This window comes from Pezoporus wallicus, unplaced genomic scaffold (genome assembly GCF_028554395.1).
Source record: "Pezoporus wallicus isolate ANWC-B61680 ecotype Strahan unplaced genomic scaffold, APGP_CSIRO_Pwel_v1 contig_6598, whole genome shotgun sequence".
In the NCBI taxonomy this organism is placed as follows: Eukaryota; Metazoa; Chordata; class Aves; order Psittaciformes; family Psittacidae; genus Pezoporus; species Pezoporus wallicus.
The window spans coordinates 644,781-716,869 of NW_026637213.1; the positions used below are offsets into that span (position 1 = coordinate 644,781).

At 43.4% G+C, this 72,089-nt stretch overlaps 1 protein-coding gene across 4 annotated transcripts; it reads right to left on the reverse strand.

Annotated features, from left to right (window-relative positions):
• Positions 1 to 7,231: 7,231 nt before the first annotated feature.
• SLC22A15 (solute carrier family 22 member 15) lies at positions 7,232 to 45,480 on the reverse strand. Of its 4 annotated transcripts, none has more exons than XR_008971529.1 (13): positions 45,290 to 45,480; positions 35,388 to 35,600; positions 31,996 to 32,128; positions 30,819 to 30,983; positions 29,668 to 29,797; positions 27,784 to 27,999; positions 26,414 to 26,554; positions 25,571 to 25,656; positions 24,094 to 24,214; positions 23,111 to 23,183; positions 19,578 to 19,766; positions 16,136 to 16,469; positions 7,232 to 8,356 (listed from the first exon to the last, which is right to left on the reverse strand). XR_008971529.1 is itself a non-coding variant. In XM_057404129.1 (13 exons), the coding sequence occupies exons 1-13, from the start codon at positions 45,374 to 45,376 to the stop codon at positions 8,335 to 8,337; spliced, it is 1,596 nt and encodes a 531-aa protein (XP_057260112.1). In that variant the 5' UTR covers positions 45,377 to 45,480; the 3' UTR covers positions 7,232 to 8,334. The 4 variants fall into 4 exon arrangements, 3 of the variants coding, with proteins under 3 accessions (XP_057260112.1, XP_057260109.1, XP_057260110.1); XM_057404129.1 differs by having other exon boundaries at positions 16,387 to 16,469; positions 19,641 to 19,766; XM_057404126.1 differs by having other exon boundaries at positions 16,387 to 16,469.
• Between the last annotated feature and the right edge of the window lie 26,609 nt (positions 45,481 to 72,089).

The following is a 72,089-nucleotide window of genomic DNA, read 5'->3' on the forward strand; positions in this document are numbered from 1 at the left end:
GTGAGCTTTTAGAGAGCCTGGAAAATCCCAAGTTCATTATGGACAGCTCAGATAGTGGCAGGGGTGCAGGAAGCTGGGAGCCCTGGGTGCCTCGGTTCTGAGGCTCCCAGGAAAGATGACTGAGATGCTGGGCAGAAAAACTAGCATTTTGAGTTCTAAATGCATATATTGCTCTTTGGAAGTTCACTGAAATAGTGCAAGTTCAGTGCATCATGATTTAAACAAACATTCCACCAGACCATTTCCAAGCATCTGCAAAGGATATTTTTTCCTCTATCACTGTTTTATCCATCACTAAACTACAAGTACTGATCTATTGTTTCAGTCAGGATGTCCCACCATCTTGAGAAGCTACCTGTGGCCAACAGTCACAAAATCAGGACTTTTATTTATACGCCCAGGTAAATGGCCTGAATGCCTAAAAGGAAGCACTCAATAAATGCCAAGAGGCTTGCACTGATTTAAACACATGGTTGAAAGAGCATCATCTGGAGAAAACATGGTGTCTGGCAGAGCACAGTGCAACTGGAAAAGCATTTAGCACTGGAAGTCTTGGCAGGTGAGAAAAAGCTGCCTCAATTCTTGATCCTAGCATAGGTTTGCCTGGCTCTTGGTAGCCTGATTATTTTTAGCTGTCAAGAAAAGGACCTTGAATCTAGAAGCACAATAACTCTGGGACAGACAGACCGACCACAGTCAAGATTTACAAGAGCCAAAGCAAGAAGCACAGTCTGTGTGAGGGGCTGAATCAGGCTGGAGCGCAGCATCTCCAGGAGCTGGTATTTTTCATGTGGTTACCCTCCAGAGCACAGTGTTAGCTTGTATTATTTTTACACTTTGCTGCTATGTCCAAATTGACCCACTTGAGAACTTAACTGCTCGAGTTTATGGCAGTTTGAAGCAAATTGGGTAAGTCACCACTACTAAGTGGGAATAGTCACTCAAACACAAACTTGGGGGAGAGAAGATTCAGCCTGGCATCCCTGTTTCTGGGCTTCATCCAGTGACTAGTAAAATACATACATTAGTACATTACTAGTAAAATATGTGTTCATTGGAGCCAGAACTAGAAACTAGGTCTACACGTCTCACAAGCCAGTGACAGCTACATACCCGTAAGATCTATTGCTTTCTCTTGATGAAAATATAATCATTGCAGAACAAATGGGTCAGCTTCAGCAAACAGTTGAGAAGGGTGTCCAGACCCAAAGAGCCACGTCCTTGGGAGCTACTTCTGAGTGTTGGGAAAGAGATTTGTGTGGGAGGAAAGTGAGATTTTAAATAACAAAAACCAGAGTGAAAAGGGCTGGACAAGCACATTCTGCAAGAGTTTGAACCACATTAAAGCAGCTGTGGTGTTTTATGATCTTGGTTAGTGGTATGGCCAATCTACTGTAAAAGCTGCCTGATCAAACATCTCAGCATGGGTCATCTCACAAATACCAGTAATAGATATCAAACTTTTACAACTAATAGGTGATGCCTAGGCTGTGGCAACATAAGGTGTTATGTTCCAAGGCTGACATGGCATGGAGGAGAGGATGGAAAGGAGAAGCTGAAGAAGCAGTGAGGGTAAAGGAAGGTTTTGTCAGTAGAAGTGTCTCAAGCAAAGCACAGGGAAAGAAAGGGCCAGACAACTGCATGCTTTGGGTGGGAAGAAAGGAGGGGAGAATCATTGACTCTATAGTGCAAGAGCCCCTGAGGGAAACAATTGCTACGAGAGAGCAAATACTATACAGATGAGAATGAAAGCACCAGCGGAATGAGAAGAGAGACAGTCTTTATTAGAAGCATGATATATGTACCACAAAGCAGATCAAGAGATTCAGCAAACTAGTGAGAACCAGCCTTGTGAGAGAGGATTTCAACAGAGGCTTCAGTAAAGTCTTTTGAGAAAATTTCTAGACAGATGAGATCATGACCTTCATTGCTACACACTCCAGCTTCAGTGACTGGAAAATGAGCTAACAGCCCTCAGTCTGTGTCTGGGAAATGTGTATGCTATTCTTTTAGTCAGTAACTTCTAAATACTTGTCATCATCAAGAGCAGGCAGCAGGAGAAACGAGGAATGTCACGGCATTCTTCAAGTGAACACTTCCCCCTCTATCTTGGACTATAAAACTATACAGCTTTGAGCTAATTCCTGTGATCAGCTCCCCAGCCCTATCCACTTTATTGGCTGTTTTGTGCAGTCAAATCCAAATTGCCACAGGGAGAGGGCCAATCATTCGTGCTGCATCTGCTCCAGGCAGTGATAGGACACAGGGTAGATATTCAGGGCCAGAACTAGCTACATACAGATTCAGGGCACTGGAAGCAGGAATGGGGACAGAGACACAATCCTGGAATAAAAGCACTGATGCAGAACAAGGTGCTTGGCCAGGCTAGGGCATGAGGTAGCAGTAGCAATAGGACAAGGGGTGATGGGCTCAAACTGAAACAGGGGAAGTTCAGGTTAGATATAAGGAAGAAGTTCTTTACTGTGAGGGTGGTGAAGCACTGGAACAGATTACCCAAAGGAGTGGTGAATGCTCCATCCCTGGCAGTGTTCAAGGCCAGGCTGGACAGAGCTTTGGGCAACATGGTCTAATGTGAGGTGTCCCTGCCCATGGCAGGGGGTTGGAACTGGATGAGCTTAAGGTCCTTTCCAACACGAACCATTCTATGACTCTATATATTTGCTCCTTGGGCTTTCATAGAGGGAGGGGAGGGCAGGCAGATGCATGTATGTATACTTACATAGGGAAACAAGATGAATAAACCTATGTGGTAGGAGAGGGAGGGACTGCTTTGCCACCATGCTGAATTTGGGGCAGAAGGGAAGAGGAAGTGGAACAGCATTCATAGGAGGTCATTCAATCCAATTCCTGCTATGAGGAAAAACAACAACAATCTCATCTGAGTGAATTTCTGCTCCATTCACCACTCTCTAGCAGCCAAACGCTGGCAAAGACCAAACAGCCACAGCTGAAATTCAGAGTTTTAGAGAAGGTAATGGACCCTCAATTCAAACAACCCAATAGCCCTGAGAAGAGGCCACTGTGCAAGCTGCTCTCTCCTGCTCAGTGTATGCTGTTTCTGAAAGCCACGCCAACCCAAAAGCTCACCCTCCCCATGTGCCATGCACAGATCAAAGCATTAATAGTGAATTTCCTAGGAATTTTCAGTTCCTCTATGACATTTTCATGCCAACTTTAACTCTGCCCAGCATCATCGTTATAAACACTAATTGAACATAATGTGATCTGGCAAATTCACACTGGTTCCAGTTTATAGGTAGGAGTGGGGGTCAAGGTCTCAAGAAAGCAACAAGAGGCTTAATTTCAGGTACAGTACTCACAGGTTCTGTCCTAATCGCTGCACTCGTAGCCTATGCATTGACAGGCCTTGCAGAGGCTTCAGAGGATTCTTCTCCACTTCTTTAACAAGATGTTAATCAAACATTTCACAGTGAATATCAACCAAACAGAATTGGGCCTGTGCAAGCGCAGCTCTCCCACTGTCATTTAAAAAGCAGCATACAGCAGGGTGGGTATTATGGCAGTTCAGTCATGCTGATGGATAGAGTCCCTCTGCCCTCCTGTCATACAAGGAGCTCTGCAGTGACCAGCATTCGGTTCCCTGATGCAAAGCATACTGCCCTACAGCTTCTACTTTCATTTGAGAAGACGCACCTCATATTTGAGGAAGAGGGAGAAACTGTCAGCCAATTGCTAGGACTTTGGGGGGGGAGTCCCTACTATTTGGTGCACCCACTGTCCAAAAAGAAGTAGAGTTCCATCAAATTCAAAGAGCTACTAAGAGCTCTGGGAGGTGACAAAGCCTTGCAGGAGCTCTTGGAAGAAGCAGCAGTTGGTCAAGAAAGGAATTACCCCACAATGTGCAACTTCCTGTATCAGCAGGTTTTACTTGCACTAAGCACCTGAATGCTGCTTGTGCTTGATTTACCTGCTTTACAGCTCTGTCACAATGTTAGAAAAGGCATCACCTTGTCCTGGCATGGCTGGTAAGCAGAGCAGCTGGAAAACAGATTAGGGATCAGGAGTCCTATATTGCAAGATGTGGCATCTCAGAACTAACAAGCCTAAGCCAATACTAAACAAACCACCTAAGCACTCCAGCTTTGGGATCAGGTCCATGGCTCAAACCATAGCTGAATCAAAATAAAGCTGAACTAGATTTTAAGTAATTTCTGAACCTACAGACTTCCAAGTAATCCCATCTGCATGGCTCAGTCAGCCTTCTCTTCAATGAGTCCTCATGGCATTCCCCATTGTAGTTTTGCCAAGCTCCTGCATGGATTATACAAAGTGCAGAGAAATGAACAAAAATTGCTTGCTTTTAGCTGCAGAACAGATTGCAGAATTGTCATATCTTAGCTACCTTTCAGTAACAGAAGTATGGAAGGGAAAATGAGCTCAAAAGGAATGCTTCAGTCTTTCTGGCCCATATTACCTCCTCCCTCCCTAAAATGGGGATAAATCTGAGCAGTTGCATCTTTGTCATCTTCACTAGAAAAGGGAATGGTAAGAATAAGTCACTCAAGAACCACTTTTCCAAGTATGACATTAGATTACCTTATATTATATATAGTTTCACCAGTAAGTTGAGGTTCCTCCTCCACCCTGCAGCAAAGATTGTTCACTGAAGTTGCTCTTAAATAAGCAATGGATGAGGACTAAAGACCTTTATTCACCAAGAGAGAATTTGATCACAAGTATTTGTCTTGTCTCTGTCATCTAGCACCTTGTAGGTTACACAACGCTGGAAAAGGCAGGAGTTGAGGCTTGGAAACGGTGTTTCCAGCAGAACTTCAGTTAAAGTTAAGCCTGGTGCAGCTTGAAAGAGTAATTTTGCCTCACAGCTGCTTAATAGGCAATACTTACTACTGCCACCTCAACACCAGTACTGGCTGTTATTGGCAAGCGACAAACACATTTCTCAATGCCCCTGCTTTTAAAGAATGGCACTATAGTTCCACACCTCCCATTTGATGACTTCCAGAGGTGTCTTCCTCTTGTCAGTGAGACAAGTTACTGACAGAAGCAGCATCACAACAAAGCAAAGGTTAAAGATACACTGACGAAACCCACAGTCCTTCCCACATGTAATCTGTGGCCTCTTCCCCCCATTCTTGGTGTCTCACCCTGTTTTCCCTTATTTTGGCTCAACAGACCACAATACAATGGCTTGGTAGTCAAACAGGCTCCAGTTCGAGTGAGATACAGCCAGTTCCCAGACAAAGCACAGGCAAGCAGAGCTGCATTTAAGAGCAGCCCAAGTTAATGCAGTTCTAAAAGAAAGGTACATCCATGTAAATCAGCCTTTAAGTATGGCAGTGGCTGGTCACCAAGGCACTCCTTTCTCCTCATGCAGATGACAACCAAAGCAGCCTTTGGGGCCAGTAGTTCCCTGGATGCAGATAAAATGTATTAGAGAGGAAGGAACAACAAATTTGTGTGTATGGGTGGAATTACGCTGAGGACTGAACTAGACACTGGGCCTTCAATCACCACATCCATGGTGAAACAGCAGGAAAAGTGAAAACTAAATGAAACCCTCAATCCTCTCAAGTATGATTTGGGGAAAACTCCAGGAACTCACCAACAAAGTTGAGAAGCAGATACTCTTTACTACGATGTCAAGAGACACCAGGGATAGCTCCTCCTAGTGAGTCTCATCTAAGCATCAACCAGGCTGTGATTATATTGTCCTTAAACATACATATTCTTTAGATTACATACATATTCATTGAGTTACTTATACATTACATCATACTTCTAGAATTCCTCCCTCACACACACTAAAATGCGGTAGTGGGCTTTGGGAGTCCTGGTTGTTATTTCTTCCTCGCCTTCCTCTTCATCACTCCATTTCAGGATCGTTGTCATGTCAGTAACCACCAGGCTGGTTCTGGCCAGTTCTTGCTATGCTTGTCTTAGTCATTTCCTTACCTCTATAGTTGCTGACAAAGCCTAACATCCTTGAAGTTACTTATTTACAAGCCCATTCTTCAATCAACCCCATTCTTCAAGTAGTAATAGCAAGGAATAATAGTAGTAATAATAATAGAGGAATAATAGTAAGGCTCACAAGCATTGGGAATAACAAGAACAAAAGACAGCCATTTACAACTTTAGATCAACGGATGAACAATACAATTTACTTTGTTGGTGTATGCTTCAGATATTCTAATTCCTCATTCTAGAAAGGCTGCTGATGAAAACACTGGAGTTCAAAAGACCTCAAAAATGTGTTTAAATGTGTTTAAAGCTTCAGCAGATTCTAGAAAGCATACAACAGATTAATCTGAAAAGATACTTAAGGCGTTTGCATTTTGCTTCTGCAGTAAGCAACTCAAAAAGGATTTTTCCAGTGGTCTGTGCCCAGGAAGCATGAACAGGGAGTTGTTGTTAGCTCCATGTTGAGGAAGAGTGAAGTGCAACATAACAGAAGGTCTAGTGTACCATTTAGACCACCTGCCTTCTTTAGCATGTACACTTTGAAATCCTGACAGATGAAGTGCTTTGGCACCTACTCAAGGGATTCAAGGAGAATCTTTAAATTACCTTTTTTTTTAAGCATATACAGAGGTATGGAAGCTCTGGTACCCAGTTTAAACAGAGGACTGGATCCCTATTTCCCCACAGTCGTTTTCCCCCTCCCAGATTCAGACGATTACAATTACTTTCTTTGTCACTGGCCAGTGGATAGGAAATGCAGTCAAGCTATTTATCACCTCACCTCCAGGTAATGAAGTGTTCAGTTTTGCCATTCCATGTTTAAGCAGAGGACAGTGAGTATGTTTTTATGCATATGCATATCACTTTATCCTCTAAGTGCCAACTAGTGTTCCTGGAAACTCCCCCAGTCCAAATGTTAGTAACACCACAGACATCTTGCTCTGCTAAAACCCCCCAAAGTGTTTCCAGTCTTTCCACATCAATCAGCACAACTGAAGCCAGTAGTAAATTGATTCTCACATTGCACTGGTGCCTGGTTTTGTTAGAAATGATTTGTGATAGATATGGTGGAATATATTGATGAGTACTGACAGTCCCAGTTTCCCAGGCGCTTTGTAGCGCTGCCATTCCCAAATGACCCGCTTTCCACCTTGTCAATTTTCTTCTGCAGAGTCCAGTAGAAATATCTGGTCTATTATGAGAGCTTCATCCCCCTCCAGAAAACAAAAGGATCAAGCAAGTAGAAGAATAAGCACAATAAAACAGGTTTGCGGTGTTGCAAAAGAGCTGCTTTTTATTGAGATTTTGTGTCAGGGGAAAAAAAAGGCACAAAATAAGTTACAAAGACATTAATATGAACTGTATGAGTCGGAGGCAGTATTAGAGCTGTTACAAATCACCTAGAAGTTGGTTTACTAACACAGATTAGCCTCTACAAAATGAGTAGAGAGAAACTGTATTTCAAATGATCAAAATAATTCAGAAATTGAATGAGACTGGAACGACCACCAATATTAGCTTTTGGGTAAATTCACATGGGCTTACCACCATCGCCTCTTTTAGAAGATAATATCACAGGAAAATATGCAGTCTTACAGAATTACTTTCAAAACTCATTTACCTTTTGTAATTTAAGAACCTGATATTTACCTTTCATACCTCCAGTGAAGTACAGCACATACAGGTTAGTATGCATAGGAATTACATTAGGAAAACAACAGATAAGTGCAATTATTCTGAATATTTCAACAGTTATTACAGCCCCTCACCTATAGCAAAGAGCATCTTAAAAAGATTGATCCACGAACATATGAGTATACCACCACAAAAGCTCCACTGTGGAAAAGCTTATGCTGTCTTTAGTTGTGACTTCCCAGATCAAGTATTCTAAACTCGGGCTTCTCAGCAGTGCAACTCTGAGTTAACAACAGCACACTAATACAGTTAAAGAAGAGGAAGTACTTCTGAAGTATTTCAGTCCTCATTTTAATGCAGGAAGGCTCATACAGTATTCAAGTAAGCCAAATTACAAATATTTAAAAATACACACACCAACTATATACAACTTGATTTTTGTTTGAAGCAGCGAATCTATTCCCCCCTATTCCCACTTCCCTGCTACTCAGCTGGCGAGGACTTCTGATTGTTGATTCAAATTAAACTGGCATGAGGAAGCAATACAAAGTCTCCAGGATAGAGACTATACAGAGATTTGTTTTCATGATGATAAAGGGTTGAGTAGAAAGAAAGTAGTTTACCCCTCTGGCTGCTCCTCTGGTCAAGTGGAGGTCTAAGTTCTGTCTTTTGAAATCAGCAGGGATGCAAATGTAACCAGACACAAAACTTGGCTATAAATGTCTGATTATATCCTTAGGAGTTTCCTTTACTTGACCTAAGACAACAGTAACACAGAAAGGGAATAGAGTACCAACTACCACTCACAAAAACTGCCATCCCAATGTGTAAGGACTTGATTTGCAAGAAACCCTTGTTCAGTCACGTGTTGGACATAACTGTCAGGGTTTTAGTTGTGAGAGGTCTGCAGGGTGTCGTGTGTGGGAAGAGGCCAGGGGCTACCCTGTGCTAGTCCCAGCAGCAGGGAGCACAGACATCACAGAATAGCTGAGGTTAGAAGGGACCTCTGTAAGTCATCTGGTCCAAAACCCTGCTCAAGCAAGGCCACCTATCAAAGTAGGATGCACGCATATAGACTCCGCAGTCACCCCCACAGTAACAAACTGCTTCCCTATGTCCAGGTGTTTAAGAAAGGGCACTAAGTGACAAGAAAAACAGATTACAGTGCTACAACAGTAGGAGGAAAAAGAAAAAGGTAAGACCATGTCAGCACAAGAGGGGCAGAGAGACAGCTGAGCAGGAGAAATGCCAAAAGGAAAGTCCTAACCTGAGCAGAGACAGAGCAAGACTCAGGAGGATCTACGACACTAAAGGGACTGTGGCTGGTGAAGAAACCCACGCAAGAGCACTTCAGTAAGAAACAAGGAGCAGTGAAAAGAACAGCAAGCACAACAGACTGGTGCCTATCTCCTGTGCTGCCTGTTGCCTTGCTGAAGGGACCAAGGATAACATATAGCCAAGGAACTAGAGACCACCACGGGGCTTATGGCATGTGGGGAGAGAGGGGAAGAGTGGTGTCTGGAAGAAAGCAGGAGTGTTTTTCAAGTGTTTCATTTATCTTCCCCTTCAATTCCAAAACCAGCAACTAAAAGCTCTTTAACTGGCAATAAATTAAATTGATGACAATGCCCCAACCCAGATTTATTGCTCCTGAAAAGTCATGCCCTCAGCTGAGATTATTACAAAAGGGCTTTCTGGCCTTTCTAAAAGCAAGTAGTACACACAGGAGAATCCATGCTCTAAAAGCGTGTCATTATTTTGCTCCTTCAAAACCTAACTACATTTAAAAGCTCTTTAAGAAAAACTTTAAACAGGAAGACTCTGTGTCTTCAAGTCACGGATTACCACTTAAATAAACAAGGAAATATTTTGTAGTTTCCTAAAACTCAATTAAATACAAAATTGGCAAAAAACTCAATATAAAGAGGTAGCTTAAAAATCAAAGTATTATTAGATTCAAGAAGGAAGATAATGCAATAAAAGTATCCACATGACAAAATACACTTCCAATTTCTACACAACTTACTCAAATTTTAATGAGAGCAGAATAAACCTTGGGTTAGACTTTGCAGAGTGACAAAGATCAAATACTCAAAAATCAGTCTTTTAGAGGCATACTGGAAATCAAAGGAACCACAATAAATTCTTTCATGACAAGTCATCCAGCAGTTTCCTGCCCTGTGTCTGCAATAGTGTGTTGCTTGGGTTTGGGTTTTTTCCCCCCTACAAACTAATGTCAGGAATTTTGTTTGAACAGAGATGTTCCAGATAACTCTCATGGAACATCTTTAAGTCTATAACTTCCAATATTGGTGGAGGTTTTCTTACTACCATACTTTTTGCTTGCCTCCTGATAAATTGGGTAAAACATGAGCACCTCCAATGTGCTGGTGGGAGGCAGAAACACACATGCTAAAGACTTCTTTCCTTTACAGCCCTTTTGTAAATGAGGATAGGCAAGCACTTGGTTTAAACATACTCCATTCTGCGAGGAACAGGCTGACTCACAGTGAACTTTAGTTGTAATAGGGACTTAAGCTCTAGACATTATTATGTAGCAATGCCTCAAACAGACTGTGCATGACAAATCTGCTAGAGCCTATGAAGCTCCAGGCAAGCTGTTATTAGCAATGCTAATCTGAAGGGCTGATGAATGATTTAACAAATTCTAAGGTGCAGTTTTCAACCAGATTTTATCAGTCTTGTAAGGCTTTGACATTTGCAACTTAGAAGCAAACAGGCTCCGCAGATTCCTCTATAATGGCTACATGGTATAAGTTCTGCATGTTCTACAAAAGCTACACTGAAAATCCTTCATTTAATTTCTTTGGTTTCACAGAAACAAAAGCTACTTAAATGAACCGAGTAATGAAAGGCAAGCAAGCAAAGGTAACTTACTTTCGTCTCCGAAAGCTCCGGAGATGCTTGTAAATACCTGTTTTATCAGGTTGTGTAGAAGAATTCCAAATGAATGCAGCTAGAACTAGTTTTGAACCATCACTTTCCAGCAGAAAACTGTCTTTGGCACTTACATAATCTAATTCTATGATGTTACATTACACACAGTCCCATGTCAAGTTGACAGAGGAAATTAAAGATGACTTTTGTAAAACAGGCACTTTAAATTAGAACAGGAAAATCTGCTCTCCATTAGGCAATACAGGAGCTTTTTTTCCAGCATGGCAGAAGCAGCATGAAGTACCAAAAATAAGATGGAAGAGTTCAGTAAATTCAGACTCTTGAGGTGAAAGTTTTACCCAGCTCGATTAGACTTAAATAACAGCAGCACCTGCAAAATCTGAAGGCTACAACAGACTGGGCAAGGCATTAAAAACACACAGCGCGGAACAATTCTGTATCAATCTATTCAGCCTCCAATTTACATTTATATCTGTCGCAATGATTTGCTACATAGGTATCCTTCTTCCACTTAAAACACCTTGTAGTAAGATACAAACAATGAGACTCAAAATACAGCTATATCCCAAGCCTCCTGTTTGGTAAATGGGTGAATACAGGCATTTCTGACACGGGTGTTGTGTCAGGCCAGACTAACTTCCACCATCAAATGACATCGCTGCTTTTGGGCTTTTCTGATGTATTTACCGTAAGGCTCACAGCTTGCATGCACAGACTGAGTTCTGTCAAAGAATATGATCAAAGAAACTCTAATAGGGTGAAAAAAGGTATACATAGCACATCATCCTTTAGCTAATACATAGTAACAGTAACGAAATAAGCATTCAGTGATTAAGCAGAAGACTGGGAAACAAGAGTTTTAGCTTAAATGCTTCCATTAAAACGCTAGGAAAAGTAGGTTTGTTCCTCACTTCCCCTTTTGCTCAGGGCAACAAAAACATGCTTTTACAATCTCCTTTTATATGTTTACTGAAATAGGCTGGAAAATGTACTGCTCAACTGCATTCCCTATGGCTCTGCAAAGGGTATTTTGCTAATCTCAGTACATCCATGGAGTCTGGAAACCCTGGCACGGATCACACACTGCAAGTAGATGAGCATGTGGCTGCAACCCTTAAAGCCACCTTCAAAGATGGCAACCAGCTACAACCTGCTCCATGTTAATGAGGTGTGTCTGGAGAGGTGTGGGCATGTTCTTCACTCAGCACCCCGACCTGAACACTGAGTCATCCGTGTCCCTCCTTTAATATAGAGCTCTTAAATTTCCCCTGTGTTCGGGAGTCTCTGAACAGCACTTTCCCAGTCTCTAAATGAAAAGCACTGGCTTTGTTTTCAGAGGACATAGTTTCAAAGAAAGACTTTTCAAATGACCTCCCTATTCTATTCTCTTCAACCTACCAAAAATAGCCACGTAGTAAAATCCTTTCAGAAGGCTGAGAAGTTGTGGAACAAAAATTACATCAAATAATTCTAATCTTCTTATTTTTGTAAAGGGAAGCTGGCAAATTAAGCTACAGCCAATTCTACAGCATTATCCAGAAGAGGGCTTCACAAATGTTAATGATTTTCGTGGCATGCCACTTCACGGAAAAACTGAGTCCAAAAGAAAACTGAAGCGTGCCCCGTTTTATATAGATCCAAAGAAATGTTTCATTACTAAAATAGTAATACTGAAGGAAGTTGACATGAAGAAGAAATGATGTCCCAGTAGGATACCCTGGAGCCAATGCTAGCTCTGAAAGAAGTCTCAAGTCAACACAAGCAGCAAGAAGGGTATTTACACCCAACAGCTACTATCTTGTTTTCACTTACCCTTGTCCTAAAGTGCTTCTTTTTACTCTCTCCAGCTAACTCTCCTTCACTCCTAGCTGTATTCAAGTGTCACTTGAGAGGTCTCCAGGTAGCAGAATCCCAAACCTATCTCACCTGAGACAGTATTAAGGTCTGACTAATCAGAACCACTGGAAAGCCTCTCCTCTAGCATAATCCCACTAGGAAGGAATTCCCATCTTGGGGGTAGGTATCTCAGTGCCTGCACAACACAAAAAACAGTTAACAATGCAGGCTGCTTAGTACACAAAGCTACTCTAGCAAAAAACTGTGGGTTAAGGTTGTCATACTTTACTGAACTAGCAAGGATGTTGAGTCCTAGTAGCCTTTCAATATGTCATAAACTGCGATCTATCTAGCGCTGTATCAACCTCTGCTCTCCAGTAGCTTCTCAGAGCAAATTTACTGCCCAAACACCAATATTGGACCTACACAGATTGCTTACACTACTTCAAAAAAATCACAAATTCTGTCTGGCCTTTTGACTTGTGCTGTCAAGTTGTGAGACCCATAAATAGCAGGCTCTGCTCAACTCAAGAACTTCTGCTCAGCAATAATGGTCCATCTAGATACAGAAAGCGTTGACCACATAGGCTACAAAACACTGTGAAGCATCTCTTCCCAGTGAATGCTACATATAGCACAAGTATCTTATTGCAAACCATTACACTCTATGGGTAAGAATAAAGTGATCCTACAGGCTTCTGTACCAGATGGCAACTTCTTATAAAACAAACTTCTCTGAAAAGAAACTTAAGCACCTAATAGATGTGGACTTCAGAAGATGAAGGGGGAGAGCAAGCAATTGTAAGAAGCCTGGTACTACACTGCTGAGCTCCTTTTAGAGGGACCCTCTTCTACAAAACTTTTGAATTAACTGGCCAAAAAAGGTAACAATAAAGAGTTTCTCTGGTAGACACAAAAAAAGATGCTGCCCTTTAAAATTCCAAAGGTGCCAACACAGGTCAGACTGAAGGCTAAAAATGAGCAGCAACTTTTATGGAGAAAACCCTCTGTTTTCTTCACCTTTGGTTTTGCACATGTATACTTATGATATAAAGGTGGACAGGTTAAGTTTAATGATAAGTTGAAGACCATCACAAAACCCAGCTCAGGTCTGGGTTTTGTGATCACCTCCACCTGAACCATTATAGCATCCTATTGTTCTAATGAAAATTACGTTGAGGTGTCCCATGACACGACCAGGGTCGCCAGAGGCAGACAATGGCAGTAAAACTATGGAACAAGAAAGGCTAAGAGCTCCGGTCTGCCTCTCAGGTGACTTACTCCACCTACTGTCCAAAGAGAGACAGAGGCAGCAAACACCTAATAAAACCTGTTGGGTCGTGGCAGCACAGAATCAGAATCAACCAGACTGGAAAAGACCTTTAAGATCATCCAGTCCAACTGTTCCCAGCACTGCCAAGGCCACCACTAACTCATGGCACTGAGGGCCTCGTCTACACGGTGTGTGAACACTTGCAGGGACAGTGACTCCAGCACTGCCCAGAGCAGCCTGTTCCAATGCCTGAGCACCCTCTGGGGAAGGAATTGCTCCTCATCTCCAGCCTAAACCTGCCCTGGTGCAGCTTGAGGCCATTCCCTCTTGTCCCATCCCTTGCTACTTGGGAGCAGAGACCGACCTCACCTCACTTCATTCTTCTGTCTCCTGTCAGGTAACTGTAGAGAGCGATAAGGTCCCCCCTGAGCCTTCTCTTCTCCAGGCTATACCCCCAGGTCCCTCAGCCGTTCCCCATCACACTTGTGCTCCAGGCCCTGCACCAGCTCCATTGCCCTTCTCTGGCCCCACTCCAGCATCTCCATGTTCCTCTTGCAGTGAGGAGCCCAGAACTGAACACAGGATTTGAGGTGCAGCCTCACCAGTGCCCAGCACAAGGGGATTATTACTTCCCCAGCATGTTAATACCACTGTTTGCTTCTAAGTAAACAGGTTTTATTTATTCTGAAGCTATTTCCCAGCTGTCTGTAATTCAGAATATGGATGAAAAACTTAAAAATTCTTTGAACAAACAGATTCAACCTTTCCAAGTATTTTGGGGTACCCGATTTGGAGCCATTTTCTTGCATACAAAAGGGCCAAATAAGACAGACAGACTATCCAGCTGGGTTTAAAAGTGCTCTGCCACATCTAAAACTATTTAGCAGTCTTAAAAAAACCCCAACCCCCAGAAGTGAACACTGGAAGCTGGAATTCTTCTAGTGAAGCTCACAACAGGCAAAAAAAATCACAACAATATTGACACATTCTCCACAGGGAATGAAGCTCCCAACTTTGCTCTCAGTCAATGCCTGGATTAAGTTCAGGTCAATTGGAAGCACTATGTGTATGCACCTGCAGTCTCTGGCTGCCTTCTGCACCAAGCAGGGTAGCTGCACTTTGCTCAGCGCAGTTGCCAGTGAACAAAGTTCAAGTTCAAACCTCCCATGCTCTTTCTTTACTTTCACTTCAGAGTAAAGGAGCTCTGATTTTAACCAGAAAATATTCAGCAGTCAGCTCTCCCTTAGTCTAACATGCACAACAATGGCTAGCGAGCCTGACAATAGACTTGCTGCCACTGTGGGGCTCTTTGCTAGGAACTCCATGTATAATGACTAACAAATGTTTCATGGAAGTCAATTCTAATCAGTAGAAAGGTACAGGTTAGAGGATGAAGATAGCAACGTCATCAAGAAAGCTGAACCCTTGTAAGGCCTCATCTTTGTAGCTGAAACATCTCGTATGTTTATGCTTCATATTTCAGTACTCCATATCCTTCTAATGAAGCACTCAGTGTAAACTGGAGAGTGAAGTTGTCTTCCTCAACAAGGTCAAGTAACTAAGTGCTTGAACAAGCACCTGGTTAAGAAACGACATCAAGTAACCAAATGCTATCTCAAAGAGGTTTTGCCTTCCCCCCCCCATTTATTTTAAATAACTATCTACACACAAGATTTTAAAATAAATACTAGCAGCTTCCTGGCAATAATCTCCAAAATGTAACAGCAACCCACAGTTCCTCGTATCACTCCAGAGTTAAGTTTCTTTCAGAAATAAAAGACACAGACAGGTGAACAAAAGATGAGCTATATATTCTAACACATACCTCACAACACAGAGTATGTGATAAATACTTCGCCTATGTCCCACCCAGGAAATTATATCCTTCACAGAACATTTCACTGCACAGAGAAATTGCTGAGGTTCAATATTTATGGCAAAGTGAGGACAAGGTAAAGGTAGGCAAAGCTACAAACAGCAGTGCTGAGACGGGGAGGAAGATGTGGCAGATGTAGGCATAACCCCAAGAAAACGCTTGGTAGATGAAAAGAAGGGAAAAAAGAAATCAGTAATGTCCTTTATTCTGCAGGCTTTATAGTTGCTCTTTTCTGTTGTCCTTCCTCCCAGCCTTCCATTATAACTAACCTAATGAATGCACAGCTCATGACTAACCAGCTGCACCCTGTAACTTTATACAGGTGCCTATGTGGAGAGAGAGAAACCTTATGTTCATAGTTGCCTCTCCCCTATTCAATATGCAGAAGCCATTTTAACATACAATTTCAGGAATTTGCTCCCACTGAAGTAGCAACACAGCACATTCTGAGACCACTTTCACAGTATATAAAAACAGTGGATGTTTCCAAGTTTATCAATTTATACTGAATCAAAATCAACCACCTTGAAAACAGAATACAAACATGTGCACTGATGAGCTGTCCAAACATGTCTAAGCCTAGGTGATTTCCCAGGCTTCACACACACACAGTCCTACCCTTGCTGTCCCACCTAGCTTCAACTGTGGTCCATGCACTGTCACCACGAACCATAAGAATTTGAATGGATGCCTGGTATGGAGAGCATCAGTGGTGCAATTAGTCTGAACAGTACTCAAACCCCTCTGCTAGTCAGGAGAAACACAGGCACTTGCCCAATGACATTCCTTGACAGGTGAGGTCCCCAGTACTCATCTTACAGCCGGACTGCCCAGACAAGTAAGAAAAGGCATAAAACAGGACAGTGTTTCTTCTTTTCATTACTTGATCATATGAGTCTCCTCATCAGCATCATAAAACTCCTCGTCTTCACTTCCACTCCCTGTAGAGCTGTCTTTGTCTCCAGACTAGAAATGAAAACAGAGTCACTGGTTAGCAAAGAAGCCCTCTCCAAAAATACATAAGCAATCGTTACACCTCTGTGGGAATGCTAGGAGAGAAAAAGTAAGAAAACCTAGGTCAAATCATGGTATTAAAACTTACAAAAGACATTATGTGAATTAATGTTTCTTTGTGACCTTGGTTCTTCAAAACATCTTTAGAAGAGATGGGCTTCTAATAGATGGTCTTTTTCTGCTCTATGAGTACACTAGAGAATACATGCAGGACAGAGACTGGAATGAAGTGACAATCTTTTCAGCTTTCTTAAATTCATTCGAAGGTCCCTACTCTGTGGTGAGCTACTGGAAACAGGCTCAGAACACTCAGATTACTCGATTAGGTAAAAGTTTCTCCATCTGAATTATTACTTCTCCATGTGTAGCATGGGCATTTTCCTATGCAAGTTTAATTAAGATCATCCTCCTGCAACACTAAGCGAAGAGGTTATAGGAAAGTGAAGAGAACATTAGCACTTTATACGTTCAGAGAGTAAATTCCCTATTATAAGCATACCTACTCCAGCCAGTCCTTTTAGCAACATAATTTATATCATATACAGAAACTAAAGTTAGCTATTACAGCTAGTTAATTCTTATTTGGCCAGCATAGCATTTTTCCATGGAACAGATACAAATCATTCCAGTTAAAAAGTATAAACTCCATCTAGTTCATTTAGGATTTTTTCCAGTATGCTTCCATCCACCCTAAGACTTCTGCCTGCTTAGTCATATGCAAAGGGTGAGAGAGAGGGCAAAAAATAGAGAAATGGAAATTATGTTCCCGACTGACAGTACCATGCAAGCAAAATCTGTAGCTTTAGATCTGTCTTCAGAGGGAGTTTTGCTACAGCAACGTGCGCTAACTGCAAAGGAATTTCAAACAGTTTGAGCACTAAGAACTGTCAGAAAATATAAAGGGAATCGTGTTATGCTTCTTTCTGGATTTCTAAAATTATTTGAGGAAAGTCAGGCTATCACTGGATGCTGTCCAACTTCAATATCACATTCATGTATGTTAACAGGGACAAAACCTCCATCCTGGGCAGCCAGAAAATGGGTTATCTTGAAAGTGGTACAAAAGGACAATGAATTCCAGAGGCGGAATTCAGAGTATGTGAAATAATTCTACGTCTTTCTTACCACAGCTTCATAAGACCTCTCCATGGCCTTGTCAAATAAGGTTAATGTTCAATAGTTTTCCCTTTTATCAGTCCTTTGTGAGCTTTAAAATAAACCCCTAATGTGTCACAGACATTCCAGATATAACATTACTTCAGTTACAGGATAACTTCAGGCCTGAACCAACTTTCATTTCATTTGGATTCAATAATTTTAATCCATCTGGGGAAAAGTTTTCCTCAAAAAGAGTCTTTTTTTTTTTCCCTTTTGTGGATCCTGTTCAGGTTAGGATTTTTAAGCAGCCCGTGACATAAGTGAACCAAGTTGGGCACATACTGATAGGCGATGATACTTATCCCCTCAAAGAGCAGTACTGAGCTTACTTGGTTAGAAAGGAAAATGAAAATGGACATGTGACTTTCCCCCACCTCTAAGTTGTAACACCTGCACTGTCTGCTGGAATTATTTGTTGTTAGTAAGCCATCTGCACAGTTAAGATGTAATAATGATATAATTACCCAAGTAGCAGCTGGTGTAAACTTGAAGTAAGTGCATGTGATGGATTTGTGTAGCCAGCAAGAGTGTGGTGCCATAACACATTACCAGTATGGTTAAAAATGTTTGTAAAATGTGCATGTAAAGTAGCTAAAGTATAAAATTAATCATTACAGGGCTGCCTCTTTCAAGCTTTCTTCAAGGATGGTTTTGTCACTAAACTGCACTGTCCTGTCAAGAAGTATTAAAGCTAAAACTGGGAAACAAGGCAGTGTGTTGAAGCCTTTGAAAAGAAGCAACTGCTCTCATTCTAGAAATAAGAGTTACTCTGCCTCCTGATTTCTGTGAAAATAAGCTTATGAATGCCTGCAAATCCCAGACTGCTTGACTGAAAATTAAACAAAGTAAAAGATGTCACAAGGATCCCATCTCATCACAGCCTTATGGAACAACAAGCATTTTTGGTTAGGAGTTGCCCTTCAAGTTTCTGACCATTTCCATTTGGATTAGCCCATAAATATTTAAAATTTTGGGACTGGGATTTAAGCATTAAAACCTTATCCAAATTCACAGAATCACAGAATCAACTCTGGTGGAAAAGACCTTTAAGATCATCAAGTCCAACCATTACCCCAGGACTGCCAAAGCCACCACTAAAATATGTCACCAAGGACCTCGTCTCCATGGTTTGTGAACACTTTCAGGGACTTCCAGAGATACTTCTCTCTACTCTCACTCCAATCTCAGACGTGCAGGCACGTACAAAGCCAACCCTTCACATGACTGGAATATGTGCATTACCTCAAAAGGTGTGCAGGAGTTAGACAAAATGAAGTATAAAGTGATATGAAAAAACAACATTCAAGGAAGCCCCACTGAAAAACATCCTGCTGCCACATTTCGTTATGCTTATGCCTGGGAGTTTTGTAGCTCTGATGTTTTCAATGAAACTCATTTCTCAGAATCAACAGTAGAACAGATCCTAGAGGTTAGTTTAGCCTTAACCCATTTAAAGACTCTCTAGGATAGACCTAACAACTGACATAGCAGAACAGCGAGTGCAGGTCAAGGCAGTAGCATGCTGTCTTTTAGAACAGCTCTTCACAAGCAGGCTTCTGCTTTCTTTAACACCTGAGGCTTCTCAAACTTCAACGGCCAGCTTTGCATGAAGCATGCTCCAGCAATCCTAGATATTAGAGAGGCTCTTATCCCAAAGGAAAAGATCATAAGCTTTTGGCCTTGAGGAAAGGAATTAACCCAGCTGTGTTTCAGCCTACAATTCCAGACACATTTCAGATGTGACAGTAGGGTTACTAAACTACCTTCTGTATTTCCCCGTGGCTTAATCTCCACAGGCCCAGAATCACTATCCTCGTCTATTTAGAGTGGCATATTCAAGCTGACAGCTGAAATAAACACAACAGAATAGTAGGAAAAAAAACCAACAAACTGTGAATATACCTGAGAGCCATCTAGGGCTTGCAATGACATGGCTTCATCACCCAGCCTCCAGTATGAGCATACTTGCAGGTCTGAAATAGTTTCTAGCAAAGGGCTGTTTAAGGTCTCTGGCAATAATAAACTTAAGAGTCCAGACAAAAGACCAGTTGCTCCAAAGACAATATAAGGCAGAGACCACTGTACAGATTTCTGACAAAAAAAAAGAAAGAAGAGAGTTAGGTTGAGATTGGTTCCCTCTAATTCATACTGCATATTAAAGCACTCAGCCTTGACAACCATTCCACCTGGCAAGTGTTTGCATTCATATTCAGCATAAAAGTTACCTATCCTACTCTTTTTAACCAATATTGTCAATTGTATCTTATCAATACTATTAGATCAACACAGATTTAGGGATGGACTTTAAAGAAATAGCTGCTGAATTTAGACTGAGTTCTTGTCCATAACATACACACTCTTCTTAATAAATGCAACATCACTTTGTAGTAGGAAAGAGGTATCACAGTCATAGACATGCTGGTTGGAAGAGATCTCTTGAGGTCACCTAGGCCAAGCACCTACTCTGAGCACAACTACAGCCAAGACTACACCACATCATCATGTAACCAAGTATTGAAAAGACTCCAAGGACAGACTCTCCCTCTGTGCAGGCTCTTCTAGGGCTGCAATAAGCCTCTAAAAGAGGCTTTCCAAATTTCCTATCTAATCCCCTGGCCAAAATTTGTCCCCCTGACCCCTGCTGAACTGTTCCACACTGCTGGGACAATCAAAGGTGCAATATTCCCTCAAGCTTTCATGTGAAGCCATGGGCCCTAGCCCTGACCATCTTGGTTTACCCTCAACTGGATCCTCCTGATTTTTCAACATCCCTCTAGAACTGGGAGGAAACTTAATCTGTGGGCTACACACCGAACTGGGCCTGACATAGCACAGTGTGAAGGTTGCCTGTTTGTGATGAGAGGACACTGCCAGCTCCCATTTAACTTGACATCCATTGCTGTTTCCAGGTCTCTTCCAGCAAGGCTGCTACTCAGCCAGTTGGTTCCCAGCCTGTACTGACCATGTAATAAGTCCATACCACAAACAAAATTTTATTCTTCTTGTTGGTCTTGTTGGCCCAGAAGATCCCACTCAAGATTTACCACTTGGTGTGTCAACCTCTCCTCCTTATTTTGCATCCTCTAGAAATAAGGGGAGGATGTATTCAGTCCTCCACGTGCCACCAGCTACCAAATACTGAGCCTGTCACTATTCCTTTGAGCCTGGTAAACATGCAACATTCAAATCAAACATTCCTTTCATCAGGACTCACCTCCTCAGCTTCCAAACAAGAATATTGCAAGACAGTGTCAAAAGCCTTCCCAGCCCTCCTCATCCATATTACTTTCTGCAATGAAAATGGCTATCAAACCAAACTGGCTGAGAGCAAACTGTCCTTCATAAATCTACATTTGCTGGTCCTGATTACCTTCTTGGCCTTCATATGCTCAGAAGCAGACTCTGAGAGGCCATGTCACATCATCTTCCCAAGATGAAGTTTGAGCTGCTCAGCCTGTAACTCCCTGGATCCACTTTCTAACCTTAAAGAGGCCCACTGCATCACCGGTCTCCCTCAGGAGTTAGCAGTGACCTCTCTCTCTACAATAGCCTGTCACAGATGATGGACACTTGCCTCACTACCTCTGCCAGCTCTTTCACCGCCTCTTAGGGAACCCTACTGCATGGAACAGAAAGCTTTCAGCTTTAACTGTTCTTGAACCTATCACTCCTTCAGTGCTTGCTGGCTCTTTGCTTCCTCACCAGTGCTGGTATGAAGTGTCTTGGGGTTAGGCTTTGCTTATGAAGACTAAAGGAAAATTATTTCAGCCTACTGCATCTCAGCCACCAACAGGATGTCCATCCCATTCAACATCAGTCTAAACATTTTCTTTAAATTACCTTTAGCTGAGAGAATCCCTATTTATGCTCCTTGCTAGTTTTAGCTTCAACTGAACTTTGGCTTTCCTGTTATCCCCACAGCCTAAGCAATGTTTTTACTCCTCTGATGCCTTTTCCTGTTTTTACATGGCTTGTTACAGGCAAAACTACTCTAGGAGATGGTGTGTGCAAAAATGAGTCATCTACAACACAGCTCCAAAATGTGTATGTTCACTGTACAACCGGTAAAACAGGCTTGTTTAAAAGGTAAGATTTTAGCTGTTTGTGTCAAAAAGCTCATTTGTATAGTAAAAAGCAATTCTAAATTGAGAAAATGACTGGCTGTGATCAAGTAGAAGAGCAACACTTCATCTCTTATCTCAGCAATTAACTTTTTCCCTTCCTACCCTTTTTATAATATCCCCAGACAAAAGATACTGAAAAAGCATTAAAATAGTTGAAGAAATTCCAAACAACAAAAATATTTCTTTCCTCAAATCAGTGTTAATTTGTTACTTAAACCGAGCTATTTTCACTTTAACTGGATGCCTTCAAACATTATGATCCAAGATTTGTGTCTCCTGCAGTGCAAAATCTCTGCTAGGCACAACATAATAGACGCCTCAAATGAGACATAAAAGCTGCCTATTAAACCTGCCTGGGAGACCTGCACCAGTCTTGGCTTTGCCTGCTGTACCCCAGAGGTGCTCACACTCTCACCTACCCAGTGGTTTATTCTGTAGATTAAAAGGCTCACTGTGCTCATCTACCCTTTTGCCAGCCCTCTGCCTGACATAAGGAGATGGCAAATGGCAGAGAGGGAAGTTATTCCAGATGAAATGTTACATTAAAGGAACTGTCACTTGACCTGAGCAAGCAGTTTGTGTGAAAAACTGGCACACTTTTACCTGCATGCCCAAGTCTATGAACACAGAGGAAAATAACAGTATCATGCCCATGTTTTGCTCTTCAGAATTTTCTCTGCCTTAACAGGCTGCTGTGAAGTTTGTGCACAAAAGCTTTGCTGGTGTATCAAGTCTCCACATAAAGACAATCAACTAGGTTGGAAAAGACCTTTAAGACCATCAAGTCCAACCACTCCCCCAGGACTCCCAAGTCCACCACTAAGCACCATCACCATCTCCATTCATTGGAGGATAAACCGGTTTGCTGATAACTATAATCTATGGATATTCAATGAAGTGCACAGATAGCAAAACTAATTTATTCTCAGATATATAAACTAAACCCATATGCTTTATATTGATGCAGCAGATCTTTTAACTATGTGGGTTTCTTGCTACTGCTCACTTAGGGTTTAAAGTTGAGTATCACCATTTTGAAACTGAAATTACTGTATTGCTAAAGTCCACCAGCTAAGTCCCAAAATTCTTACAGGGCTAAAACACCTTCTGAACTAAATAATGTTGATTTTTGTCTAATCACAAAGATTGCATTGCAATGCCTTTGGCCTACCATGTTACTGTTAAGACATGTAATTTACATATCTTAGTTTATACCCATAACTTATCCAAATTATTCCCACCTCTGTAAGCCTCTGCTGAGTCAGAGCCACAAACCAAAAACATATGTAATAGTAAGAAGTTCAGACAAACCAATGAAGGGACGAATGGAGCAATGATTCCACCAACCCGGGAGAACATGGAGCAGGCACCCATTCCAACATTTCTGAGAAGCAAAGAAAAGTCATTAATCAGTGACATTTGCATATTGAAAAGGGCCACTGAGCAAGGAAGAAACCCCACACTTCAACCATGACCCCGACCACAGTAACTGACAAAGTCAAATGAAAGTGAAAGAATCCCAAGACAGGAATTAAAACATGCTTTGTGCTTAGAAGCACAAATCCCTTTCATGCTCAGAATTCTAACATAGATACATATAGAGGCATACGGAAGTGCAATTTCAGTTAATGCATCTTCTCTGCCTGAAACTTTGGCTAAATTCCTTTATCCAAACCCTACTTATGAGCAGACTTGCCCACCCATGAAAAACACCACAGTATAGTTTCACTGGTGGCAGATCATCAACAACAATACCTGCTTAAAATACCCAATAAAATTACATCCATATGACAGATGCCTCTGTCTGCTCTGTCAGCACAAGCATGGGGTACTTCTGCTTCTAGTTAGTGAAACCTGTGGCCTATGAAGTATCAAGTTAACATTACAAAGCTTATTGACCAGTCATCTTCAGTGGTGCTGGTTAAGCAAGCATGAATGTTTAATACAGTTGTATGGCTTATAAAGCACTGAAAAAGTTAGGTATCATTCATTAAAGAAGTATCAGCAATACTATTGTTATCTTCGTAGCGGAGAGAGGGCTGTGAGCACACCAAGCAGCCAAAGGGATACTTCACTGTTATATAAAGAATATGGTTAGTCTGAAAAAAGCACCACAAATTTGAGGGAAGAGGAAATTAAAAGATAAGGGAAGAAGTTGAGCATGTAAACTACATATAATCATTATATGTAACTGAAAACCCCAAAAGGTATAGTTAAAAAAAAAAGTAAAAGAAGTAAAGGTGATCAGGTAAGAGACCAGAAAACATGAAGACCTTAAAATTAACTTGTGTTACCTGATCACTGTGGGATAAAGTTCTGATGTGTAGATGTAGACAATGTTAAATGCAGCACTGATTGTCAGTTTCCCCAGCAAAGACAGAGAGCGACTATTCACCACTGCGAACACTCCAGTATCTGACAGAGAAAATGTGATCCCTGTAAGGCTTTTCAGCACTCAAATATATCTCTAATCATTTCAATCGCACAACAGCATGGAGTGAAAGCAAACCCACTGAAGAATTTGCTGAGAGCCAAGCAGTTTTCTGTTAAAGGACAGTTTGTCCGAGGTGATCTATACCTTCAAGTACAGAACGAAACATGGGCTTGATATCGTTGGTCAGAACAGCCAGTGCTTACTCACTTATACCAAGCACATCAGAAGACACGTTACATGCCTATCAAGGAAGGCTACAGAATAAACCACTGCCGCCTTGAATAAATCGTGCTTCCTAAGGCACTTTGCTCCTGGCCAACTTCAGCAGTTCAGCATATGGATTATTTCCTGGGTCCTGGATTATTTCCACAGTCCTCTGCTCTGAAAATCTCTTTCATATGTTGTACTTGAACTAACATGCAAAATGTACCTGATATCAGCCTAACCAGAATATCTGAGTCTGGGCTCCAGCATCTGGGTTACTTCTGGAAACCCAAGTTGCTCCTCTTTAAAAGTTTCAACTATTAGATTCATAGCCATCTAGAGTAACTTTGGCACGCTATCATAAGCGTTTAATCTTTCTTAATCATGCTTCAAACCTTTGCAGCTTTCGCTCTCCTTACAGCAGGTGTTAAACATACACAAATCTTACAAGCTGAGATGAATTTATGCACCTAATTTTAAAAAGAAAAAACACTCATGGTATACTTTTGTTTCTATTCTGCTGAATAAATTTAGAAATGAAGAAATGAGCACAGTGTGTCTACAAGAAAAAAGACATTTTATTTCACATTTCTTAAAAACCCCTTGCTTCAGAAGATTTTCAGACTTCTCTCTTGAAGTATATGTGGCCACATTACTAATATCACAGTTATACCAGTCTTGAACATTACAGAGCAGTGAGGAAAAGATGGAAACTTGCACCAAGATTCAATTCTTAAGATCTTTTGACATCGGTGTTTCACTTGGAGAGATAAATACAAGTTGCATGCATACTATTTACACCAACATATCATTTGGCTTATGGAGAGTCCCCACATAGCATCAGTCTTTGGGTTTAAGTCACAAACACTGGAAAGAAGTGACTGATGTGATCAGAAATACAGGGCAGAATCCAAAGACAAAAGCTCAAATCCAACCCTTTCCAACAAGCTTTCCTTAAGATCTTAGGAAGGCTGCTGCTTAGCCTTTTTGTAAGTTACCTTCTCTGGCTTCAAAACTTGGGACTCACATGTGGTATGAACCTAATCTACGAGCAACCATCAAATTCTTAGATTATAGGATGCTGTGTTTAACAATTCTCATCACGCACTCCAGAAACAAAAGTAAGTATTTACCTTTCTTTTTAGGAAGGAACATGACAATAAGACAAGCCAATCCTCCCAGGAACAGAAATGTGCTCAGTGTTCGCTTCCGACCAAACCTGATGTGCAAGGATAACAAAGCTTTATTCTGCATTAGATCTGTCGTTTGCAGAGCAGTAAGTCCTCTAAATTCATGCTCTTTATTTGCAGTTGGGAATCCTGAATGCCATCTCCCACAAACACTTCCTCTCATGCTTTTAAACGGCTTCTACTGCCCTCTTAAAATGAGCACCAAGAAGTCTTTATATGCAGTGGCTGACAGCTTCTAGGATTTTGATTTGTTTCCCACTGCGTGTGCACGTTTGTAAAGCTCCTCAGGAGACACGGGCAGAAGAGACTGGGAGGTCAATTCTACATTGTCCAGAGTATCATGGCTCAGGAAAAGGCTGAATATTTGAATCAATCTCTGCTCACATACTAGTGCACACAAGCAAATATTACATGAAACCACACGACAGCTGCCGTTGAGTTCAGTTGCAACTGCTTTGATCTAATAGTGGGAATGGGGACTACGAGAGAGAGGTGGGAAGAATGCCATCTTGTGTTAGCATGGGGCTAGCACAGCTCGGTTCAACTGATCCACGGGATCAGCACCATCTGAGCCAAATTCAGACAGCTCGTTAGTAAGTGAGCTATTGAGAACAAGTTAAACTTTATTTGAAACAAAGACATATCAATGGCACCTTCAAATTGAAGCAGGAAGCTCCATACACAGACATAAACTAGGAGATGCAATATACAGGAAACCTATCTTTGAGTAAAATTGAAAGAAAATAAAACCCTGAATGGGTTTGGGTTAATAAATTTCATACTTACCATTTTTGGTTAATCAAGTAAATACAGATTGGGTATGCTGGGATTTCTATCAACCCTGACAGGGCTAAATTGGCATAAATACTTCCACCCAAGTCACCCACATTTAGGGTAAGACCATAGTAAACCAAGCTGCACACAAACCTGCAAAAAGGAGAAAAAGGATAAAATCAGAGCTGCCACTTTGCCTGCCAAATCAAAGCACTGGTCTGGCAAATCACCATAAACCATATTTAGAGTTTCAGAAGGTCTAACATGTTACCCTAACAAGTATATGGTGCTTCCAAGGGAAAGAAACCATTTTGCCTCTGCACAGACCCAATCCCTGACTTACTACTCAGTTAAGTTTAGGACTACACTTGAGAAGAATGGGCATAAACCAGAATAAAATTAAAATATGACTATATTAGTTGACCTGAGAAATTATGCCTTGGTCCTTTTTGGTTTTATCAGCTTCCACTTTCATCCATGCTTTTCCAGTTGTGTGTAAACCCTTTCCGAAACAGTTCGGACAACACATCCGCCTTCTTTTAATTTCTACACCCTGGTCTAGTTTTATTCATTTGTATCTTTTAATTTTTCTTTCGTATCACTGCCTGGCTGTCACCTTTATAGAGAGGAAAGGAACCGGTAACTAACTCATCTTGCAGGAAATCAGCAATTCTTATTTAAGGAACAGAAAAATCAACTAGCCTGCAGTAGCCATTCTGGAAAAGCAAAAGAAAAACAGCTGTGTTGTCTACCAACAACATGATGCCATTTGTTTTCTTCTTAATACATCTTCTTCAAATATATGCATTATAAAACCAAATGTATGAACAGAAATGCCAGAGGACTCACGTAACACATCATACACAAGGTTTATTTCAAAGTAGCAGCAAAAGATCTCAGGGCTAGCAGAGCTATCTGTAGCAAAACAGGCACTTTTGGAATTAGTTTTCCGCTGGTGACTAGAGCACCATGGGTTGAACATGTTCATTTCACAAGGTAGGCTACCCCCCCGTTAATGGTCTCCTTATACATAAAACCAAGAATGATCCACGTGACTGGAAGTACTGACACAGCATGGGACAAAGAACAGCCTGACTAACCCTAAGCAGCCTTTGAGGGTCAGAAGAAAAGAGGCAGTTAACTAATTTGAGACTCTCAAAGCATGACGAAAACGCAGAGATAAAACACCTCACACCTAGACTGGCAAAATGGCTTCCTGTTAAAAATGCACCAAGCAAATACTATAATAAAAGGATCATTTTTAGGTACAGTGTCCCTAATCATACAGGCTAAGTATAATCTGCAGGGTGAGCAACATTTCCTCTCAAAGACTCAAAAGAGGCAGCAGCAACACAGCTAGGCCTAGAAAGTATTTCAAGTACCAGGTAAACATCATGATCAATGTGCGTCCCAGGAGGATCTTGTATCGAAACAGGTCCAAGAAGCCGCCAGCCTCTCTGGAGCTCCTCTCTGCTGGGAGTTTTAATGAGAAAGTGCACTTCTGCTTGCGGTTCCTCTTTGCGATGAGGTAGAGGGCATCTTCTGCTTCATTCAGCCGGCCTTGGGAATAAAGCCAGCGGGGGGACTCTGGAATGAATCTGAAACACGCATACATACACACAGACAGCTTTAGGATTTTTTCTTTCTGTGAGGCTGACTTGCCTATGGAAATGAAGCTGAAACACATTTGAGTGTAACAAAGAATTTTCCAAACAACCCTTCAGGTATAAAATTCACTTACTGAAACAGAGACAAGGCATACTGAAAGGAAAGGGAACATAAGTCATATGCAGTTTAGATACCAGGAAGTTATGTTGAATGTATACATACATACACATAACATACATGCACAATACTACATGTTGCAGTATCATTAGGAGACCCTGTCTTCAGAGACTTAAGGATTCACCACGTTGTTACAAGTAACAGATGATGTTTTTGTAACACCAACTTGTTGTCTTCCATTTCTTATTTCCCAACTTTTCCCCAAATTCTCTCCTGTCGACAGGAAGGCAGAGGCTGTGCAAAGGTCACGCTCTTGCTCCCCATGTGCACTGTTCACTTGATACATCTATAACTCCAACACAGTCTACAAAGCAAATCTATTACTTTCAGATTCCCAGAAGTAATTTAAGCTTTAGTCTTTTGCCAGAAGGTTTGTAAGATTTTTGCCTTTGACCAGAAGTGACATTTTACCTTTAATTTTAAAGGAAAGTGAAACTGTGCTTTTATAAATGAAAAGAGCTTGGAAAGGAACAGGTTTTCTTTCCCACAATTAAAAAAAAAACCAAACTGGTAGTATTTCCTGCACAAAGTAATTTTTAAGCAATGTAGGAGGGAGGCTGTGTGAAACTTGGAGTACAAAAGTCCTTTCTTAGACTAAGATAAGCCTCTGAGCACAGCTCTGAAATCCCATGAATAAGGCACTTCAAAAGACTGTATTTATCAATCTGAAAGCTAAAAAACTTTAACTTCGCGAACAGCCTCTAAAGCTCTTCCCTAAGTTCTGATGCTTCCTTTTGAAAGGGTGTACTGACTCTTTAGCAAAGAGTTTTATTCAAGAAGTTACTGAAGTTAGAAGGAAAAAACCCTTAAGTTTAAACAGCAGCTGAAGTTATTTTCTTCTTTCAGTTACTGAGATTTTACTGTCAGGAAGTATGTAAGAAGAGAACACTGCATCATATAGCTTTCAGTGACGGAATCCACAAACACAGACCCCTGGTGTCTTAATAAAGAAGCCTTCTCCCTATTCCTTCTTAATCGCATTTGAAAAAATAAAAGGAAGCTACCTATTTTTAATTTCATGCTACCTTTAAGACTGTATGTGCAAGCAATTTTAACACTGTTCCTTCTGGGTTAGCACAATTGTAAGAGAAGCATCATGTTATCATAAACCCACATAAATACTTCTGTATCTCTTAACGTGTATATATAGCATCTTGTAGCATACCAGACCAGTTTAGACCTACGCATGCCAGTTAAAAAATAGGATGTGCTTCTGCACCATTCTTGAGACTGCATCTCATCTACAGTAATAATGCATATAGAATACAGTGTACACTTACAGTTTCAAATACTGCAGCAATACTATTTAAAGGAAGTACAGAACATGGAGTGGCAGAGGTTGAGAGAAATACCTTAACTACACCATTTCATGCCATCCTAAAAAGGCACCTTGACTTAGTAGTTTGGTTTGTTCAATGGTTTTGTTTGTTTCTTGGTTTTGACATCTTTCTTGATGGAACTCAGTTTGAAAAATAACTTACAGAGAGAGCAGGAAGACGACTGTTCCTTCCAGGTTAACCACAACAGCCAGCATCCTCCAGGAACGAATGAAGTACCCTAATAACGCATACTGGGCAATTCCCACAGCAAAGAACAAGCCACCAATAGATCCTAGTGTACAATTAGAAACAAACCAAAACATTATTACTCCTGTAAGGAACATCACCGACTCTCAACACATGGAATCAGACAAACTAACACTTCATTAAGAAAAAGTCACTCCGCAATACAGGCAAAACCACAGCTATTTGACCAAAGAATATTGTGTCCTTCACCGATGCAGGGCAGAAGTATTACACCTAACTGCAAAGATCAATGCAAGCCCAAATCACTCTTCTGAATCCTCCTCACCCAAAGAAACCCCATAAACAATTGAATCTTGCAATTCCAAATGTATGTTTCAGCTTTGTATGTGTAAAAATAAATACCATTAGAAAACTGGTACTTTCAGAAGTATGTAGTATTCATTTGTAGTTCTCACGACTTTTAAGATACTCTATTTTAAGACAATCTCAACATAGCACTTTTGGACTTCATCACAGACTGGATGAGGCCCCAGAGGCATAACTGAACAATTTATGCACATCACATCTGAAGGACAGCTTCAAACCTAAGAACCAAGACAGTTATAGGTGTTGATATCTTCTGTTCTAAATTCTAAGGTTGGTTAACGCATGGCAGTTGTCTCATCTTCCCATTATATAAAAACACTTTTGATTTTTTTGAGAACTGCCAGGAATGAAAGAACTGGTATTAGCACACAAACACTAAACTCCATTGTCGTGGTTTAGCTACTGCTGAACCCAGGACACTCCATTTAGCACAGTCCAACATTGTGATGGATAGAGCTCAGCTATTGCGAACTTTGGATGAGTAATTTAGCTGTCTAACATTCACAGGGGATGCTTCAACTGGACCTTTGTCAACTTCAGTGATGCAGAAATCTGAATGGCCCCAAGTCATCTACTGTGTTTGTCTAAGGTTCATATTAGACAGAGCAAGACTCAGACTGTGGTCACACAGATGCTCAAGCAGAGTTAAATTTGCAGCTGCTATGGTGTTAGCTCTGCTGTGTCAACTGTGTAAAACTAAAATCTACCTGGCAGTAAAGACATTGGCACTCAAACTTTACCTGCTAATGCCCAGTAAGCAGTACCCACACACTCATTCAGTAGAACAAAGGCCACCAGTGACATCCCACCATTCATCATCCCTACCAAGAAGCGAGAGATGGCAAAGAATTCGTATGAGGGTGAGAATCCATTTGCAATGGCAAACAAGATGTCAAGAGCAAAACCTAGAAAACAAGGCAAAAGGTTCCATTTCAGAAGATTACCTAAAGAAAACCAGAAGCATTTATCAGTATCTTTACTTGAAGTTCAGTGGCATCTGTCCTAAGTAACACAATCGACAACTACAACACAGGTTTGGGCAGAAATTTAAGTACCTACAGTCAGTATCATAAATTGAGGGACACAAAAAGGAGTGGTTTCTGACAGCTAGTTTGCAGTCCTAAACCTTCAAATTCGGTTCACAACAGATTTTTTTCATATACTCAGAATTACTGTCTGGCTCCAGTTAAGTTGGTTTGATATTTATCCCCATACAGAAGACACAGATGAAACACATGACCAAGTACCTCCTCTCATTTTTCAAAAGCAGTCTATGCAAACTAGAGATGAGAAACATTACCAGGGGTGGTATATGGGGAGTTTGCACTGCATAGCAAGCCCACCTTTATCTGCTTTGAATGAAGTTTTCCTTTAAGAAAAATAATCTGTTTCTAGCTCTACATGCTAACCCATTGACACACAACTTCATAAAGACACCCATAAAGCATGAAGTTCCAAATTTTGTTTGATCTGGGGACAATAAAAAAAGCTTTTGAGCTTTAAAACACAATGAAGAACACACATAAATAAAATTTACCTCCTGTCTGCATGATTTAATCAGTACAGCAAATTCCTAGCAGGTTATACATTAAGAACATCGCCAGTAAGTTCTCAGGAATATTAATTGCAACATGTGGAGATCTCATGAGCATGATATGCATGAGTGTATGCCCATATGGTATGATACCTAAATACAGAACACCTCCCAGATATTCAGATGGTGACTGAACAGACAAATATTAATTTCTTGCTCCTGCTTATATTCCTGAAGTATACTGGAAGGACAAAACAAAACCAAAAATTACAGCATATGATTCACTACTACACATTAAGCTCTTGGCAGAAACGGGGCTCTTGCCACCTCTTCAGAGCCACACCACCTCCACTTCATTCATGTTGTTAGGTGGCACTGGTTACCTGTGAGATAGACTTTCTTCCTCCCGAAGCGGTCAGAGAGCTGGCCAAAGGAGATTGCTCCAACGAACACACCACTGAAGTAGAAAGAACTGGCAGCACTCACTTTGTATGATGTGTTGCCGATTAAAAACCACTGGATGGAGGAAAAAGAGTGAATTAACCAGAATCCAAGCAGTTCAGCAATAGGTAATAGTTGGGGGGGGGGGGGGTGGAATGACACATACTTGAAGGAAGATCAAGCTTTGTGTAAATATCCTTAGCATCACATTCAGTCACCAAACACAACTCCTACTCGGTGGTACTAAACCAACTGCACAGTTCCTCCAAATCATGTGCAGTCTTTGATTCTAAAATCCAGGACAGATCCCTTGGAATACTGTCATTTTTGCAGCCTTCTCCCAGTCTTCCTTTTATTGCCTGTTCTCACATAAATCTAACTCAGACTCAGTCCTATCTCATGACACTACTGTAGGTACACTATGCAAAAATAAAAATTGTGGTGTATGTCCAAAGATAATCCTGCATATGCTCCTCCTTACAGAATAACAGAATGGTTTGGGTTGGAAAGGACCTTAAGATCATCCAGTTCCAACCCCCTGCCATGCACAGGGGGGCCTCACACTAGACCATGTTACCCAAGACTCCATCCAACCTGGCCTTGAACACTGCCAGGGATGGAGCACGCACCACTTCTTTGGGCAACCTGTTCCAGTGCCTCACCACCCTCACAGTAAAGAGCTTCTTCCTTGTACCTAACCTGAACTTCCTGTTTAATGTATATGCTCATACACTTCTTTATGAGTCTTGTCACTGAGAAACACTTTGGTAGCATTAGCCAAGTTTTCTGGCTAAATTTGCAAATACCCATCTCTTTTATAGTGTACTTCATGTCATTTCCAGTTCTTCTCCATTCTAAATACAAACCCGACCTGTTTGATTCTTACAGACTTCATGTCTCAGGTTAAACCTGACAGGAAATTTCCCTCCACACATCTGTAGAATGAACAGATGTCATGCTCTCACTGTTCAAAAGTTAGAGTTTTTAGAATACAAAAGGAAATACCTTGTGCTCTTTACTTTTTCTACTCTGCTTGTATCTTGAGATAATGTATCATTTTACTGACACCCAACTTTTCTTCCTCTGCTGGTAAACTCGTGATTATGTCATTATCCCTGTAATAACACTCTAATCTTCTCCTCATAATCTTCTCTTCCTCTACCAAAATCCCATTAGATATCCTTTCTAGCACAGCTTGTATTATTTCAAAGCTCAGTTATGAACTACTTCACCATGCGTGCATAGCCACGCAATTAAACCTCACCAAGATTAGGGAGCTAGCAAAACAAAATCATTCAGAAGCTCCAAGAAAATAACTTGCTTACTCTCAGTATATGCTTCATTTTGAATTGCCACTTTAATGGTGAGGTGTTTACTGATACAGTAGGTAATGTGCCCATAAAGCATCAACATTGACAAAATTCACTTCTAAAACCAACCACGTGACCAGAAATCAGCTTTAGAAGCCTCTCTAGATTTTAAAATCAATTCTAAGAAAAATACATTTGTACAATAATAGCAGATGAGATTAATTTTATCTTGAAATAACATGGCCAGTGTGTTCTGTAAGAGTTAGAAGAATCAGACCCTAACTTTCGGTATACAAAAGCTGCCAGAACTCAAACTCGAGATGCTTTCTGAATCATTCAGGGATTAAGTGATAATTTGGTTGCAAAGCAATATTTGTGCTGCAAATTAATCTCAACAGCTATGCAGCCCCTTAAAGGGCTCCAGGCTTTCCTCTTCTACATAAAGCATGTTACATATATATGTTTGATTTTCACAACTTAACCTTTTTACATTGGATTATATTTCAGTGTCGGTTCTCAATGGTCCCCTTATTTAGATGTAACGCCACAAAACATGCATGAAAAACATCCTCCTCAAATGTAGAAAAGACTTCTTTATACATCAGTAATGAAATTAGTGATGAGAACCACCAAGTAAGTGTGATCTCACTTTTTTAGCACATAACTTCCAAATACACCACATACTCAGGTAAAAACCTTTAAGGAAATGTATTTTAACAGTTGGAAATGGGAGAGGTAACAAGATTTTATACACATGGGCCTTTATTGAGAAGTTTGTTAAAGAGCTAAAAAGCAGGATCTACAGAAGTTAGCTTGGGATTTCTTTTTGGTTTGTATTTTTCAAGTAAACTTTGTTCTTTATCTGCATTTCTTATTTATGTAACTAAAAGGCACAAGAATATAAAGTTTAAGTCCTAAAGCGTTCATAGGCTCCATAAACGTGTCTGACTTGTCAAGTTGAAGATTCTTGGATAAATAACAAGCAAAAAAGAAAAAGCTTAGAGAAAGTTTGAAAACCTTTCTGAGCTTTAAATCACGCTTAAGAAATTCCACCACTCATTAGGGTTTTAAATTAAATTGTGGCATATATACTCATACTCTCTTTATTACGAGAATGAGCAGCAATACCTGTTGTACATAACTGCTTGGAACTGTTTCAAAGCTAGCAGCTTTTACTAATATGCTCCTAACCAATTAAGTTAAGTGCTTTGCAGGGCTACTTCAAATTGCATTAATACCTCTGGACAACACCCCTGAATTATCAAGTGGTACTACACTCAACTCAACTGTACAGCTCTAAATTCAGGTCCTTCAGAGATGTACTCAGGGCTCTTTCACAGAAGAATTCGACATTCACAGAGACTGAAGGGCCCAGGAAGGAACGGTGTTGCACAAATCAGTGCAGAGTCTTGAATCATTTCTGTAGGGACTGTGGCTAGATTATGAAAGAAGACACAAAACACAAAGGCCATGCCAATCAGGCTAAAGCTTGTTTGGAGATAGAATGGGAGGAGCTGCTTTGTCCACCTGATTCCCCACAGACCACATCTTCCCTCATATCTGCAGTTGCAAAAACTGCAGAAGCATCTTCCTCTCCAGTTCCTCCACCGCTTGCTCACTGCATGAGGGATGCACTACACGCACCTGACCTTAGCAAGGGAATCACAAGAGGTGGCCAAAAAGAGCTCAGGGTCCATAATGGATTTTGAGCATGCTAGGATGACAAATGGCATGATTCCAGCTCAGTTGTAGAACCAGACTACAGGCTACGTAACTTTGACATGGAAGAAGTGGGAAGTTTTGGAGCAGAACTTTGCTCAAGATCTGAACAGTAAAGTAAAGCTAGTTTTTGTTCCTGCTACAGATAGATTACCTGTTCTCGACCTGGAGGTAGCACCCATTTCACTTGTTAACCAAAACGTGCATTAGTATGACAGCAAGAAGCAGTACAACCAGCCCCTTGTTACCAATCCAGTAAGATTTCCTGCTCACACATGAGGCAGCAAAACCCATTTCAGACTTACCTCAGAGACTATCGATGTGAAGCTGCTGCCGAAGTGTACGTGCTTATGCACCTCACTGCCATTGGCGGTCAGAAGCCATTCCCCAAAAGCTCTCTGCTCGCTCACTGACTGGTTGCCATGGCTCTGATTAGCTGAGAGCTCTTGGAGATCCCAGTGGTAGGGAGGAGTTGCGCCCACCAACGCGATGAGGATGGCTTCAGTGGCCACATAGAGCTGGCATCAAAGACAAAAACCATCAAAGACGCTAAACATGAATCATCTGCAGCTGCATCAAATCCATATTAAGAAATAATCCTATTTTATATTCACCTTCTATCAATACAAGGTGCCATGTATAGCCCCCATTACCAAATATCACACACTACAGAACCACAACACAGTGGTTTATTGCACTTGTTAATCTGTTGATTATTGGAGAGAAAAGAAGTTCCCCTCCTGACACCCTTCCCTCAGTCAGAGGCCCCCTAACTCACACACAGCAAGTAAACCATCTGGATATTATTAGTACTAAGGAGATAAAATACAACTGTTATTTAATGCAAGTATATTACTCTGTTGTATCCTCTTCTTCCACCTGTGTTCATTTCTCTAATTTGATATTTGGAACAGATCTGCTCCTCATTATCCCTTATCTAAACTTTCCCAGTTTTACCAAAATTAAATCTTTCCTTTTTTTTTTAAATCTTCTGTGAACCTCTTTTACTGTAAAAAATAAAAATAAAAAATTTGTACTGACACGAGGTCTAAATAAAGCAAATTAATAATTTTAGCACTGTTTAGGAAAGAATAAATAAAATTGCTGGAAACCAGACATTTCAAGCCTGGTATAGAGCTGCCCCACTGCTGACTGTGAATGATGAGCATTCACAGGCCACTGCTTTAACAGACTACATTACAACTGGCTTAAAACCCACGTGCTTTTAGACCTGTTGGAACACAGAAGTGGCACAAGTTCTACAACACAAGACAATATAAAGGCTGAGAGACAAAAAGAGTTGCTGGTAACAACACAAAGACCCCTTACTCGCCAAATAAAACCACCTCTTGTCTCAAGCTCTCACTGTGGAACAGTAACCCAACACAGTATCTCCTGAAAAACAAGCAAACAAAAAGTCCTGTCACTTATCCTGCTATGTTTCCCATTAAAAAAACCCCAAACCCTCAGGCATGTCACTCCATCCCTCAAACGCCACTTCAGCCACCTCCTGAATGCAGTCCTTGCTCTGCTCTTAGCATCTCCTCCATTCGTTCTTGGGAAGAATGTACCTGCAGGGAGGTGTTCTCTCAGAAGGCTGCTACAAAAACAAGTCTCAAACCTGGAAAGACCATAGATAGGCACAAAAAAAAGTCTGAGGAGCACTGAATTTTGATGTAAGCACCCCCAGGTAATCTGATTCTGCTCTGTACAGCAGTTACACCCAGACCTAAAAGAGAATTGCCACTAAACTAACAGAGACCCTCCGAGTTATTACCTGAAAGCATTTTGTTTCCATGAGCTCCTTTTTGCATTCTACATGAGAAAACTATTTACCTCCCGCCACAGTTCAAGAAAATCAATCTGTTTCAACTTTTTAGCATGAAATTATTGAATAATCAAAATGAATTTAGAAGAAAATCCACAATCTCTTTACTCTGTTATTAAGCTAAAGGACAACTAGACAGACTACGATGAAAAGTACAAGAACTCATCTAGGAAAGAAAGCAATGACTAAGATTACATGGGGAAAGAGGTGTTAAAAAGCTAAGTGTCCATGCTGCTAGGGATGTGTGACTGCAGTACTCAAGAACAGTTTGAAATGAGAATTCCAGGTGATGATCAGTGATGCATCCCTGTGCTCTGACTCACTCAGACAATTCCGCATCAGGACTAAGTAATAACATCTTTGCTTTTGTCTTGTGAAATAATAAACATACTTTTGAAGTAGTTCAGGAAATGAAACCCTCAAAGCACTTGGTTTAGAGAGCACAAGCATAATGCTTTTCATTTTCGTTTTGAGGTGAAACCTACCCCACCTGCAAAAAACTAAATCAAAATACAAGTGGCAGCAGCACGCAAAGAAACACTACAGAGGGTTTTCAATGAAAAAAATTTACCCTTAAGCATCCTAGTGGCTACAGTAAGCAAGGATATGTAAGCAAAGATAGAAACACTTTCAACTGACCTGTTGAATCAGGAAATGCATGAATAAGGACATGTTTTGGTGTTACCCAATCGTAGGAATAGTCAAGAAAGTTAAATGACATTAAGTATCAAGACTCCTCAGTTGAACACCAGCAGTACAGCTCCATCAATGCCATGCCAGGAGTGCCACTCCACTCTTTTTATGTAAAGAAGGACTTATATGAGGCCCAAGCAAAAAAAGTGCCAGAAGTTCCCATCCCAGTTTACAAATACATTACAAACCAGCCCAGGACTGAACTCTCTCAATGGCATTATAGGATAACATGAAGAAAACATCAGGAACTGCTGGTAAAAGAAGGCAAAAATTGCGGGCCAACAAGTAGCAGGCACAATGTAGTCCTGCTTCAACAGGCAGGATTATTCTTCTGTCTGCATTTCACCTTTCTCTCCTATCTTTCAGCCTCCTTTGGCTAAAAATATAACTGAGTCACAGCTTTGTAAGAGGTCAAAGTCCTCACCTTAGCACTCTGGTCTGGGACACTGCCAAAGAATAGTGGGTGAGCCTCTTGGTCTCAGAGGGAGTTCACCTAAGACTATGAGAAAAGCATTCTCAGCTGTGCCTCGACTTCCTTGCTACCAAAGGACTAAAGCTTTTAACATGGTAAAAAGATGCAATAAAAGCATAGACCGTATGCTAAATTTTGGTGTTTATTGCATCAGAAGTTTCTGACATTTAAATATCCAGACAAAAAGAAAGACATTGCTGGTATTTACTGCGCGCAGTTCTGGTGTCCTCAGCATAAGAAGGACATGGAGCTGCTGGAACAAGTCCAGAGAAGGCCACGAGGATGCTCAGGGGCTGCAGCACTTCTCGTATGAAGACAGGCTGAGAAACTTGGGGCTGTTCAGCCTGGAGAAGAGAAGGCTGTGTGGAGACTTCAGAGCAGCTTCCAGTATCTTAAGGGGCCTGCAAGGATACTGGAGAGGGACCCTTCATCAGGGACTGTAGTGATAGGACAAGGGGTGATGGGTTCAACCTGAAACAGGGGAAGTTCAGGTTAGATATAACGAAGAAGTTCTTTACTGTGAGCATGGTGAGGTACTGGAACAGGCTGCCCAAAGAAGTGGTGAATGCTCCATCCCTGGCAGTGTTAGGCCAAGTTGGACAGAGCCTTGGGTGACATGGTCCAGTGTGAGGTGTCCCTGCCCATGGCAGGGGGTTAGAAGAAGATGATCTTATGGTCCTTTCCAACCAAAGCTATTCCATGATTTTATGATGTGCATAAGCTGCACAAGCAGAAAGCTGGAATAAGCTATGCATACAACTCTCTTCAGCTTTCCTTACCCAAGGATCTCAAAAGCTTCATTGTGCCTTCCAAGGCAAATTCTTAACACCCTTTCCCCTCAAAGCTCAGCAGGATTAGCAAAATAACCAGGTGAACACAAATACAATGTTTAACCTGGTTAAATCCCAAACTTAGAGGTAATACTGTAAACAGACAAGACCTAGAAAACAGATCCTATTGCTCTAGAGGGACTCCAGTCCCACTGGGCTGACACTTTGAAACAGCAAGCAGAGGTTTTACTCAATGCAAACAATGTGCATGAAGCACTATAATACCTCTAGGCAATATGTAAAGGTGTATATAATTATATAGTAGGTGTACAGAGGTTAACTACTTCAGAAAACTCCCAAAACCAAGTTGATGGTGTGGCTTGCTTATGGAAAAACCCAGGTAATTTATTGCCTACAAAACACAGGAAATTAGACTGTGTACGCATGGAAATGGAAGGGAGATAATGTGTCATAATACAAATATTTTTAATCCATAGTCTTTGCTATGCAGTAGAATTGTTAACTCCAAGGCTCATTTTCCAAGGGTGCCAAGAGGGCAGTCGGGCTAGGTGGAATATCTCAGCAGTCTACCAGGCTGAAAGCCATCTTGATTAATGCAGAAGATAGGATTGCTTCAGCTCCCACTGAATCCAAACACCAGCCACTGCAGAAAATATTTTATGTAACAATAACCTTATTGTTACCAATGTAAAAACATCTCCCCATACGTTTTACCCACACTCCATACGAAGACAACAATCACCACTGACATTGTGCCTCCCAGGCACCTTCCAACCCAGCTGTTAAAAAGACATTGCAAAAGCAAATTCAGCCACAGCTACAGAGCCCCAGAGCCAGTTCCTTCTGACAACTTCACTCTTTACACAGCACGCAGCCCTCACTTTTTAAAATAGATTCTTTTATTTTTTTAATAGACACAACAATCTGCTTCCTTCCCTGTGTTGCTAGGCCTTCAGAATGCCTTCTCCCAAAACTCATGCATCTTGCTATGCCCATCAGCAGTAATTCTGTTAAGATCTTTACAACAGCACACTGAACAGGCATCTTCTAGGACTAGACAGAAACTGAAGTCAGCCCGGTAAGTTAAGCTGCAAAAACTGACTGGATGGATGTGTTGATACAGATGTATACACACAGAACATGTGACTGCAATGTCTGAGTGAATCTAGTGATGATTAGAAGAGCAAAAGACCTAGCAGCTGTGAATGACACTTTGAGAACTACCTAAATAAAGAGCTCAATTACATGTGCTTTGCAGTTCAGATGCACCTGAAGAATGGAAGGTCCCAAAGCTGCAGCTCATGTTTGATGCCTCAAGCTCACTCTGACCACACTTTCCCCCTGAACACAAGCCATAAATTGGAGAGTGCACTGGGTTAGATTAAGACACAACAGAATTTTGAGGGAAGACTGAGATGTAGGCAGCTGATAAGGTATTCATGACACCCCCTTCACTCAGGATGATTTCTGGAAAAGTGACAACAAGTTAACTATTTAAAAGAGTCTTAGCACCTAAATCATTGAAATTAAATGTAACAGGTGACTGAAGTAGTACACTTTCTCCCTTCAGAGATGGGCCATGCACAAATGGAGCAAATGGGTTTTCACTTAGAAGTTCCACCAATTTTGAGGTGGAGATATTCTTAGCTAAATGAGCAGCAGTATCTCTTTGTGTGATTAGTTTACATACTTACACTCACCTTGCTTATTTTGCTTCCCAAGCAGGAGTAAGCTATACCAAAAGAAGGAACTACATTCAGTGATGCAACTACTCTAAAAGGCTTCATCGCTTCTGCGAGTAAAGCAACACCATCCTTTAGCATGTTCCAAGTAAGATGCAATGCACAAAAAGATGTAGGAATAAGAAGCTTACCTCAAGAAATAAAAATTTTGGCCCCTCCTTTTTATGTGTGTATTCATGCCATGTTTGAAACCACACCTCTGTGTAAGAGGCTGCACATCTGACACACATTCTGTAACTTTCTTGAGAATCTGAGGGACTTAAAACTTTTACTTCTCCCATAGACATCAAGAAAAAAAGCCAAACAGGAAGGTAATCAAAGGAAGGTACACAGCAATTCTGTAAATCATTTTTCTATCTGCCACCTTGCTTACATACCTTACAGGTACTTATAGTTGAACTCAGGCACACTGCAAGTAATTTTGGGTAAACAGCATACCTGTCATGAAGCCTCTGGAATAACTTCAACACCCTATACTAGCAATCTGTGCTAAAGCCACCTCTTCCCTTCATTTTAAATTGTTCATTACATTTCAGATTGGGTTTGTACTTTCTGTTCAGATAAAGCCCTACTCAGGGACTGGGAATAAGTTGCCCAGTGCATGATCACTTCTGGCTAGTTCAAAGAACAGCTTAATAGACTCACACAAATGTAAGTAAGACTTGCTGACAAACTATTTTATTACCATCATTACAACTACAGAGTGATGTCTCATGCCACTAAAGACACAGAATGTGTATAAGGGGGCAGTAGATAAAAATAATGCCAAGAAACAGAGTCATAGCCTTGTCAAAAAATGAGGCTATGCCTGGGATCACATCTCTATCCTGCCTGCAGACAGGCACCACTACTGTAGAATTATTTTGGGACGAGCCTGCCTTACTTAAGCCACAAGCCCCAGAATCTCCTTTCCCTTAAAACACTTGTGCAGTTGGGCTGTTTAAAAGCAGCTTTCTGCATTGGGATATTCCAATGATAGATATTATACATGATCTTGCTGCCAACAGCAAAGAGATATTAGCAGCACTACTCATTAGAGCTGCACTGCATCAAGAATGCCTTTGCCTTAAGCCAAACTATTATTCAAGAAACTTGATGTTACCGTCCTGTTTTTCCATCTTCCCTTCAGCTAATAATAAGTTGGAGAGAAAGAAACACCACCTTGGTAATTATCCAGACTGCTGTGCAATACACATTACCCAACTTCAGGCAAAACCTTTTTCAGCTGTGCAAACAATACCTCCCTTTTCAACTCCAACATGTTTTAACATGCCTTTTAATAGAGTAAAGCACATTTCCATTCTCAGATTTCTGCAGGTTTAAAAGACACCATTCTTTAATAATGCTTCAATAGAATTTCTTCAGAAGGTAGTGAACACTTTTCTAGTAATCAATAGGTATCAAGCAATGACTTTTAGTTCAAAGTAATGTCCTAAGTATTCCAAGAGTTATCAGCTTCCCTTTACTCCTCTCTCACCCTCTTAAAGATACAGTGGAAAGGCAAGACTAATCTGGCCTCAAATTCATGTTGTCAGACTATCCCTACATTCTTTCAGATAATTTCTGTCTTCAGGTAATTCCACAGATTTCAGGAAAAAAAAAAGTTTCTCTACATTAACTGTTGTCACTCCATTATGAAGTTATCAGAACATTCCTAGAAGTCTTCCAAAGTCCCATTAAGTTGGTAGTGGCTAAGCCAGGATTACCTTAATACAATAACAGCTCAATGAGTTAATGAGTAACACTGGCAGGTAGCAGAGCAGTAATACAGATCGGCAAAGAAATGAAAGCAGCAGCCTGTAAGACTTAAACTTAATCTAGTTTTACGCTGATGATGTGCAAACCCATTTTTGTGACTACAAGCAACCTGCAGGTTTTTCGCCACTGTCAGTAAGCTCATTCCACAGGTCAAGAACCAGTACACTGAAGCCCATTGACTACCATGTGGAAAGCCTCCCCCATGCAGACACAGTTGTTTGATACAACTTGGCTGAAAGAAGCTCTGTGAACTAAACTATGTTTGTAATTTGAATTCAGAGTCAAGATACATCGGCATCTCAGTACGAGTACATGGCAGAAGTAGTTTACTGGAGAAATCTGTACGAGCAGAAAACCACTAAAATGTTGGAAAATACCTAGAAAGTATGAAATTCAAAAGATGAGAAAGATGAATCAATGAAAAGGCACAAAAGCCTTTCAAGGAAAGCAAGAACATCTGCTGGGGATCTTATGGGGCGGGGAAAGCAGAGTTTAAGCTCAGTATATCAGAATCAGTGATGAAGGGACTTGACACAGTAGACAAAAGCAGTTCACACCCATATGGTATTCTTATCTCCAAGCACATAGAAAGGGTTTTTTTATACTAATAGGCAAATGTGAAAACACAAAGCAACTGAGGGAGAACATGGGAAGGGACAGGGAAACAAGCAATTGTGGCACCCATACCCACCTGGACAAAGCCCTCAAGAGCTTCCCACTACAGATAAATGCCTGGATGAGCTTCCCTGCATGCACAGCTCTTGTCCCAACCATGTGGTGAGCTGGTGGGTGCAGGAGTGAGGAAGTTGGGACCCTGAGCCCATGAGGGGCTACACAACCATACCTGACCACAGCTCAGATTCAACCAGGGTATAAAAGAGACCAGAGGCACATGGAGTCAGTCCTCCTTGGAGGAGTGGGCCTGAAGTTGGGGACTCTCCCCTTGGGTCAGTACACTATCCAAGGTAACATGACATGTTACCTCCCTTTTTAGGTGAGGGTGATTGCACATTTTGGATCACTGACCATGAAGTTTAAGAATCAGCAGTGTGGTGCCAAAACCATGGGACATACCGAATCTGCAGTCAGTGTTGGTGGAGCTTTGAGTTTGCACAAAAATTTCACTTAGCTTCAATTTATTGGTTCTGTGACAGCAATAAAAGAGAATAATCAGCTCATGGCAGAACCAGTGACAGAAACTAACAGCTCTTCTGCAGCCAGATGGTGCATCTTGTCCACTAAAGGAGCCCATGATTACCTAGCTCTATGCTGTCACATCCCAGTGACACATTATGTAACTTGGCACCAATAAAGGAACACAGAAAGCAATCAAACACCCAAGCAGGAACCAGTTGTGCAAGTCCAAATCTATTCACAGACTGACAGACAAACTTCACATCCAAATCCTCTACAAACTCCTGCGCCTGCATGATCTGAAGCAAAGAACCCTATCAGTCAGGGGATGGCAAAGTTCAAGAATTAAAGGTAACTTAAGAAGAAAGAAAAAGCCTGCAAACCTGACAACTTTTTACTTTAGTTATTCTGAATTAGTTCCAAGATTTGTAAAGATCTTTCTTTACTTCTGCCAGTAGAAATGCAAGCTAAACCAGTAAAGAGAAAAAGCAGGCATCTGAATTTTCTGTGGTCATAGAATCTGCTTAATACTTCTGTCTGTCCCCTAGCTGCCCAGAGAAGATTAGAGCTGTTCAGCATGGAGAAGAGAAGCTGTGCAGAGACTTCAGAGCAGCTTCCAGTATCCGAAGGGGGCTACAAGGATGCTGGGGAAGGACTCTTCATCAGGGACTGTAGTGACAGGTCAAGAGGTGACGGGCTCAAACTGAAACGGGAAGTTCAGGTTAGACATACGGAAGAAGTTCTTTACTGTGAGGGTGGTGAGGCACTGGAATGGGTTGCCTAAGGAAGTTGTGAATGCTCCACCCCTGGCAGCGTTCAAGGCCAGGTTGGACAGAGCCTTAGGTGACATGGCAGTGGCAGGGGGTTGAAACTAGGTGATCTTCAGGTCCTTTCCAACCCAAATCATTCTATGATTCAATGACACTTAAGTTTGTCCCCCTCTTCCCTCCTGCAGCTAGGTAGGTTTCCACAGTGGCAGTAACCCAGTGCTCCTCAGCCTAGCTGAATTCACTAACTGTTAAGTTTTAACACTGAGTAAACTAAACCTCTCTCAGATTTAAACTACACTTTATGTCTTGACCTAACTGTAGAGATGCACATATTATCCTCATCTCCCCTCCGCACCCCAAAGGGAGCAGGAACAAAAAGGAAGCAAAGCTGAAAACAAAGACAAACCTGGTTGCAGAGCATATCACTTGGTCATGGAGCCTCTGAACAACATTATAGCTCTCCACTATTACTTTGGACTCCAATTTTATTATGAAACTTAAGAAAGCCACAGTTGTGCATCTCACAGATTACAAATGTGACTACCCAAAACATAAAGCCTTGTCCAAACACCTGATGCTGAGACCCTACATCCTAAGAGTTAAGTCAAGGCAAACCAAAGCACCATAACCAATCACAGGCCATCAACTGATTAGATGAGAGCTTCCGCACAGAGGTACCTGCGACCTCTGCTTTTTAAACGCTTCCACCACAAACAAGCCACACACAACCTAGAATTCACTCCCCGAGGCCACCGCCTCTAGGTCGCGCAGGATTCCCAGCACAGCCTATGACAGCAGTCGCTGCCTTCCAGTCTAGCTCATGGAAACCTCAGTTTAATTCCACCCCACTGCAGCTCACAAACTGCACACTCCCAATTTGCTCACCGAGTGAGACAAAGCATAACCCCTAAGGCAACAGCCAGCGTCATGCACTCGCCCCACATTCACTTGGGTGCGTGCCCTCCTCCCGGCACCGCATCCCGTGGGGAAAGGGGCAGGACGGGCAGGCTATGTCTCACCTGCAGGAGCACGGCCAGCAGGACGCACAGGTACACCTGGTAGGGCCCCATCTGCCCCACCAGCGGGAACGCCTCCTCCACCTCCATCCCGCTCTCCCACCCGACGCGCAGCTCCGGCCGCCCGACAGCGCATTCCCGGCCCGGGGCGGGGCGCGGAGCGGAGCAGCCGCGGCGTCCTCACTGAAGAAGAGGAGCAGGAGGAAGAAAGGGCGGGATGCGGCACTCGCACGCAGGCGCCGGGATGGGGAGGAAACGGCCCGCCCCGGGCCGCGCGCGCAGAGATTCCTCCTTCCCGAGCGCCAGGCTGGGAAGCGGAAGCGCGGCCAGTGCCGCGTTCCTGGGATGAGGACCAGTGCAAGCGCACGTCCCCCGTGTTAAATGAGGGCGGGGGATGCTATTGGCTGCCCTCGGGGTCCGAAGGGGGGTGTGTGGATGGATAAGGGCTCTGGGGTGGGTGTAAGGGATGTGAGGGATCTGGGGTGTGGGTGAGCCAAGAGGTGTAAGGGATGTGAGGGATCTGGGGTGTGGGTGAGCCAAGAGGTGTAAGGGATGTGAGGGATCTGGGGTGTGGGTGAGCCAAGAGGTGTAAGGGATGTGAGGGATCTGGGGTGTGGGTGAGCCAAGAGGTGTAAGGGATGTGAGGGATCTGGGGCGTGGGTGAGCCAAGAGGTGTAAGGGATGTGTGGGATCTGGGGTGTGGGTGAGCCAAGAGGTGTATGTGAGGGATCTGGGGGATGTGTGGGATCTGGGGTGTGGATGGGCGAAGAGGTGTAAGGGATGTGTGGGATCTGGGGTGTGGATGGGTGAAGAGGTGTAAGGGATGTGAGGGATCTGGGGTGTGGATGGGCGAAGAGGTGTAAGGGATGTGTGGGATCTGGGGTGTGGATGGGTGAAGAGGTGTAAGGGATGTGAGGGATCTGGGGTGTGGATGGGTGAAGAGGTGTAAGGGATGTGAGGGATCTGGGGTGTGGATGGGCGAAGAGGTGTAAGGGATGTGTGGGATCTGGGGTGTGGGTGAGCCAAGAGGTGTAAGGGATGTGAGGGATCTGGGGTGCGGATGGGCGAAGAGGTGTAAGGGATGTGAGGGATCTGGGGTGTGGATGGGCGAGGAGGTGTAAGGGATGTGAGGGATCTGGGGTGTGGATGGGCGAAGAGGTGTAAGGGATGTGAGGGATCTGGGGTGTGGGTGAGCCAAGAGGTGTAAGGGATGTGAGGGATCTGGGGCGTGGGTGAGCCAAGAGGTGTAAGGGATGTGAGGGATCTGGGTTGTGGGTGAGCCAAGAGGTGTAAGGGATGTGAGGGATCTGGGGTGTGGGTGAGCCAAGAGGTGTAAGGGATGTGTGGGATCTGGGGTGTGGATGGGCGAAGAGGTGTAAGGGATGTGAGGGATCTGGGGTGTGGGTGAGCCAAGAGGTGTAAGGGATGTGTGGGATCTGGGGTGTGGATGGGCGAAGAGGTGTAAGGGATGTGTGGGATCTGGGGTGTGGATGGGTGAAGAGGTGTAAGGGATGTGAGGGATCTGGGGTGTGGATGGGCGAAGAGGTGTAAGGGATGTGTGGGATCTGGGGTGTGGATGGGTGAAGAGGTGTAAGGGATGTGAGGGATCTGGGGTGTGGATGGGTGAAGAGGTGTAAGGGATGTGAGGGATCTGGGGTGTGGATGGGTGAAGAGGTGTAAGGGATGTGAGGGATCTGGGGTGTGGATGGGCGAAGAGGTGTAAGGGATGTGTGGGATCTGGGGTGTGGGTGAGCCAAGAGGTGTAAGGGATGTGAGGGATCTGGGGTGCGGATGGGCGAAGAGGTGTAAGGGATGTGAGGGATCTGGGGTGTGGATGGGCAAAGAGGTGTAAGGGATGTGAGGGATCTGGGGTGTGGATGGGCGAAGAGGTGTAAGGGATGTGAGGGATCTGGGGTGTGGATGGGCGAGGAGGTGTAAGGGATGTGTGGGATCTGGGGTGTGGATGGGCGAGGAGGTGTAAGGGATGTGAGGGATCTGGGGTTTGGGTGAGCCAAGAGGTGTAAGGGATGTGAGGGATCTGGGGTGTGGATGGGCAAGGAGGTGTAAGGGATGTGTGGGATCTGGGGTGTGGATGGGCAAAGAGGTGTAAGGGATGTGAGGGATCTGGGTTGTGGGTGAGCCAAGAGGTGTAAGGGATGTATGGGATCTAGGGTGTGGATAGGCAAAGAGGTCTAAGGGATGTTAAGAGGTCATGTGTGTGTGTTTGTAAAAGTAAAGGACGTGTAAGGGGTGTGAAGGGGATGTGAAGGGGTGCAAAGGATGTGTAAGGGGTCTGGGGGGTATGTAAAGGATGTGTGAGGGGTCTAGGAGCAGATGTATAAGGGGTGTAAGGGATCTGAGGGATGTGTGTGTAGGGGTATGTGAGGGTTGTCAGGGAGGTGGCACAGAAGTGGCTGGGTGGCTTACAGTGAGCCAGACTGGGGAGATGGGTGCTAAGTGGCGGTGTGTGGTGTTCTTTATGAGGTGCAGCAGCTTTGGTCACAGTTGTTTTGGAAGGGGAGGAGGACAAAGGCATTAATGCTGGACCCTTGATCGGACCAAGTCAGCATGCTGGCCCTGTGTGCTTGGCAGGGAAGGCTAGTCTGAGTTCATTGTGGTTCTGGGTGTTGTGGCATTCTCCATACAGCAGCTTAGCTCTGATCTGGTTTCATCAGAAGAGCGCAGCTAAGTTACAGTCTGCCCTCGGTGGTATTGCATCTTTACTGAACAGTGCTAGCCCTGTGTGTGGGAAGCTGTACCCACATAGTTCATGTTTCTTGCATACCTCAACACACTGCTGACATACCTCAACTGTGATTATACTTCATAGCATATGTGCTGGTAGTTGAAAAAAGTGCATTTTATATGAAACTGCTGTAGCTGGAGTTCAGTTCTGGACCTACACAGATTGTGATGCTCCTGCTTTAATGCCTAATGAGGACATGACTGTCACAGCAATCTTCACAAATAACTGTAATGTGTGGTGTGAAAAGTATTTGCCATTTATTTGGAGAGCCTTCACTGTGAACATGCAGTAGAAGTTCTGATTTAGTAGTAATGGGGCTGGATTTTGAAGGAACATGAACTCCATGGAGTGGGAAGGGAAATAAATACATGTATGAAATAATAATCTTCATGCAAAGTGCCAATGAGCTTGTCACGGTCTGTTTTCATTCCACCTTTACAGTAAAGCTCCAGGAACATGAAACAACTTGGATTGTTCAGTCTTTTTTCACCTTGTCATACCAAAAAGCAGCAGCAGCAGCAACATCTTTATGCTTATGGCTTTTATGGTATGAACAACAGCTGGAGAGAAAGGAAGAGAGTCATTGTGAGATGTGGCCTTTAAGACCATGCCAGGAGCCTGGGAAATAGTACCATTTCCTTGCTGTAAAGATCTTGGCAAATTGACGAGCATCAAAGCAATTTACTCTTAATATGAAATTCACCTTTGCCCTAAGCACTTCTTTTCATATTTGAGGCTTAGTACAGATTGATTAAAGGTAAAACAGCAAAGGATTTCTGAAATGTCAGGACCTTTCTGGTGTGCACCCAACCGCACTTGTCAATTTTATTACTTGGCAAAGATGCAGAGGGGGTTTCCTGAGGGTGCCCAGGACACTCAGTGTCCTCTTCCCACACCCTTCCTGCCCTCCCAGTCAGTTCAGCTGCATTCTGTGGTAACTGCAGCTTTATTCCAGCTTGCCCAGCAGTGGGGAGGGCTGTTGCCATCAACTCTCAGCCCCTTCTGGAGCTGAGGTGAGCAGAGTTAAGAGAAGGTGATGGTACTTGCTCCCTGCCAGGAGGGCACTACCTCCTGAACCCATCTGCTCCCTTATTCTGTCCCCAGACATTTCTCTCTCTTGGGACCTCCAGTACCCCTCTCCAGTAGTTTTCCATCCTATGTTCATTGCTTCCTTACAGCCACCTGAGCTACAGGCTTGCCAAATTGCTTGCTGGGCAGCAATTGGGACTGGTTGTGCTTTGCCACATAACCTCCGTGTGGTGCTGCTTTTCAGTCAGTTTTTGATTGGAAGGGACCTTAAAGCTCAACCAGTTCCAACCCCCTGCCACGGGCAGGGGCACCTTCCACTAGGCCAGGTTGCTCCAAGCTCCGTCCAACCTGACCTTGGAAACTACCAGGGATGGGGCAGCCACAGCTTCTCTGGGCACCCTGTGCCAGCGCCTCTCCACACTCACAATAAAGAACTTCTTCTTTGTATCTAACCTGAACTTCCCCTCTTTCAGTTTGAATCCATCACCCTTTGTCCTATCACTACAGTCCCTGATGAAGAATCCCTCTCCAGCATCCTTATAGATCCTATTCAGACACTGAAAGCTGCTCTGAAGTCTCCCCACAGCTTCTCCATGCTGAGCAGCCCCAACTTTCTCAGCCTGTCTTCATAGGAGAGCTGCTCCAGCATGAGTGTTGGCAGAAGGGGCATTGTTTTGGGCTCAGCCTGGAGGATGGGGCTTGACTGGTGTCTGTCTATGGGACACTGACCAGAGGTATGAAGCAAAGAACCCAGGTGTGGTGTAGGGAGAGAAAAGGAAGAACTGGCTGAGTTAACCATTGCCCTAACCCCCCCACCCCCCCAGGTTACTTCATGTCCCATTCTACAATGACCATGTGGTGAATTTAAAGGAAAACAGGCTTTTTAGTCTTCCTGGTTTTATTGCCAGTGAAATCATTGCATCCACCACCCTCATGGGGGTTGTTGTCTGCCCCATGAGGCTGATGGAAAGGATTGGATGCAATGTTCAGAGGTTTCAGCATTTTGTCAACCTAATGATAGCGCTGCGCTCTACTTGCCCAGTGGTCTTTCCTCACAGGAGCCCTCAGATCTGCCCAGAGTATTATCATCTATGAAGTTCATTAAGGTGCAATTTGCTCTCTCCTCCTCCTCATTAATAATCATGTCAAATAAGAATAATCTTAACAATCCTGTCTGTGGGGAATTTTAATGAGAGCGATTCAGGCTTCTTCCTTAGACATAAATATGGTATCCCCCCAGGGTTTCCCACATTGCTCCCAACCCCCTTCCATTACTACTGCTTCATGGTTTTGTTGCTCTTTAGAGTGTCAAGTTCACGTGGGCATCCCAAAACTGAGACAGCTGCATGGCTTCTTTTCCAGCCCTTCTGAAATAATGTATGCTCAGTCCCTTTCTGCCTGTCTGTAATGATGGCCCAGAGCAGTCAAAGCACTAGATATACATACATGCAAAGGGATACCCCTAAGTGAAGTTCCTCCTTAAAAACAGGAAAGAAAAAGTTTAATCAGATATTTTAAGAGCTAAAAACTTCAGCTGGTTCATTGTGTTTCTGATTCTGTCACATTAATTTGTAGAAGATTCTGATGTGGCTGTTAATTTGGCTTGGAAATACAGCCAATAATACTTTGGGAAAAAAAACCCTTAAGAGAACTATGGATGTTCCTATCTTCTGGGTGAGAATTTCTCACTGGGTCAGAGGGTGGCCACACAAGCCATTGATGCAGCACTTAGCACAGTGGAGATCTTAAGGAGATCTTCTCCTGGTGGAGGAAGTTTCAGCTCATCCATCAGTGGATGTCTGTGAGTAAGCTGTGAAACTCCTTACTCTGGGCTGCGGCAGATGCCAGAGGATCAAGTGAGTTCAAGCGAAAGGCTCAACAAGTACACAGAAGGAAAGTCTGCTGAGGTTTGTCTAACACAAAGAGGAAACATCTCTGGCGGCGGAAAGTCCCTGAGAAATAAATTGTTCAAAGCTTATATCTGGAGGAAATACCCTCTCGTCTTATACTCCTGTCTTTCTGGCCACAGCAGGAAATGGGGTTTGGGGCAAAAAGGGCATTTGCTCTCCTGCTGCACAGTCACTTTCATGATGTTGCACTTCATCGGGTTCTCATCCCCTCCTGACCTCCATCCCCTTAATGCACAGGAGGTTTCCACCACGTCAGCTGAGCTGAATGCTGAACGACTGAGCTCTGGCTGAAGCAATGAGACTGGCAGCTATGGGAAGAGGTGGTGGAAACCTCTTCCATAAGAATGTACAAGGGTTATAGTTCATAAAACCAGTTAGTATTAAATAGCCTTGAGCTAAAGGAGGGTCCCTCCTTTAGGACAGAAATAAAGCAGAGGTTCTCTTGCTCTCTTAGCTTCACCTGATCCACAGGAGCAGTAATAGGGGCTGATGGTACCTGCTGGAATGTTTGATTTTGCTGGCCCCCTCTTATGGAAAATGAAGGTTTTTCCAACCAGACCAATCGGCTTCACGTTGCAGCTGGCTTACCCCGTGAATACTACACAAAGCTAGCATATGGCTCATTACAATATACCCTAAGTGTGCAGCCAAACAAGCCACCAAGGCATTTTTACTTCTCTGATGTGCTGTTTGCACTTTTTGCAAACAAAGCAACAAACAATTCCTTTGGAGGCACTCGTCAATTTTAGTTGAGGCTTGGGGATGCTGGATTTCTGACTGTGTGTTGTAACTGTGAATGATGTTAAAGCCGATTCCCTGTCCCTTGGTAGATGGACAGTTTTCTGCTGCAAACCAGTTTAGGTTCCATATCTCTGACATCAGGTTTATGTATCTGTGACAGTGGATGGATAGTTGCTCTCAATACTGCCCTGGTCATGTCCCAAGATTCATATCTGCATCCAGCACCTTTCTTGGCCAACAGTGTCTGCAACTACTGTCCTGATAGTGCTCAGTTTCCCATTGATTAGACATTACCTGCGGTTTCTGCCCTGAGGTGGGAGCTCTGGTTTCTCAGCAAACACCTTCAAGGGTTTCAGGCTGAGCAAGGAGTTTATAAACCACACTTTTGTGCTTAAACATACTGAAAACTGAGGCAAAAAGAAAGAGAAAAGAAAATCGATGTAGTCCTAAGAGGCAGGAGTGGCTGCTGTGGTCTCCTAGCAGTGACTAAGACAGAGATAGCAACGCTGAACATAAAGGCACAAATTTTGTATGTCAAAATGTCTGTCTTGGAACAGTTGTGCTACACTACCTCAGAGAGAACCCATGTGTTCTTCATAGGCACTCTTCTTTCCAAGCAGTCATCATTTGGCTGGAGTAGTGCTCATAATCTTGACATTTATACCCTTCATTCTCTGCCTTATCACCAGCTTATGGAAGACTTGTTTGGACTGTGTCTCTTGCTCTGGAGACTGCCGAAGATCCCGCAGAAGTACACAGAAGCCCTTACAGGTGGTTTGTCTGGCAGAAGCAACAGCACTCTGGATTTGGAGGCAGAGAGGGCACTTGGCAGATGACAGCTTCCTCACAGTGCCCTCAAAATGCCCTTAACAAGGACAACCTCATGGATTTCAGGAGCTATTCCTACCCCAGGTGTGCCATTCAGTGCAGCACTGGCACTCTGCTCAGTATGTTTGGCACCCATTAAATGTCTTAACCTCTGCTGCTGCAGGTTATCACTTGTCCTTCAACAGCAACTCCACACTGCAAAATAAGGCTTTTGGTCCTGCCCTCCCCTTGCAAAAGAAGTGTGATAACTTAGGAAAACCCTCAGAAATTAAGGTGTGAATACAGCCAGACATCAGACAGGTACTGCTGAGCATCAGGTAGAAGCTCACAGTCAAAATGGGCAGAAGTTTGGAGAACTAAGAGGACTGTGGCAACAACATAGAAAGTCTCATGAGGACCTACTTGTCTGACCTGGTGGGCTGGCACACATTATGCTGGCCAGGCACAGTGTATATTCTACAGTGAACTGTGTAGGCATACCTTAGGCTTCAGTATGAAAAAGAAAAAGCATCCATGGGTGATGGGATTCTGCATTTTTAGCTCCAGCCATGGGAAGTAGGGGATACTAATTATGTCAATAAATCAGGATGCCACAGAGAGGTTTTCTATTGGTAGCAGTAGGGCTTTTCTCCAGCAAACAGGTTTGCACCTTGGAGGGGGGGGGTCCCAAGACACAAAGGGCCTTGTGGACTTTGTTTCTCCAAAGAGCTGTAGTTCTGAAAGTGACCTTGGGATCCTGAAAAGATTAAACAAAAGAAAGACCCTCACTCATAACACCAGGAAGGGACAGTGCACACAACCCACAACCAGGGTTTCACAGCAAAGAACACTTTGTTCTTAGAACACTAGTGCAGCTAGGCAGGGGGAAAGGAGAAGGAAACAGTAGGTTTCAGGTCATCCTTGTGTTCAGGCATTCTAGTTGATACGTTGGGAAGAGAAGAACACCAAACCCCTCAGCCAGCACAGCATCCCAAAGAAAGAGCTGGCTTTGCCCTGCAGCTCCTAGACACCTGCAGTCAGCAGATCTCTCAGCCAGCCACAATACTAGTTTTTATTCTCCCAAGTTGATTGTTGCCTCCGAAATTTACAGTCTGGTTCAAGACATGAGTCGATGAGAGCAATGAGGGACAGTGAAAGAGGGAGGCAGCAGTGTGAATCCAAATGAACACATAAGTTACCTGGATGCAGAAAACACGGAGACAATGGGGTTTGCCACTGAGGTCAGTGGTATAAATGAAATACATACACCGGCTCTGAACTGCCCATTGCAGCTAATATGTGCTGGCAGATTCCCAAAGGCACTCAGGTAAAAAGGGTCCTGAGAAAGGCTTTCAAATGGAGTGGATTTGGACTGTATGGGGTTTCTCCAGCAGAGGCGATGGCAGAGAATATTACGTATCCTGGATGTGAACGTGTGGACAGTGTGACAACTGATACCACAGTGCCCTGACACCAGGAAAGAGGCTGACTATATGCTAAGGACATCAAGAAGCCTGGAGGCCTCAGCTGGGACCCTCCTATACGTTTGTTTCAGGATAACTTGCATTCAAACCACTGCAAGAGGATGGGTGTCTGGCTGGGGTGAAAACGCAGCTGGACGTACAAAGAAACAGCATAACTACATGTGGATTTTGGAGAAGGACAGATCAGTAAAAAGGCTGGCTGTCCCGCTGCTTGTTGTCTGAACATTAGTAGCTGTTTGGTGAGTCTGGGAAGGAACATTCCCACCCAAACCAATCTGCCCTCCTTTTTAGTATGCTGTTACAACCAGCTTTAACAGAAGCTTAACTCACCCAGACAACAAAGCTGAGCGTAACTACTGGAGTAGACAGACCCAAGAACAGCGCTTTGCAGCTCAGCTGAGCATCCTTACTGCTGTTTTCTTTTGTACAGGGCCCAGTTTCCCACGTTCCTACTCAGCATCCCCAGCAATTCAGGGCGGGAAGAAAGCAAAACGTGCCTGTCTGAGGTGGGGTGAGGCTCCTCCGAACCCCAGCGCAGGAGAACCGGGATAAATAAGCAACTAAACAGACAGATAAATAACCAGCCGTGCCGTGCGTTGTTGGCTCCGCACCGGGAACAAAGGGTGCCTGCGCCGCCGGCCGGAGCCGGCAGGGAGCGGCCGAGCGCTGCCGCGGGGCTGGCGTTCAGACAGCATCCCTTTTGGCATGTCTCCTGAAGAGTGAGTCGCGTGGGGCATTACAACAAATGGCACATCTTGCTGCTTAACTGTGCTGTTTAAATATCATAGAATCACAGAATGGTTTGGGTTGGAAGGGACCTTAAAGATCATCTAGTTCCAACCATCCTGCTACGGGCAAGGACAGCACGCTGGCGTGCCTGAAATCTGGGTTTGAATGGTGTAGCCTGGATTAAGCTTTGTCAGAATATGAAGACAGGCTTGTCAGATGTTTCTGGCAAAAGATATGCGAATTTGCTATTCAGATTTGTAAAGATCCAGTTCTTAATTGCTATTATGATCAGTCACTGTGCCTATTACTCTACCATCCTAAACAGCTATAATATGCAATGAAAGAAGATCTTTCTACTAGCAATGAGAGAAGCAGCTGCTCTATAGAGGACTGACTTGCTCAACATGGCAATGCTTACCAACATATTGGCCACTTGGCCATGATGGTCACATTTCCCAGACTGCTGGGGACTGTTAAATTGCCATAACAGGTACAGAATATGTTTATAATGGCAAAACCTGGAAAAGAAGGAGAGAGCGCATGTGGCCGTTCCAAGTCTAAAGCACACAGTTGAATTCCTGGAGGTAAAAGCAGGTGGTGGTTTTATATCTATTTAAGCCTCTGGACTAGAGCATAGAAGCAAATTTGTCTTAAATTAGCTTAGGCTGAACAGGAAAAAAATCTTCCAGAAAACTGCAATGTGAGAATGCAAGTCTTGTGCAGCAAATTCAGAGGATCTGGACCATGCTAAAATGTGAGAGAGTCATCCTTGTCCTCCAAAAGAAGGATGTCTCTGCTTTAAAAATACATGTTCTTCTGATACAATGCATTCTACAGGAATTTAAAATGCAGTCAGCACGAGGGAAACAAATTTCCAGTCTCTCTGGGTTTGTATGCTAAGAGAAAGGGAGATCTTAATTCCACTGATATTTTAATCCTGGAAAATTGTGGGTGATTCCCTGTACAAGTGTTACAACTCTGCTGCACACGTTGCAGGCCAGATTCTGTCCTGTACAGGGTTGTTGAAAATGTGCACTAAGTGCTCCTGTTCTGGGTGGGTTTCAGTGAAAGTTCTTAAATATCTCTGTGCGAGTGGGTTTGGATGTTCCCCTCATTCCAGAATCAAAGCCATGAATGCCTGCACTTCTGTTCCCACAAATGCTTTGAAATGAGCTCATTCTAGGACCTACCTAATCCCATTAACCCTTACCAGTACCATTAGTATGCATTTCATATAAAAGTAGCTGTACTGGGTCTGACCAAAGATCAGTACTGTCCACCACTGACCAGTTGTAGATACCAAAGGAAGAGTATAGGGAAAAGGGAAAGCATACCCCAAGGCTTCCCAGCTCATTTTCCCAATCTTGCAACGTTTGGCTGGTGCTTAGTAGGTCTGGATGGGTTTTCTTCTATTGCCCAATCCTCTTTGGAAGTTCTGCCCATCCAACCCCAGACCTGTCTCCAGGAGAGCAGTGTGGAGCCAGTGGAAGAAGTTTCCTGAGCAGAAGGCAGTTCACACAAGCGGTTCTATTAGATTCTGGTGACAAGCAACATTAGTAGGAACTGACATTAACTCCAAGCCCCAGTAGGCATCGGCAGTAACGAACTTCCCTTCTGCTATTTCCACTACTGCCACATGGGGCCTGAGGCCTCCTCTTGGAGACCGGAATCATTCTTCATCTCTTAGCTCCTCAGTGACTTAGCTGCCAGAGAGGACATCTGGTAGCAAAGGGAGCTGGTGCCTCTTCTGAGGGGGAAAGACACTATCTTTATTAGCAGCTGCATTTAGACTTCTAACTAATTTCATCTAGGCCACTGAACAGTTGGAGGATGACAGCAACTCCACCGAGTTTTGAGGGTACAAGTGCACCTAAAGGCTCCAGCTGTATTAACATGTTTGGCTACTGTGTGACAGATCTGCCATCGGGTATGAATTCAGGGATTGCATCCTAAGAGGAGCTGGCAGTTTTGATCCGTTCATTGGTCATGACACCTGAGGCAGGAGTTTGCAGAAGTCTCAGACTCTATTTCCAACGCCTTTAATGATTGCAGCCACTGAAGTGAGTTGTGTCGAAGGGTCAGAAGCTCCATTAGGAGGGATAAAGGAAGCACAAGTGTGAACAGCTGCGTTAGTCTTCACCAGGGCTGAGATATCCACCCTAACCCCAGGCTGGGCAAGAGAAAGGGCTCCAAGCTTCTCAACAGAGATTAACTTCCTCACTGCATCACAGTTCAATATCCATGTGTATCCCACCCTTTATTAGATCTCCAAAGGGGTTAAGTGGAGCAAGAATTCAGAAATTGGAGTAGGAGGTTTAGGGCAATGGAAGCTATGAGCTAGACTGATTTCATAAGCTTTATGAGATGCACAGGGAGTCAACAGCAGTGCTGGAAGATGTTAAGAGATCTTTTCCCACATGTAGCTGTGAAGGACTGCTGCTATCCCCAGTCTTGTTGCAGAGTGAGAGAGTGAACAGAGAAACGGTTAGGATATTTGATGAGGAAGGACCACAGCATAGCATGCCCTGGGATCAGTTTGGGAAGCTGGAAGAGATGCATGGGATGTGAGTGGAGCATTGTGCAGTGATGCTAACACACCATAGTATTTCCAGTACCCTGAAACAAGTATTTCTGCATGATGCAGTGTGGACTTACCAGTTCATTCAAAATTGACATACAACTCTTAACCTTGACATCCACTTGTCTAACAGACTCAGCCATTCTGGGCTTGCTTTGAGGGACTTTGCTTGTTATTTCTTCACTTGGGTATTTTTTCCTAGTCAAAAACTCCCTATCAGTTCAGCTCTGTTCAGTTCAAGTTACGGTGGTGAGAGAGGGAAAGCTACCAATGTTTGCCTTCTGTACCAACAACAATAATGCTGGAAGCACTAATGAAGAGTAAGAAGGGTGTTTGCCTAGAAAACATGTTGTCTGCGTTTCATCTGAGAATGCGAAAAAACCTGTGTTTGCCAGTTCTAAGCTTGACAGGTTTCTGCCAAAACAGAAGCATTGCCAACAAAAGCAAGAAAAGATTTGCTAAGAATACAGGCAGAGCTGCCTTTTCTTATTGTGTGTGGAAAATAGTTGGGAAAGGATTAGTTCAGAGTGCCACTTAGAACGGTTTTATCATATGTGCCGTATAGACATATGTGCTGTATGAAGATAGGCTAGGAAAGTTGGGGCTGTTCAGCCTGGAGAAGAGAAGGCTGCGTGGCGTGGAGACCTCATAGCAGCCTTCCAGGATCTGAAGGGGGCCTATAGGGATGCTGGGGAGGGACTCTTCATTAGGGACTGTAGTGACAGGACAAGGGGTAACGGGTTAAAACCTAAACAGGGGAAGTTTCGATTGGATATAAGGAAGAAGTTCTTTACTGTGAGGGTGGTGAGGCACTGGAATGGGTTGCCCAAGGATTTGTGAATGCTCCATCCCTGGCAGTGTTCAAGACCAGGTTGGATGAAGCCTTGGGTGAGATGGTTTAGTGTGAGGTGTCCCTGCCCATGGCAGGGGGGTTGGAACTCAATGATCTTAAGGTCCTTTCCAACCCTAACTATTCTGTGATTCTATGACTGCAATGCAAGCTTCTCTATAGTTTAATATTTACTAATAAAGGAAGAAGCAGAAATAAGTGAAGTGACAAAATGCATGTGTGTCTATGAAGACTGAAAGCAAAGAAGTAAAAATGGAAATGGAGAGTCTTTTTTCGTCAGGGGTGCAAGACTTACAAGCAAACAGTCAAGAGATGGGAGCCCCAGATTTCACCATGGGGAGCAGAGAAGAACTAAATCAGTCAGCATGGATGATACAGCTCCGGGTAAAGAGAATGCAACACCTGAGATAGAACTGAACAGCCCTTTCTTCAAAATCCTTTAATTTTAGTAGTCTGAACAGAGTCCTGTGTTCCTCACTGGTATGTTCTGGCCCACTTTGACCACTAGTTGAGTTACATTCCTAGTGCAAAAAAGAGGAACCACATTCCATAAATCATATGGGATCTAGTTTTTCAGCTATTTGAAAGTCAATGGAAACATGTCAATTAAGTCAACTAAGAGCTGTGAGCAGAGCCAGGTCCGTCCTATTCAGAAACCACAGCACCCGAGGAAGTCAGTTTCTAGGTTTTAGGTTGCTGGATCAAGCTTTTCCCTAATCCAGGAAAAGTTTTGGGGCAGATTTGTATAGTCTAAGGTACCTTCTAAGGTACCTTCTAAGGTACCCCATGTGCCAGAATGTACCTGCTGCCATCCCAACCATCCATCCCTCCCTCCCTCCCTCCCTCCATCATTATTGCCTCTAAGCGAGAGACTGGTTTTAAGTATACACTCATTAATTACTGATTTCTTTGGCATTCCACTTGGGCCCATTAAATGAGTTTATATTCCATTTCCAATTATCAGTAAATAAAACATAACAGCTACACAGGCACCAAAGGAGAGAGAAGGCAGAAATGGAAGAGAGAATAGTCAAGAGAGCTTTTTGGATTCAATTCAAAGAACTTTGTCCTTGATTCATGCTATACCAAATGCATATGAGGCTCTGGGACTTTTTAGATTGAAAAATTTCTTGAAGCGATTTGAATTTGCACTTTGAAGTTTCACCCACTTTGCATCAGCTGAACATCCTCACCCCGTGGTCAGTACTTCCTAAAACATGGGCATTTATCTAGTGTCAATCTCAGATCATCCAAACGGCACCAGATGAGCCGTTTCACTTCTGTGCCTCCATTTGCTCCCATCCCCTTCCCAAAGGAAATAGATTATTCTTCTTGCCTACATGCCAGTATTTTCCAGGACCTGCATATTTCCTGATTTTGGCACTGATTCAAAAGCTACTTAAGGTCAATGCAAAGATTTCAACTGATTTCCCTGGGCTTTACCTTGGTTAATAAATATACTCTGAAGTCTTTGGACAAATAGCACTGTAGAAACGCACTGTTAGTACCAGTGCATCTTACACTGTCTTTAGTCAGTTCTTTGGCTGGCAATATTCCCACTGAAGACAGACTGAGTGAAAACCAAGTGTCAAGCTCCAGATTTCACCCATTGTCTTCTAGAACAACTGACTTGTAATGCAAATTGTTCTGCTTTGTTAGGAATGGAGTGTAGCGACTCAACATAAGTGTTTATTCCCAGGAACATTTCTTGATAGGCAAGATGCATTGCACCCAGGCAGGGAGATCGAGCTTTTTGTTACATCCCAGGCAGTGCAAGCCCAAAGAGAGCTTCCCTAGTGAGCAGAACTATCCCTATTTCCTAAGTAGGGAAGAAGAGATAATGACAGTTTAAAACCAAGCTCCTGTCAGACAACCGGAAACCTCCCATCAGCCTCAAAAGTGCCCAATTTGCCTAATGAATCTGTAGCACAGGCAGGGAACTGGCCCAAACTTCACAGGAGCAAGAGTAGGAGCTCCACTCCTTCTTTAGCACTGTCTAAACTGCTTGCATTCATTTAGTCATGTTGATGAATGGTTGTTGGCTTTGGCCATTCACCAGTGCTGACGCTGAGAAACAGTGTGAAGGCACTCTTGGCTGTTTAGGTCCCCTTTGTTTTAACACTGATCTGCTGAGGCCTCTAACTCTCTCAGTGTTTAGTGCTTAAGACCCTGACAGGAATCTTTCTGCGGTGAAGATCCAGCACTAGGCACTATTGGAAAAGAATCCTGCCCGACAGAGAAATCCTGCAGCGTTTCCTCAGTGTCTCCCAAGTTATAAGGGTTTACCTCTTAACAGGATTGCTGAGATGAACAGATGCGCCTTGACCTGAAAATTCTCAGCATTTTGATCAGTGTATTAACACACAGCACTCGAATTGTCAAAATCATTTACACCTCCAAACACATTCCTTTTGCCAGGCGGTTGGAAGAAGTGTGTTGAATATGTAACAAAGGCACTGACCTGTATGTGAGACACAGTTAGCTCTTTGCATCATACACCCAGTAATGTTGTTTGTCAAAGCAGGACAGATAGCAGTCCCTGGGTCTGAATTGACACTCTGGAGTCACACCAGCCATGACAGACATTTCTTTCTGTTTTAGAAGAGGTGCCACATGCAAAGAATGCCCTGTAAGCTTTCTGTGGTTCATGCAAGTGCACCGTGTCAGATGGGTAAGCAGGGAAAGTCAGTCGTGCTGCTTCTCACAAGCTACTGCCCAGTGCTGGGCAAGAGCGGCAGCATTTATGGTCAAACAAAATTCAGGAAGCAGTAGGTTTTAGGGCATGTTTCTGTGACCTGTTACTAAGCAAGTTCTTCTTCAGATCTGTTACAAAGATGTGCTGCAGCAGTCACCCTCAGGGGTTGTCTCCCAGGGGCAGAGGTTTAAGATTTCAGTTTCTGTAGCCTCTGATGTCTTCAAGAAGCAGTCAACATCTTATTTCTGTCTGCCAAGTAATACAGCAAAGCCACTGGTTCAGCTGAGGAGCCGGGGAGCAAGGAAGAAATGGGTAACAATAATTCATTATCAGACCTGAGCTCTTGGCTCCTTCCACCAGTGGCTAGTTTAGATGTCAGAGATTAAGCACATGGCTTCCAGCAGGATGGATTTGCACATATATCTGCTTGGCTGTAACAAAGTAACTGCTAATCGAAGTGGAGACTCCAGCCTTTGAACCCTACCCATCTATTGTTTGGGGCTTGGGGCTCACAGTTCCTTGGGCATCGTTTGCAGTGCTGATCCAACAAAAGGCATCTTTTCTGATGAAGCAGTCTGTGTCAAAGTGGGAGGGAAATACTGGGGGAAGTGGCAAGTCACTGTATACATATGTATTTTAATGCTGTCTGCCATATCACTATAAGAAGTGATCCCTAAGGAGACTTCTGTTTTGTAGAGGGAATCATTTCTGGTCCTTACTCACTGAGCGTGGAAGAGGGTAACAGCCTCCAGTGCTGCAAGTTCCACAGCAAGAATGAGACTACATAGAAAGAAAGTAACTTGCCGAAATGGTGCAGGGATAATCTATTCCAGTCTCAAAATGATGTGCCCAAGCCTGCAAGTCAGTGTTCTTACTTTGCTGTTAACACTGTTGGTCAAGGGGTGCAGGCAGAAAGTTTAAAGCTACTCCTTTCACATCTCACTGGAGGAAAGGTTAAGTAGTGAGTGAGCTACACTGTTGGGTAAAGCCCTAGCACCTGCATGATATAGGGAAGCCTGCAGTGAATTTGGTGAGTACAGTGACCCCAGGGAAATTAGAGTTCAGGGAACTGCTTTCAGGGAATTACGATGCATTGATGCTTATACAAACATATAATGCAGAAGAAACATACATAGAAGAAGAAATAAATATGCTTGAAGCAACAACAACAAAACTGGCTTTGAGACTCACTAGAGATCCCTGCAAGTTATCCCATCTCTGAACTGAGAGGACTCCAGTTTGTCCATAGACATAGACCCAGGTTTAGGGACAGAGTAGCAGGGGCTGCTGAACAGAACTAAAACCAGCATCAAAACAACTCCAGCAGTATTTGCCAGAGTAAACAATTTACATGAAGCAGGAAAGCCTGCTCATAAATCAACCCAGTGCACTCTCCACAAAACTCAAGAGACAAGGAGTATAATATAAAGGTCATGAGCAGGTGGGAAAAGTGGTGGGGGAACAGCACCATTTCACCTCCCAGTGGGGTATCTTCTGCAGAAGGAAAGCCCAGCTGTGTAATGGAAGGTAAGGTACATGACACAGACTGCCAGCGAGGAGGATTTCTATAGTGTGATAACAGCCAACGAGATTCACACATGCAAGGCACATCTCTGAAGACTGCTATTCGGCTGCCATTGTAGTAACTTTGCTCTAAGATCAACGGTCAATTTGATTTCTGCTGGACTGCAGACCTAGCTGCCATGTAATACTAACCAAAATGATGAGCAGGAAAATGAGCAGGGAGGAATACATCCGTGTGACAATGATATGCGTTGGCCAGTGCAGGGCAAGTGCAATTCATAGTAGAAATGCTTTATTCTGTAATATAAATAGCAACATATTATGTGCTTGAAATAGTTTAACACATCCTGCTCTCAGGAAGGATTGAAAGGGAGCCACAGCTATGCCTCAGAAAAGTCAGGAGCAAAACCATAGCAGTGAGAAGAATTTCAGTACTGATGTGTGAAGTGTACTAAAGCAAGCTTACCTGGGTGCCAACATCTCCCTGAAGGTTAGAAGCATGATGACTTTCTTGTCTCTCTGGGTCTACCCCAGCAACATTGCACCATTTCTCCTGACAACAACCAGAAAACAAACTGTTTTTTATTGCTGTGGAGTTGACCAGACAGGACACAGTTGACAGTACCAACATGATGCCTGTCCAGGATGATAAGGGCTACTCTGCAGGGGAAGGCAGCAGGGAGCCGAGGGTGATCTCAACACAGGCAGGGCAGCACCTTCACCATCACAGTCTCACAGTACCTGAGCAAGGCAAGGTTGTGACAGCCCACTGACAGTCCCAGACAAGCTGAAGTGATATGTCAGGTCAGGGGGCCTGATCAGAAGCACTAGGAGATGGGGTCAGAGCCAGGACTTGGAACAAAGCTACTTACAATGTAGTCCTGGCATCCAGCCTTGAACACCAGCCAGGATGAGGCCGAGGTACACCTAGGACACAGCTCAGGCTACATCTGGGCACCTGAGTCCTTAAGCAGACCATGTGCTGGTGCATTTAATAAAGACCTAATAAGGGCTGGGCAGGGCAATTAAAGTTAATTGATGTCCTTAGGTCCTAATAACACCCAGAAACAGCCTTTCCAAGCAGTATTGCAAACTTTCAGTGTGAAAACCTCAGGAAACAAGACATGCTATTGCTTAGTTTAACATACAGGATCATGGTGGAATGCCAGAACATCCTCATCACGTGTAAGAATGAAGAGGTTATTGTAAATCTTTTTGAGCACTGCAGCAAAATATGTCAAGAAGGTGAAAGCCCTGTGAGGCTAAGATAGTTTGATATGGACCCTTTTATGCCACCTGTGAGACTACTGAAGTACAGAGTTCTGCTGGCCTTGACTCTCAAGCCAGCAAACAAAGGACAGATCCACATCTATAGCCATCTATAGACTTTTTATGACACCACGAAGAGGAAAAGCCACTAAGCCAAGCCCTGGTTGTTTAATGAAAATGAAGCATGCAATCTGCCACAGGCATACCTAGAGTTCGTGATCATACACAGCATTAAAATAACTCCTGCAAAGGACTGGACCCTTAGAATACATTAAGGTTGTGATAGGAATCCAGGAACTTAGGAGAAGAGACAGTTAGATTAGTACGTACACCACTGAGAAGCATACAAGCCCTTGAATCAGGCCATACATCATGGGTACATCTACTGTATTTCAAGTGCAAATCTACAAATACATGTAAAAACAAACTTACCTCGTGTCATCAGCACACGCTTAAGCAGCATCTGCATTCAGTGTGGGCAATGGGTGGCACAGAGTTTCCAGGCTGAGGCTGCCACCATGATTCATATGTACCATCACAGTGATACCACATGGACAGTGATGGGTAGATAAGACCTCTGTGTGGTCCATAGAGTGCCACACACCACAAGGGTCTCTGGGAATTGCAGGTGACCCAAGGCTGGAACATCCTTATAGAATGATGAGATGAACTACAGGCTGGTAATGGATATGAATAGAGCATGCTGAGGGGAATGCACTACATTTGACAAAGGGTGTGGACATAACCAGTGAAGCAGTGTGAGAACAGCCAGGGAGCTACAAAAAGACTTTTGAAAGGAAATTACATGGAAGGAGTCAAACTTGAAATGCTAGGATTTCTGGGACTCTTATTTGAGAGATCCTTGGTTACACTGGAAAAGGTCCCTCTCTGCTTATCTTGGGTTTTACATTCTTCCCTAGCCAGCTGCCTGGCTTGAGGCACATGGGCAGGATGGCCATGCTTGCGAGATAGCTGAACTGAGTGAAGAGTGTAGCATCTAATAACAGGAAGAGGCTTCCAAACCCCAGCCCGTCTCACAAGAAAGGGCCAGATGTGACAGGATCACAAGTTACTCAAGCACGTGCTTGAGCTGACAGTGAGTTTTGCAGGGGCTGGCATACACAACCCACCTTACTCACACAATGGATCAGAGGGCACTGCAAGACATGACTAATTAGCACTAATTGGGAACCCCTGCTCCAGATGCTGTTCCTTTTGAACATGGCAATCTTGGGGAAGATAGTGGAGGCCGCCAAGGAACAGATGGCAAAAGCAAAGGGAGTAGAAAGGGATGTGTGCCAAGCGTCACAGGACACCCTCCCTGCATAACACAATCACCCAGTGTAAAGACTTGGCCAGAAAAGCAACACTTCTTTACCTGAGAAGTAGTCTCCTGCAACCCATGTGGGAATGACTGTCGAAAGGGCTATCAGGATAAGCAGACCACCATTACAGCAAAAGAGCCTGAGGCTGTGCTCAGGAGTAGGTCTGCTTCTGAGATCTAGTGGTCCCTTAAAGGATGTGTGTGTCAGGCAAGTTTGAGCTACAGTAAGATATAAGAGCTGAGGTAGCTGCAGCCTTGGGAGAGAGGGGTAAACACCACCAAAGACAATGGAAGTGAGGCAGCAGACAGTACACCCAAGGAAATAAGAGCCCCAAGGAAACAAGAGCCCCAGGTTCAATACACTGTCAATGGCCCCAGGGAGATTTGAGGCTCTCCTCCTGCCTCAAACTGCATCAGCCCCAGGACAGGGCAGGTTTCTAGAAGAACCTGAGGTCCAGACCGTACCAGGAACTGTGATTTTCCCATTGAATTGGCTTTTGTACTGCTGAGGGTGGGCAGAGCCGTGCAATAAGACACCCTGGAACGCCTGACCCGAAGCCCCTGTCTCCAATTCTTTCAAAACAAATAGCAAGTAAAAAAAAAGAAGCAGGTTTTAAGCAGCCTTGGTTTGCAGCCAACATGGGCACATGGTTAGCTTTAGCAGGACTGGACAGCATATGGCACAGCGACCTGGCTTGTTGTGAATAATGGAGTATAATAAAACCTGTCAACTCGCTATTGGCAGCTAGGGTGAGGAAAAAACTCTCTGTGCGCAGACAGTTTGAGAACACCGACTTGTCACTGCCATGCAAAATATTTTCTGGCAGTAAATATACATTCAGAAAGTGCCTCTCAGCATAGGGGGTTTAACCTCAGTTCCTGAATTTCTACAGGCATCCTTCACTCCTGTGGGGATAGCAAAGTGGGGAATGCTAACAGCTGGGAGGAACAAAAATCAGGTGCACAGGGAGGGGAAGGAGAAGGGAAGGAGCCAAGAAGCAGGTCTAGCAGCAAGAAGAGATAGAAGGGGTGGTAGGACAGCAGTCATGGCCACCAGCAGGTGTGTTGGCTGAGAAGCACATGAGGGAGCTGCCTGGTGGCAGGGATGCAAGAGGGGCAGTGGGGTCCTCAGCCAGGCAAAGGCAGGAGGAGGCAGGATCCTGTTGGAGAGGGCAGCCCTGGCTGGCTCTGTGATGGAGGAGGACTTTGTGGCTGATGGGGGAGCAGTGTTTTGAGCGCTAAAGCTTGAAGGCAAGGGATCAACAGAGGGGTTGGTTTGCAATCCGTCAACCCAGCCAGTGCCAGCAGGGGAACGTGGGATGAGGGAAGTGCAGCTCTTTGCCTGTGACAGTTCAGCCAGTGCCTGGTTTCTGCGACATCTCTGCAGAGCACATGAGGTGGGCTTGCAAGTGCAGGTCTAGCTGCTGTGCAGAGGACTCCAAGCCCCAGTTCCACTCCCGCACTGGGAAGGGTGTGTAGAGCTCTGCCATAGCAGCACAGGACAGAATTACCCTTGAATTGTCATGTGTTGAGTCATTAGCTTCAGCTTTGATTTTAGGCTGAATCTCTGGACAAAAGCAAGTACTGCAAAGGTTAAGGGCAGCTCAGCCTGGGCTTGTTTGTGCCCTGAAATGCTCTTTTCCCTCTGGCCTTGGATTTGGCTGTTTTCTGCTGCTGTCTTGAGAGCATAGCAGGGAAGCAGGAGCACTGCTCAGCCATTACATCCTACCATTTCAAGCCATTTCAAGTGGATTTTCTTGAAGAAAACACTGAAAGTGCCCCCCTTAGAGCCTCAAATGCCTTAAAATGTTGCTACCGCTGCTCAAGGTGGCTGGTTTGCACTAGCAGTGGCCTGCCTTAGCTGTGCTAAATGCACTTACATGGGAGCAATAGCAACAATCTGGAATTCAGAAAGTCTACAAACAGGCAGCCCCATTTTAATTAGTTGAGTACAGAGACTAATTAATATGCAAATGAGGAGCTTACCAATATTAATCATCTGTTTTACTAGGCTGCTTCACTAAAGAGTTTCCAAGGAATTTGCAGATGAAGTTTCCATGACATTAAAAATCAGCTCAACACTTCTCTGAGAAATACTCTCCACTTAATGCAAGGGAAAAAGAGAAAAGAAGAGTGGGGCTTTGTGGGGTTTTGAAGGCAAACAGCAGTGAGTAAAACTAATTTCATCTTTGGCAAGTGTTGCACAGGCTGACTGACTCAACCTCTTCCAAACCCTAGCTGAAAGCATTTCATCAAGCTACACACCAAAAAGCACTTGGACCAGTAGCCGTGCATGCACATCTGTGTATGGATGTGAGCATACCTGCTTGTGGAGCAGGACAACTGGCTAAATAATTACAGAATTGACTAAAAGCATGATTGACTAAAAAATGGCTATCTACCTTTGACATCTCTCAGTAACTGTCAACACTGTGTAAAGTAATCCACGAGTAAAATCACACTGGGGTGTATCTTCTGTGATTTTCCTATCTCTGTTACTGTCCGATCTCTATTGCTAATGCCTTAGAACACAGGAACTGAAATGCTGCCCCTGGGCTAAGCCACTCTTTACACTGCTGGGTTTACATTTTGCACTTGGCTGGGCTTCTAGGTGAGTTTGGTGGAGCTTCTTGTCAAATCTGCTCTCTGATCCTCATACATTACTTCAATGCAATTGCATACAGGTTCCCCTCCCTGCCCCAGGGAATGCAGAAATCAGATAAAGAACGTTTTCATTTCTAACAAATCTGCTAACGCATTTCTGTGCCTCAGCCTTCTGATGGTTTTCATTTCCATTTACCCCATGTCCCCCTCTGTTCAAAGTGGAGCCTAAATTCTTGGCGTGATTTGTCCCTTTAAATGACTTGAAAAAGTGAGAATGAGGTTTGCAAATCTCTTCTTGAGTCACAGGTGGGACCCAAAATCTGCCAGCAAGACAGCCTTAAAAATGAATCCAAAAACACTGGCTGATCTTCAGTGCCAGTGAATGGAGCTTGGTGGGTGGCTGGGATTAAAGAGGTTCCTGAGGTTGCAGAGCTGGAAAATGGAAATAGCTCAGCAGCACCTGCCATCACTCCTGAGATAGGCTTCTCCCTTCCAGCTGACCGCCTGGAAGATACACATTTCATTTAGTCAGAAGCAAGACCTGGGCTGATGCTGCCCTTGCTCTTCATTCACCTGTACATAAGTCATAGCCAGGACTTCCTTCCTGAGCTGGGGATACTGAGATGAGAAGAACAGTTGGTCTCTGTCCCTACTCCCAACACATCCTGAGAAATCCTACTGGTAACCAGTTTTCCCATAGCTGCTGTAACATGGAAAATGGCTTTAATTTTAGTTTTTGCATTTAATGCAGGAACATCGCTCATTCTTTCTCCTAGCACTGTCTCTTTTCATCATTCCTTTCATGATGCTTTTAGCTCCTGGCCTCAGGAGCTCTTAGGGTGGTGTAGTGATACCAGCTGAGTGCCAGGATGGAGGTCCCACTTGAGGTGCTTGCAGGACTTTAATGGGGACAGGGCAGGGATGAAAGAGAAAGGAGGGGCTATGGGTGCATGTCTGAAAGATCTCGATGTGCCTGGGGGTAAAAAAGTGAAGCAAAGGTGAGGAAGTGAAGATGGAGAGATGTCATGTTAGCATGGGATGGTCTACAGCCTTTGAATCCACCTCGAGAATAGGGTTTAATACTGTCTGCCCTGCCATTGTGAGTGCATGAGCTCTGATACTCATCATTGTAATGAACCTGAATCTGGCTTTTATGGAAAGAGCCGAGTTGTGCTCTTGAATCAGAGATGCTCCCCTGTGTGTTTCAGCAGGGCTGGGGCATTAGGTGCGTGAGTCTGTCCCTCCATACTCCATGCAGTACAAAGGGCTTTGCTTTCTCTCTTTCTTCTTTCAAAACGTTTCTGGGTAAGGCTTCCCTTGTTTGCTCCTGTCCCAACATCACTCGGAGAGGGTCCTCTTCCTGATGACAGGAACATGCTGGAGTGATTGTGCTCCTCTCCCCTCTCAGCCTACCCTGTTCCACCTTACACAACCCTTCCCCCTTAGTCCATGCCTTCCCCACCTTCCTGTCACAACCCCCATCCTGGACCCCATCCCCATGCTCCCATACACTTCCCACATGAATGAAGATCTGAGCTTTGTTCCTTCAGGTGCTTGTGGTACATCCCATCTCCTCTCTCCTGGCACCACCAAGGCCTGAGCTGCAGCCTGGGGATGGACCAAGCCAGAGGAGAGAGAAAGCTGGCAAGCTCCCCACATCTGTTAAGGGTCCTCTTCTCCCTGACAAATGCCTTCCTGCTACCTCTTAGCCTCCTACCCCTAGCCACCAATGTGATAGAAGTATCTCCTTCTACAGAACTACTGAATGGCTAAGGCTCATCTTTCCCTGATAAACCCACCTTTGAGTGGACACGAGGAACTTGCAGGTTGCAGTCCTCAGAATGAACATTTTAGAAAGTTAAAAGTGACTGAAAATCGGTGAATGGGACCAAAAATGTTTAGCTGGCTTTAGTGTAGCTGTCGCTAGCACGACACCCACATCAGCAGGCAAAAAGGCAGCAAGCTCAAAAGGAGGGAAGGTGCAATAAATGCAGCCAAGTTGTCTAAAAAGCAAAAAGCTACCATTTTGCTTGTACAAGCAAGTTGAAGTAGCCTCAGCGATTGGGATCTGTGAAACAAGCCCTTTCTAAGCTTAAGACTAATAGTGATATTCTCATGAAGGAAAAAAGACCCAATTGATTGGAGAGATTTTTAACAGGGAGATGTTTTCTCTCTGTGTTTGCAATGCAAATAACAACACAATGCTACAGTTTGGTCATGGAATGAAGAAATCGGGTAGAAACTGGCTGAGGAGAGAACAGGCAGCACGTCTTTCCTTTTTCCATGGAAAGTTAAGCAGAACTGAATGAGATTAAAAAGCTGGCAGGATGTTTCAGGCTGTTTTATAGGGCATTTCCATTGTGTCATTAGTCAAATTTCTGTGGCCTTTTTAGTTTGATTTGGTTGGGTGTTTTTCTTTGGTTGGTTTTGGTTTTGTTTTTTTAAGATTTATTTATTATTTTTAATATGGCTTCATTATTTTTATTGCATGTTAAAAGTTTCAGGAGAAAACGAGGAGTGACCTTGTTCTTTGAAGGAAGCACAAGGATAGGAGTAAAGCAGAAGCAGTGAAATGTCTCATCTCTAATGCAGAATCCAATGAAAAAAGACCATTGAAATGGTCTTTCCAAGCCCTGATGTCCTGTCACTTTATAATCCCTTCAAAACAGTGTAAACCTCAGTGATTATTAATATATTTGGGGTTGTTTATATGATTCTTGAGGGGGAAAAGAATCTTCTGCCGGTTTAATTCCTTTGTTAATGTCTTTATGAATGCAATTAGCACTTCATTCACGCTTCTTTGTTTCTGGATCCCATTACGGTATGGCTTATGCCAAGTTTCCTCTCCCAGGAGAGGTGAGGCATCCTGCAGCACTCCACTCAGCTGTGTGGCTGAGCACTGACAAACTCAATTTACTGGAGGAGAGCATGAGATGACACTGTGCAGGCGCTCTTGCTGTGATACGGACAAATGGTCTCTTTCTCTCATTCCAAACAAGACATCACCTATTCTGGGAAATGTGTCTTTCCACAGGTAAGTGAAAGAAAAACAAGGCTGAATTACCTGACAAGAAAGTAACCTACCCCAGCTGGTCTTAAAAGTGAAATATCTGATTATTCAGTCCTTTTTTGACTTTGGACCTCACCTGCTTCAAAGATACACATTCAGTTGCTTTTCATTTCCAGACATGCCACTAGAGTCATCCCTCTTATAGCCCCATCAGTCTCTACCATCCTAACCCAGGGGTGGGTTTGGCCCCTCAATTTTTTCCCTGTCTGCTCCAAATGGCTTTGACATGAGCTGAGCACCATGAACTCCAACTCCTGAGGCTTCACAGTTGTAAGCTGGACCTTTACATTACCAGGGGTTGGGCTCACTGTAGTCTGAGGGTTGGTTCTTCAAAATGACTACAGTTATTCCATCCAGGACGGGCTTCCCCAGGGCAGCAGGATGGAGGCAGTTTACAGTGTTGTAGAGCCTTTCTCCATCTTTTTATGCTGGTCCCACTCTTTGCTTTTCCCGGTGCATGCTGGCACACAAAGCACACCAGCAGACACTTAAGCCCAGACATTCCCTGTGGGCTGCAGATCCCCTCTTGCACTGCCCCCACATCCCCAAGGAACCTACTTCCAGGTAAAGGGGGTCGTTGTTTCCATCACCAAACAAAAGGGAGGGAAAATCTGTGGGCTAAGAGTGTGAGGAAAAGAGACAGGAGTACTTTATCGCTTATTAAATGTGCAATTCAAAACCTGGTGAATAGGGAGATGAAAAGCTCCTGCTGAGAAATGGAGAGAGAAATTGCATTTTGGCCTTGGGGAAACCTGTGCCTATCATATTAAAGATGTGCAAATAAATAAATAAAGGCAATAGCTGGATTTACGTGTCTAATATCCTCGCATGCCGTGATCAATGTCCATATTTTACGTTTTTATGAGGTTCTCCAAAAATCTATGGCCCTTCCCTTTATTAATTGTAGATCCTCATTGCAAAGGTCTTTCACATGTCTCCAGCAACTAGGTCTTAGCTGTCAACTCCATTAAATTCTATTATAATATGGCGTGATTGAATGCTCCAGTGGGATTGGCCAGCCACTGTGTATTAATATATTATGGAGCATGCAGAAGCAGGCACCAGCACCTTGCTGCATTCACAAAGATGCTGTGGTGTTTACATCCTCTTTCCCCTCTCCATGCATACATCTGCTGGTTCAGTGGAAACTGGTTTTTCTGTAAATTATCCTTGCAAAAAGAGCAATGTAAACTGAGAGGGAGCTTTTCCAGGGATGTGGAAGCCAGTGGCCTTCCCTCAAGTGAACAGACTCTCAATCTCTGCTTAGGATGTATTTGTATGACTTTAATTAGTTTGTGTTTGTACAGTAGGAAAATCTAGGAGGCCCATGGCATTCAGCGTTAGGGAATACTGAAGAGTAGAGGATTTCCTATCGTGATGGTTGGAAACGGGGATATGATGCTGCTGGGAGGGAGCAGAATCAGAACTCAAATATATGGGATC

Bases quoted from the DNA above. Each gene is read 5' to 3' on its own strand.
- SLC22A15 (XM_057404126.1), bottom strand. From the start codon at position 45,376: ATGGAGGTGGAGGAGGCGTTCCCGCTGGTGGGGCAGATGGGGCCCTAC. The intron at 24,215-25,570 runs GTAAATACTTAC...TTTCTCTGTCAG, and splicing joins GTTCCTTCCTAAAAAGAAAG to ATACTGGAGTGTTCGCAGTG. The intron at 23,184-24,093 runs GTAACACAAGTT...TTTGCTTCTCAG, and splicing joins CTTTATCCCACAGTGATCAG to AAATGTTGGAATGGGTGCCT.